Below are 72,089 nucleotides of genomic sequence, written 5' to 3'. Positions count from 1 at the left end.
GGGTGGCTTGTTCAGTGACATGGGACAGGTGGCCTGAAGAGGCAAGGGATTTGGAGTTGGGCTATCTGGGCTCACATGTGCCTGAGCTGATCACTTGAGCAAGTCACCTGACCTTTCTGCTCCTCTGTTTCTTCATCTGTAAAAAGGAAGGAGGCCTATCCACCTGTAAGGTTGTCATGAGGTTTCAACTTCCTGCATTCTGATTTGCACGGCCCTTGGTGGTGAGAGGGTTGAGGGGCTGTCTGCCAGGCAGCTGAGCGACAACTACTGATTTACTATTGTTCTGTTGGCCCTTACTGTTAACAAAAGAGCTTTGACAAAGTCTAGAAAACCAGAGACTGTTGGAAGCAAGGGAAGTAGAAGCAATCTAATGCAATATTCTCATTTCAAAAAATAAGCCAACTAAAGCCCAGATAGGGGACACTAACAGCAGTGCTAGGTCACACAGCTCATCATGCAAAGCCAAGACCTGAACCCACTTTTTCAGGTCCTGGTTTCTGCTCCTTCCCTCCAGGTGACCAGACAGCAGCTTTTGGTAGGCAAAACTCCACCCCCACCCCTCCAGACTTGCCCCTGTCACCCCCACTGCATACACATCAGGAAAGGGCTCCCTAGGCAGCAGTTCCCAGTGTGCAGGTGGAAGGGACAGCTAAGAGCAGACTGGGAGCAAGAAGAGCCGGGGGAGGGGCTGGCACTGGCCACAGCAGCCCCTCGGAAGCCCCTGCATATGGCCAGCCAGGCCTGGCAGCCCATGCACGCGAATCCTGCTGTCAGCCGAACCGGGGACGGATTAGGAAATGTCACGTTTCAAAGGAAATTATTTCCATTTTCTGTCCAAGAAAGGAAGAAGTAGAAAGACAAGCAAACTCCCAGGGTCTCGTATTGAGAAACAGGACATCATACAGGCCCTAACAGGCGCCTCCCCAACTCCTCCTGTAGGGCCTCTGCAAACGCCAAGAAGTGACAGCCATCTCCTCACTGTGTCTATCCCAGCCAAGGAAAAATGGATTTCACAGATTATCAGAGGAGGAAGGGGCATGTCATGGACTCACCAACCATGACCCACCTTTGGTCCCTGCTTCTGCCTCTCACCATTCCCCCCCAGCCACACCTGAGCCACCAAAAACTCCACGCCACAGCCCCTCACCCCACTGGCTCCTGGGCTCTGACTCCTGGGACCAGCAAGTCTGAGACAAGCTGCCCCCACCCTCCCTAAAGGGTTCGGGTGCAGGAAGCTCTCTGCACTTGCCCAGCCCCAAGACCCGGATCCGGGGCTCCCCACGCTGCTGGCGAGACAGAGGCCTCGAGACTCAGAGAATGAAGCTGTGGCCTCCCTCTCCAGACTCTCCCCCCACCCTTATCTCTTCTCCTTCCCAGCCTCATCTGAGACAATAATAAACACTTCTCAGCTTCACCCCCACTGGAAATTATGGGGCTTCTTAATTACAGAAGTAATGCCACAATATTAGCAATTAATTAATTTTAATCTGGGCCGGAAGAGAGGTCGGGCATACAGTTGCCCCCCGCCAGATGCCTCCGGAGCCAAGTCCCCCCCTACCACCACCACCATGGATATTGTGATTGAAATATATTTGTATGGAGTTATTAGATACTATCTGCAATCAATCCATTACCATAAACTTAAGCTTCCACATTCTTTCATAGTAAATGAATTTTCAAATCACATTTCCCAATAAGCACTGCCTCAAGTCAACCCTTATTTATCTAATAACACCATGCAAATATTTTATTATATTTCAATGAGATGTGTCGAAAACTATTACCTTGTGCTGCCTTTGGAGTGGGGAGGGAACAGGGCTGGGTGGGAGGTGGGAGACTTCCCTCTGCAGCTGCTCAGTGCAGGGCCAGCCCCTCCCCCTGAAACCACACTCCTCTGCCCCCACTCCAGGCCCCCAGCCCCTCAGGGCCGTAAGCTACAAGAAAAGTGCTTCCTACCCCAGACAAATGGAGGAGTGCTGGGCAAATGCAAGCCCCCCACAAAGAGGAGGGACTGTTCCTCAACTTCAACAGCCCTCTGCCCCACCCTTCTAGCCAGAGACCAAGATCAGCACTGGCTTCTTAGGTGTCTGACCTGTGCAGTCACACAAGGCCTCACACCCAGAGGGCCCTGCACTTTGTTCAATAGCCCATGTCACCTTGTTGAAATTCCTAACCGTTTTGAATAAGGGGTCCCACGTCTTCATTTTGCTTTGGGAGAGAGACTGTGATGGAGCCGGTCCTGCGTTTTGCACCTCTCTGACATGCAGCCCCTCCATGGTGCCCACCTACAATCTGGCAACCAAACCTTTCTGGTCAGAAGAAGCCCTTCCTGGCTTTGCCTTCCTACCTGCCCAGCGTCCCTTCCTGGCACAAGCCCTCTTCCAGAGCGCTCACCGTTATGCTGATGAGGGCTCAGAGCCTTGTGCCAACAAGCAGCAGAACGCACACTGGGTCCCAGATACTGGGCAGGCCCAGAGTCAGGAGGACTCCCTACCATTGCACTGCTGACACTGACCCCAGACCACCAGGGTACGGGGCAGTCGGAGTTGGGAACAGAACTATCAGCATCTGTCTCCAGCCCCGCTCCGTTCCCCTGGGATCCCGATCCTGGCCCACCGCCATTGCTTGCTGCCCCCAGGGTGGCTGACAGAGGTAGAGGTAAGCCTGTCCCCACTGTCCCCTACCCCTGCTGTTCACAGTCTTCCTCAGCAATAGTGGAAGGACTGGCCTCTTGGTGACCAAATGGCTATTTAGTTATTTTAGTTTATGATCCCTTCAGCCAGAAAACACATTTTTCCCGGACCTGACCAGCATCTGCAAAGCAAGCTTGCAAATATATCTCCCTCTACTCTCTGCTCTTCAGTTTTACCATCTGCAAAATGGGAAAATAACATCTTCCATGAAAACTTCTCATAGCTTTTGCAGAACTTAGGTGAAATGGTGCAGGTTGGAAAGCATGATGTGGAGAATTATGTTTTAATTTTCCAGTTTTTAAGCCGGTGTGTCTAGAGTAAAGCAGACCTCAGCAATCTTCCCCCTGTGCTCTTCCCCAGGCTGAGGTCCCCTGTGTCAGCCCCCTCACATGTCATCTCCACGCCCCCAGATAATTCTCCTTTCTCCTTGGCACTTCATCAAAACTTTCATCCCAGCCCTGGCCGGTTGGTTCAGTGGTAGAGCATCGGCCTAGCGTGTGGGGGGGTCCCGGGTTCGATTCCCCACCAGGGCACACAGGAGAGGCGCCCATCTGCTTCTCCACCCCTCCCCCTCTCCTTCCTCTCTGTCTCTCTCTTACCCTCCCGCAGCCAAGGCTCCACTAGAGCAAAGATGGCCTGGGCGCTGGGGATGGCTCCTTGGCCTCTGCCCCAGGCGCTAGAGTGGCTCTGGTCGTGGCAGAGCGATCCCCTGGATGGGCAGAGCATCGCCCCCTGGTGGGCGTGCCGGGTGGATCCCGGTCGGGCACATGCGGGAATCTGTCTGACTGCCTCCCCGTTTCCAGCTTCAGAAAAAAAAAAAAACAAACCCCAAAAAAACCTTTCATCCCATTAGTCAAAAAGGCAAGGAAGGCTTTGCCGACATGTGCACAGGGAAGTAGGCTTGACTGATAACAGGGAGGAAACACACAGTCCCAGTGAAGGGATGGTTTGTTCACTCAGCCCTCTGTCTGGTGAATACTGGACCACCTGCCACAGGGGGACGGAGACCCCAAGGTAGGGCTTGGCACCCCAAACTACCCAGGGGTGTGGATGTCCACACCAGCTCCTCCCACTGGCAGTCTGCTGAGACTAAGCTTCCCCTTCCCTTCAGTCTGGGCTTCTTGCGTGCCTGCTCCCTTTACTCCCAGCTCACACTTTCTCACACCTTTAATCTGCACCACAACTTTGTGAGGCCTTGTCACAGAGCAGGAAACCGAGGTCATGGGTCGATTGAGATTCTAACCTGGATCTTGTCTAATTCAATACTGGGCCACATTCCATGACTCTGGGCAACTAAGTGCCCTGTCTCTGCCCAAGGCATCTTCTGCATTTTCAAAAACCCTGCTCACAAAATCAAACCTTCACTCTGTAATCCTGACATGTCTTCATTCATTCATTCTTCAAGCAAATATTCACTCTTGCCAACAATGTGTCAGGCACAGCTCTGGAAACTAAACACAGCGGACATAAACCTGTTCCCTGAGAAGCTCACATTCTGGCCTTTGACCAGAGTCTGCCAGTTGATCCCGATGTGGCACTGGGCCCAGCTCTGAGCCCAGACAGCCACCACTTGACATCTAAGCACTCAAGTCAGGGACCAAAAAGGGAGCACCTGGGGGCCAGGGGCCCACCCACCTCCCAGATTAGGCAGCTTGCTCTCACAGGGCTTGCCCTGGCCTCAGGGGAGAGGCAGTCACTGCTTGCGGGGAAAGGAATGCCAGGAACTAGGGGCGAGGAAAGGTTTCATGACGGAGAATCTTCCTAGAATGCCCTAAATTGTGCCCCATAGGAAACCACTCACTGGGGAAGTTAGCTTGTACTCAAGCCTCCTCTGTGTATGTGACTCAAAGTGTGTGTGTGTGTGTGTGTGTGTGTGTGTGTGTGTGTGTGTGTGTGTGTGAGAGAGAGAGAGAGAGAGAGAGAGAGAGCCATCATTCAATCCTAAGTGCCCTGAAGGAAGAAAAGATGCCAGCTCATGCCCATGGCACCCCCATCTGGTTGCACCTAGGGAGTTTAAGGGAGTTTAAGCAGCTGACTGACCCCTGGACAATCTACTGACCAACTGAGTGCACAGACGAACACCAACCCCCTAAGTGGCCAGGGGCTCCTCCCCCTGCCTCTCCTCCCTCTTTCCTCTAATCACTCATGGTGTCATGGGCACAAGTACAAAACATAAAACATTTAGGGAAAACCATCCAAAAACAGTTGGCACCTCAAGCAAACTGCTTTAAACACTCAACTGTAAGCAACCAGTTTAAAACTGGCACAGCAGAGTCCTGGCACCAGCCTGGCCATCTTCGCAAGGTCACCCACTGCCAGCCCTCCCAGGCTTTCCTGCTCACAGCGCCATAGCCCGTCCTGAAACAGGCAGTCACCCGTCTTCCCTACAGGCACATTCCTGGAAATCCCAACGTTAGAGGACACGAAGCAGGGAAATCCCCTCTTCTGGAATCTTTCTCACCGACGCCACCGCACATGTGCCAGCACAGGGCTGAGGATCCAGCAGGCCTGGCTGGGACTCATCTTGACTAGTGCATTCATTCCACGGAGGCCTCCACAGAGCCAGTGGCTCCGACCATTCCTACTATTGGGATAGAATTTATAATCCACGGAGTAGCTTCACATCTTTACTCCACTTGCCCTCACAACAACCTATGTGGTGGGTTTATAGCTCCATTCTTACAATGCAGAAAAGGCCCAGACGCAACTGCCTAGGCCATAGAGTCAGTAAGTGGCAGAGCTGGGACAGAAACCCAAGTCTCTTCCTTCCTTCATGGAGTTCCTGCCATGGAGCGCTGCCTCTTGTCCCACACCTGGGTGCCTCCTCAGGCTCACAGGTGATCTGCTTGGGGCCCTGGGCACAAGAGCTGGGGAGTCAGACGTGGGTCTGGGAAGAAGCAGCATTGGGGAACGGCTCTGGGACTTTGCCTGGCTCAGAGGGGTGGGGCCTCCCCTGGAACTTGGCCATCCTGCTCTCCAGTCACCTCAGGCCTAGGGGTCTGCCAGGTGGGGGAGCCAGGTGGGGTCTGCTCCCGGGCAGGAGGCCTGAGTCTGGGCAGGGACCAAGTCCAGGCAGCCCTTCTCCCTATGTGTCACTCCCAAGAGTTTGTAGCAGGTGATATTCTCTGTCCTGCTGTGACCCTAACCCCAGGCTCGGGGACAGTAGCCTCTTCCATGTGTCTGAGCAAGCAGAGCCTGTCTAAGGCTTTCCCTCAGCCAAGCCCCTAATGAATACTCAAGAGACCTCTGTCACACTGTGAAGTGCATTGCCCCCACTTCCACCCAACACTAACCTCATTTACTTCTGACCACAGTATTATGAGATTGGCATTAATGTTCCCATTGAACAAATGAGAAAACCAAGGGCTTAGAGAATAGGTTCGAGGAATTCTCATGAGTCATTAATTACTAAGAACTGGCAGAAACACAACTTGAATTCAGGCACTCTGCTTAGAGCTTACTCCTGGTTCCGTCACCATTGGTGTTGCCAAACAAGTGCCAGGCAGTCAGCTCTGTGGTAAGGGCCTCACTGCATGCCATACCCTTGGAGCCTTTCCTGTCCGTAGACACTATTATCTCTGTGGTCCTAGCTGGGCTCTGGGTCAGTTGACACATTGTCTGTCATACTGCCCTACTTACTCTTTCAGTTAACACACATCTATTGAACAACTACTGTGTACCAGGCTCTGTGTGAAGTGCTGGGAATACAAATGATGAACAGCACGGTCCCCTCCTAGCAGAAGCTTCATGGTGGGGGTTAGGAGCAGCAGTGAGTAAAGAAGTCTGAGGTCACACTATGGTGGCTTCCATGACAAAGAAGCATAGGGTGGGCCCTGGCCACTTGGCTCAGTGGTAGAGCATCGGCCTGGCATGCAGAAGTCCCGGGTTCGATTCCCGGCCAGGGCACACAGGAGAAGCACCCATTTGCTTCTCCACCCCTCCCCCTCTCCTTCCTCTCTGTCTCTCTCTTCCCCTCCCGCAGCCAAGGCTCCATTGGAGCAAAGATGGCCCGGGCGCTGGGGATGGCTCCTTGGCCTCTGCCCCAGGCGCTAGAGTGGCTCTGGTCGCAACAGAGCGACGCCCCGGAGGGGCAGAGCATCGCCCCCTGATGGGCAGAGCGTCGCCCCCTGGTGGGCGTGCCAGGTGGATCCCGGTCGGGCACATGCAGGAGTCTGTCTGACTGTCTCTCCCCGTTTCCGGCTTCAGAAAAATACAGGGGGAAAAAAAAAAAAGAAGCATAGGGTGCTCTGGAAGCACTTCTGTTGAAACTCCTGGGTTGTCTTGGAAGACAAAAGGCTTCTTGAGAAAGGGGCCCTCTAAGGCGTTACCTGGGCTGGGAAAGGCTTGCTAGGCAAAGATGAGGAGGCAGGGCATCCCGGGCACAGAGCATAGCACTTTTTCACCTGGGACTATAAGTATTTCATCCTGGATGTAGCATAGCCCTGGATGGGGGCAAATGAGAGAACATGAGGCTGGAGAAAGGGGCAGAAGCCATGTCATGCAGAAGCAGGTGAGTATTAGGGACCTGGGAGCCTGAGAGCAAAGGGAATCTACTAGAGGTTTAAAGCAGCCAGGTGGCATGAACTATTTGGTCTGAATAGAATTAAGGGATTGGAGCAGGCAAGACTTAAAACAGGGAAATGAATTTAGGAGCTAAGGACACAACAGGATTGAAGAGTTAGAGAAGTGTTTAAAAGAAACTCAGAGAGGTGATAACTAAAGTGTTGGCTGCGGAGAAAAAGGAACCCTCATTCACTGTTGGTGGGAACGTAAACTGGTAGAGCCATTATGGAAGACAGTACGGTGGTTCCTCAAAAAACTAAGAATAGAGTCACCACATGACCCAGCAACCCTTCTACTGGGTATCTACCCCCAAAACTCAAAAACATTGGTACATAAAGACACAAGGACCCCCCATGTTCATCATAGCATTATTCACAGCGGTCAAGACATGGAAACAACCAAAGTGTCCCTTGATAGAGTATTAGATACAGAAGATGTGGTACATATATACAATGGAATACTGCGCAGTCATAAGAAATGATGACATAGTGACATTTACGACAACATGGATGGAACTTGAGAACATTATGCTAAGTGAAATAAGTAAATCAGAAAAAGCTAAGAACTATATGATTTCACACATAGATGGAATATAAAACTGAGATTCATGGACATAGACAAAATTGAAGTGTTACCAGGTGGAGGAGGATGTGGGGGAGGAGTGTGGGGAAGTAAAGGACAAATATACAGTGACAGAAAATGACTTGACTTTGGGTGATGGGCACACAATGCAATCAACAGTTCAAATGCTATAGAGATGTTTGCCTGAAACCCATGTACTCTTATTGATCAATGTCACCCCATTAAATTTAATTTCTAAATGAAAAAGAGAGAGAGAGAGAGAGACTCAGAGGTTTAATTGGCAGGCCTCAGTGCCTTGTGTCACTGACACCAGGGTTTCCATCTTGGGCAGCCAAGTAAAAGGTGTCAGAGCCTAGACCACTGCTGGGCACACAGCAGGCCCCAGAACATATGTGCTGAATGAATGAATGAATTCACAGAGGGCAGGAATACAGGAGGAGGAGCAGGTGGAGGAGGAAGATGAGTTCATTTTTGTTCAGCAAAGAGAAGGATCCATGAGGATGGGATCTCAACACCTGGACAGAACGTGTGACAAACAGTGAAGGAGGCAGAGAACTGAACGCCAAGAAATATCCCAAATCTAAGGACAGGGGGAGGAAAAGGAGTTCACAGCGGAGAAGCAGTCAGAGAGGTAGAAAGAGAACTGAAGAAAACTGCATCGTGAATGCCAGAGAAAGAGACCGCTTCCAGGAGGTGTGGTCAGCTGGGTCTGAGGGTCTGGAGAGTAAGAGGACCAGCAAGAAACCTGCCTGTCACTTCTGGTGACACAGGTGGGGTGAGAGCTGAGTGCTTCCAACCGAGTGACGAAAAGAAAAATAGAACTCTATACCATGTCTCAAGCCGTCTGGCTATAAAGAAGACAAGAGAGATGGGGCAATCCCCAGGGAGACAAGTGACTTCCACTACGGGGGTGTCTTTCTCTCTGCGATGGGAGACATGGATGTTTAAATGATGCCTGGATGAGTCTAGAAAAGGAAGGAAGGTGTCTGCAGTCTTAGCACAGAAAGGAGCTCACTGATTGGCTAGGTACTGTGTCTGAGGAGGGGACATAACATTGTGGAGTACTCTCACTGTTCACTGGGAAAGAGCTCAGGAAAGGCCACACACAGATGCAGGGAAATGGGTGTGGGGAGGGGAGGTCTGTTGTAGAATCCCAGTCTGAGGCTGCTGCTGTCTCAGAGGGGCCAGAGGTGGGATGAGAGAGGATGAAGGACATCCAGGAAGGTGAAGACAGTTTGAGGACTCCCTGGAGAAGTGGGAAGGGGGCTACCTAGGGGACTGGAGAAGGACTGCTGACAGTATTGAAGTTCCAAGTGAAACCGGAGGTCATGAATTTAGGAAGTGCCAGTCTGCTCAGCAGTGTGTGTGTGTGTGTGTGTGTGTGTGTGTGTGTGTGTGTGTGTGTCTGTGTGTGTGTGTGTCTGTCTGTGTGTCTGTCTGTGTGTCTGTCTGTGTGTGTGTCTGTGTCCAGCAGCACCCATCACTCCTGCTCATGAAGTGAAGAAAGTAGACCACTGAATGATCCAGGGTTTAGAGTTTTTCCAGGTTTCAAGACAGAAGCAATGGAGAAAAAGATTTGAGGATATTACAAACAATGACTAAGACAGGCAATTTTTTTTATATATATATAGTACCATATTTATTTAAATTTCAATTGCATTAACTCTAGAGCATTTACTTATTTCAGGTTTTTTCTTTTTTTTTATATAATAATTTTATTTTTTTAATGGGGTGACATCAATAAATCAGGATACATATATTCAAAGATAACAAGTCCAGGTTATCTTGTCATTCAGTTATGTTGCATACCCATCACCCAAAGTCAGATTGTCCTCTGTCACCTTCTATCTTGTTTTCTTTGTGCCCCTCCCCCGTCCCCCTTTCCTTCTCCCATTCCCCCCTTCCCCCCGTAACCACCACACTCTTATCAATGTCTCTTAGTTTCACTTTTATGTCCCACCTACGTATGGAATAATGCAGTTCCTGGTTTTTTCTGATTTACTTATTTTGCTACGTATCATGTTATCAAGATCCCACCATTTTGCTGTAAATGTTCCGATGTCATCATTTCTTATGGCTGAGTAGTATTCCATAGTGTATATGTGCCACATCTTCTTTATCCAGTCATCTATTGACGGGCTTTTTGGTTGTTTCCATGTCCTGGCCACTGTGAACAATGCTGCAATGAACATGGGGCTGCATGTGTAAGACAGGCAATTTTGTGTCAAGGTGAGTGGACCATGGCATGCCTAGGCATTTGGTTAAACATGATTCTGGGTGTGTCTGTGGGTGTTTTGGAGGAGATCAGCATTTGAATCTGCAGCCTCATAAAGCAGATTGGCCTCACAATGTGGGTGGACCCCGTCCATCAGTGAGAGCCAGACAAACAAGAACATAAAGGCTGGTCCTACTCAAGTAGAGAAAAATCACTCCCAGCTGGAACAAGGGTTCTCTCCTGACGGCAGACTGGAATGAAAACATCAGCTCTCCCTAGATCTTGATGCCACCAACTTTCAGGATGGAATGACACCATCAGCTCTCCTGGGGCTCCAGCTTCCTGACTGAAGTTTGGGACATCTCAAACTCATCTCAGCCTCCATAGCTGTGTGAGCAAATTCCTTGTAATAAATCTCTTTAGATATACATAGGTATACTCTCTTATTGGTTCTGTTTCTCTGAAGAAACCTGACCTAATACAGTGGCTAAATCACAGACCAGAGAATTTAAGCTAGATGGGAAAGAAAACAGACAGGGAAGGTCAAGAGATCAGGGGACACTCTATGAAAGTGAAAAACACAGTTAGTAGAAGGAGAAACTGAGCAAGAGAACTTGGTTGATGGGCCATTGTGTTCTAAGTGCAGAAGTAGATTTTCCAAGTGGGAGTGGGGACGGGGGAGGGCAGCAGTTCTAGACAACAAGGTTACATCGTCATTGTGGGAGCAGCTGCCAGAAGCCCAGTGACAATAAAGGCCAGTGTGAGCACATCTTGTTTGAGTACAATATCATTTGATTGTTGTTGCATAGTTTACAAATTGAAAACAAGACCCTCCATCAGGAAATCAATCACAACCCATTCAATCGCAGTACTCACTTTATCGGGCAGTCTGGAGCCGAACCCACTATATCCCTGAGGTCTGTCTGCCTGCACATATATGAAGAGGTGTGAGGACCCAGAGGCTAGGGTTTGGATGGGCCTTCTGTGTGGGCACTACAGTTCCAAGACCTTAAGAGGTGCTGGCATGAGGACAGAGGCTGAGGCAGGTGCCACCCACTCAGTGAATGAGAGAGTGTTAGCTTTGCTGTGACAAGCTGCTGGGATCTGGTGGTTAGTTGCTAATGTGGCATATCCATTTCCATGTGGTGACCAAGGATGGCATGAGTGAAGGCTGAGGTGGGAGGTAGCTAGCCACCAGTTTTCCACGAGAACCAGTCATAATATATTTTTTCCTGGCAGGTTGCACTGGCAGAGAAGTGAGATGTGGGAAGAATGGTAGAGGGAAGAAAGTAGGATGGTAAGGAGATGGACTTTTCCAGAAGGACTCAGCCACCACTTAGACTGATTAGGGTCCCACCTTTCCACTCTAACATTATTGAAAAGTTGGAAGACCTTGTAGCAGCCTGAGTGGGGCAGGGTGGGGTTTGGCTCCCTGGTCCTGGGTCTGTCACAAATGTGCTGTGGACAGGGTCATTTAACCCCTTTACATCTCTGATGTCTCCCTCACCCTGAGATGATTCGCTTACTTCTTCATTCATTCTGTGAACATGCATCACCCACCTAATATATTTCAACACTTGGTAGGGGCTGGAATTATAGACATGAGTTAGACACACCCTGTCTAGACACCAGTGTCATTCTCCACGGGGAGACTGTAGGCTGAAAGCATGGTGGTGACATGCACTGCCCTTGGAAGGCCTTCCTGGAGTCAGTAGCCAGGAAGTCCAGGAGGTTGTGCCAGGCCATGGAAGAGCCCTCTCGTCTGGGCCCTCCCAGGTAGGGTGAGGGTGAAAAGAGGTAGAACCTCCCCACCTTGGCTGCAGGCTGCATGGATGCACGGCTTCCCCCAGAGATGGCTCGGTCAGTTTGAGGGGGACATAAACTTGCACAGCCTTGACCTCCCTGCCTCCCCCTAAGCTCAGAGGAATAACTCTGCGCCCAGAAAGAGTGAGAGATCAGGATGAGGGGGAGTACAGTAGTTGAGGTTTGCAAATGGTGAGTGTTTTCACCCTCTGGGACCCTGGCCTGCCAGGCACTGTTGGGGTCTCTGACCTGCCTCCATGCCTGTCCCAGCCACCCGCTTCTTCCCTCCTGGCCCCCTGGCCCAGCCCCGTGTCCTGGGGGCAGGGTGGGGTTTGGCTCCCTGGTCCTGGGTCTGTCACAAATGTGCTGTGGACAGGGTCATTTAACCCCTTTACATCTCTGATGTCTCCCTCACCCTGAGATGATTCCTTACTTCTTCATTCATTCTGTGAACATGCATCACCCACCTAATATATTTCAACACTTGGTAGGGGCTGGAATTATAGACATGAGTTAGACACACCCTGTCCAGACACCAGTGTCATTCTCCATGGGGAGACTGTAGGCTGAAAGCATGGTGGCAGCACCATCTAGGGTCATTCTCCTCACATCCAGCTCTGTCCTTTCCATTTCCCCTCACTCTCACTCCATTCCCTGGCTTCCCCTTCTCCCTTTGTCTCCTCCATCTGTGTCCCACTCTCTCCTCCCGGTCTCAGCTCCACCTGTCTCTCCTCACTTTCCTCCCTGCTTATCTCCTTTCAAATCAAATCAACAAGTGTTTATTGAGCCTGATCCCTGTCTCTCTCTCCCTCTCTCCCTGTTCCCTGACTCTGTCCCCCCTCTGCCTGATTCCCACCCTCCTCCGCTGCCCCATGGCCGCTCACACCCTGCAGAGCCAGCCCACCAGAGACTGTCGCGGCAGGCCCCTGGGGAGGAGGGGCTAAGGGTGCCTCTGGCACAGATCCAAGACCCCGCCCTCCCTCCGTCCCTCCCTCAGGCAGCCCAGGAAGCAGTCATTATTTAGAGAAAGAACAGCATTCAGCTCTGTCATGTCCTGCCACAGCGCCAGGCCCTGACATATGATAAAAATATAAACGTTAAATCAGCTCTGACAACCGCTGTTTTCTCGCAGTGTCACTAGAGCCTACCACCAAGGGCATATGGACAGTTTCTGCAGGACCTGGGGCGCCAGGGGCCAGGCAGCAGCTCCTGGAAAACTCCCCAGCTCTCCCCAGGATCCAGGAGGAAGCTGGGCTCTGCGGGACCTGCACATGGACCTACAACTCAGCCCCACTCTGATGACTTTTCATCCTGGAAAATGTTCATTGCACCAGTGGTTAAAAATTCCAATTAAAAGAAAAGTCAACTGAGCCCTGTCCTATTCACTCAGTTGGTGGGAGTGTCATCCCAATACACCAAGGTTGTCGGTTCTATCCCCTGTCAGGGCACATATGGAAATTGCCCAATGAATGCATGTATATGTGGAAAAATAAATCAGTGTTTCTCCTCTCTCTCTCTCTCTCTCTCTCTCTCTGTCTCACTCTTTCTCTCTTTCTTTCAAATCAATGAAAATAAATAATTTTAGAAAATCATTTGATGTGAGCACTAGGTCACATGGTATCTTTTTAAAGTTTCATACCAGCTCTGGCAGATGGAAATAACATCCCCATGTTACATAGTTATTAACACTGAGGCTAGGAGATGGTGAACAACTTCCCTGAGGACACAGCTAACAAGGTAGAGCTTGGGTTAGGACCAGGATCTGTCCGACACAAGCGATCACAACCTGGCTTGGACCATGAACAGAGGCTGTGAATATCTCAAGGCCAACAAGGATGGGTCCCTCTTCCTAGCCTCTGACCACCAGCCTTGGGTGAGTTCAATTAACCCACCTGGAGATGGGAGGATGGACGACTTGGTCCGCCATGAGGAGGTCAGGTAAGAGTCAGTCAAGGCCTTTGCACCCTCCTTGTTCCTCAGCCTGTGTCATCGCCAAAGCCAAGCAAGGATCCACCGGCAACTGGGAAGGAGAAGAGAGAATGTGAGACTGCAGTGAGCAGGGACAAGACACCAGGGAGAGCAGGAGGAAGGAAGGACAAAGAGGCTGGGAACCCTCACAGGACACTCATATGACTAACATCGCCTGCATGGGTCTCTCTCTTCTTGGGAGCAGAAGCCATGCCTCCTCCTCCTTCTGAACCAGCAAAAATCTAAGTACATAATGACTATCCAGAAAATGTTTGCTGGTTGGGTCTTCTTAACTAAGGGATCAAAGGGGAGTATGGTAATGGCCTCTAACAGGCATCGCAAGGGCCACGGATGAAGACCTGGGATAAGGCCTCACTGGTCCTTCTGAAAAGGACTTAGGGACTCCAAACAGTAGAAAGTCAACATTGTGGTGGGGCTGCCAGCCAAGCCAGGGGGTATGGGCTGCTTTCATGGAGACACAGGTCCCAAATAAAGGAGGTGATAGTCTTGTCTGTCTCTGCATGGTAGCGCCTCTCCCCTCCCCCAAACACCGGAACTGAATTCAGTGCTCAGAGTTGCACTCTACTGCAGCGGTTTTCAACCAGTGCACCACGGCAGGCATGTGGGTTCCACAGGGATCCTAGGAAACAGGCACCACCTGACTGTTTAGTCAGGGGCACTGACTGCTTTCCTCTTAGATTGTCAAATAAAGAAATGACAATAGCCAACACAACAATAGCAGTCCAGGGTGAATGAATCAAAACTATACCTATTATTTTGTCAGCTTAGCAAAAAAAAATTTTTAATTGATTTTAATGGGGTGACATTGATAAATCAGGGTACATATGTTCAGAGAAAACATCTCTAGGTAATTTTGACATTTGATTATGCTGCATTCCCATCACCCAAAGTCCAATTGTCTTCCATAGCCTTCTAACTGGTTTTCTTTGTGTCCCTCCCCTCCCCAACCCCCTCCCCTTTCTCCCCCCTACCCTGTAACCCCCACACTCTTGTCCATGTCTCTGGGTCTCATTTTTATGTTCCACCTATGTATGGATTCATATAGTTCTTAGTTTTTTCTGATTTACTTATTTCGCTCAGTATAATGTTATCAAGGTCCATCCATGTTATTGTAAATGATCCGATGTCATCACTTCTTATGGCTGAGTAGTATTCCATAGTATATATGTCCCAAAGCTTTTTAATCCACTCGTCCACTGACGGACACTTGGGCTGTTTCCAGATCTTCGCTATTGTGAACAATGCTGCCATAAACATGGGGGTGCATTTCTTCTTTTCAAACAATGCTATGGTGTTCTTGGGGTATATTCCTAAAAGTGGTATAGCTGAGTCAAAAGGCTGTTTGATTTTTAATTTTTTGAGGAATCTCCATACTGTTTTTCACAGTGGTTGCACCAGTCTGCATTCCCACCAGCAGTGCAGGAGGGTTCCCTTTTCTCCACATCCTTGCCAGCACTTATTCTGTGTTGTTTTGTTGATGAGCGCCATTCTGATTGGTGTGAAATGATCAAAATTATACCTATTATTTTGTCATATCAGCAAAAAAAAATATTTTTTGATGCCCCAAAGAATTTTAGGGGCATCTAAACTAATTACATGGCACATGTAATTAGTTTACATGTGCCATGAGATGAAAAAGGTCAAAAACCACTGCTCTAGAGAGATTTAGACAGGAAGGTGAACAGTACAAGGATAGATTTCAAATTATGTCAAAGGAGAAATATTAAAGAAATTGGGCATATTTAGCTTGTAGAATTGCAGATAAATTATCCAGTATTTAAAGAGTTGTTATAGAATAGACTTGGCCATTTGGTCCATAAAGTGTGGGATTCAGACAATTGTTGGAAACTGTAGAAGAAAAAAAATCATTTAGGCCCCATATGAGGACATAGAAGTTACAGCTGACAGACACAGCACAGCAATGCTCCCCAACCTTGTCCATGTCATGACGCATGCAGAAATTTGATCATATCTGTACCGTTCACTGGGGAAGAGGAATGGATGAGGTTATCCACAGCCACGGGTGACCAGTGATGGCACTCAGACCACCCACAAGGCAGTTCCATGGCTGAGGAGAATTTACAAAATGTGTCTAATGGGTGTACACTGGAGAAGCTCTGGTATAGGAATAGTGAGCTTCACATCACTGGAGGTATGTGAATAAAAACCAGATGGGGGTTTGGGGGAAAGGGTACTGCAGAAAGGGTTCAAATATTGGAAAGCAAGTTGGTCCCTTTCATCTTAGAGTTTCACAGGTTCTCAGCCTCCAGGGAGGACCAGAAGGCAGAGGCATGGCTTGTCCATACACATGCACATACAAAGGCCCAGAGCAGGATCCATCAGAGTCTTCCTTCTGCTCCTTGGGAAGCCGGGGTTCCGCATTAGCTGGCCCTGACAGTGGCGAGAGACTACATCAGCCCACTTGCCTTGCTGTGGGCGACTCAGGTGCCTCAGCCTTGGAATGATGCCTCGCTCCCTCCTTCAGTTCCAAACTAGCCTACTGGCCTCCCACCCCTGTGGGGGGATAAAGACCTCCAGATGGACTCAAGAAAATCACCCAAATTGAGTTCAACTGAGCAGAAGAAAGGATGGAGCCCTTTAATTATCCCTAGGCCCACCCTCATGTATCATCCGGGACATAGAGCGGTGCCACTTCAGACAGACAATAACAATTAGTGCTGTGGGACTTTGATGTTATCAAAATAAAAATCCATGCTCTGCTCACAAGGTGTGAAATGATGAGATGGCCCCAGATTGACCTGTCAAACCTATCTCAGAATGTCTGGTGGGAGGGAAGGGGCTGCCAAGCCAGGCAGACCTGGATGTCTCCACTCACTGACTAGGTGACCTTGATCCTCTGTCTCTGAGCCTCTGCCTCCTCAGCTGTAAACCAGGTGGGAGAGAGCCTATCTCTGGTAAAAAAGATTTCCTAAGATAATCTGTGTCCTGGGGGAAGTCATTACACCCATGAAGCCCCCGTGTCTCCCCCTGTATAATGAGGGGATTTATCCATAGATTGCTAAGGTTCTTACAGCTTGAAGTCCTTGCACTGTCTGATCTGAGAACTCACAGCCCAGCTTGTGTGGGCCAAGAAAAGTCATCAATCCCTGGAACCCTGATGCCTCTCTCCCTCCCTCAATCCCAAACCCACTTCTTCAGGACAAGGGCCTCTAGATGTTGTCCCCTTCCAGCCCTGGTCAAACCCATACATCAGCTCTACAAATGTCCATCAACCTCATCATAAGACTCAGAAGTCACTAGCTTTTGATTGATGAAGCATTTTGGTGTCCCCAGCCAGGAGCACTCCACCTCTACCCTGCACAGAAGACAGCCTACTCCTGGGAAGATGAAAAGCCGCCAAATGTTTTCCCATTCCACTCCACTACTGATTGGGAGAGTACAAGGCTATTGGTGTTTCATCAACAGCCAGCTGGCCTTCTTGCCTGGTCTTTAATAAGAGGGAAAGAGAAAAAGTCTTTTGGGCCACGGAGTCAGAGGTCAGTAAGGCCAGGTGAGGGTGGATTGGGCTCTGGACCAGCTGCGGATACAGGTCTACATTTCTGGGGTGGAGCCTCCAGGACACAGCTGCCCATCTCCAACCCAGCTCAGCCTCCACGCGAGGTGAGGCCTGTGAGCTGACACTCTCCATTCACCCATACCCCATGCTCTACGAATCACCATTGCCCTCCCCCAGTCCTAGCTGCACCCATTCCTACCTACAACGTGACCCAGGAGGCCCACCCACTTCTATGGATTGCATCCCCTAAGCTTCTTCACTCTCTGTCTTCCATTTGAGTTCACCAGAGGAGGCACTGGCAAGTGAGTGGAGGGTGGAAGAGAAGTTGGGCTATTGATTCTTGGCTCCGTCCCCTGCAGACTCTACCTAAGGCTCCCACACCTACAGCTGCCTCTTAGGCTTGGGTAGTAATACCCTGCTATGCCCTGGGGTACTTTGCCATCCTTGTTGGATTTCCTTAACCCTGTTTACACTTCTGTCAATAGCCCCTTCTTAGACCCCCCCTCTTTAATTACTCCTCTGGAGTGGACCATCTGCTTCTGGCTGGGATTCTGACCTGGACTACTAGCTTGAGGCCAACCAGGGACCCTGTCTTCAGCCCTAAGCTGCTCAGCAGAGTATATGAGGCATATTGGGAAGGATACCTATCCTTACTAGTAAGACGGCTCCCTTGCAGACACAGGAGCTAATGTACTACATACACTACAGGGTCAGGGTTCTCTTGCTTGGGCCCACCTCCAACCAGAAATGGTATCCCCCAGTCTGCCCATTTATTCTCTCATTCAGTAAGCCCCAGTGAGCCCATTCTACATCCCAGACACAGTGCAAGGTACCGAAATACAAACATAAATTAGACACAGTGCTTGCCCCAGGGAGCTCACGTCTGGTGGGAGTCAGAACTGAGGACACAGAGTCTTGGAGGTGCTCTGAGAAGGGCCATCATGTGGCAGAGTGGGCACTGTCCATCATTCTCTGAGAACTGAACACCCTATAGATGTCCTTCATTTATCCCATCAATACACCCGGGCATGTGATCATCTGCAGCCTCACCATTTATCCCGGGGGGTCGCTGGCTTGGAGGAGAGGGTAAGAAGCAGGGTCACACCAGTGTCCCACTGCTCAGTCCTACACTGCCACCCTCCAGCTACTCAGTGGGGTGGGTACCGGAGTCTAGAGTCCCCTTAGAAGGGCAGGATATGTTCTGGAATCCCTCTCTTGGAATGTGTTCTATCAGGGAAGAGGCCTGCTTACAGAATCACTGCAGCTCAGAGAGGAAGTTATGGGATTGATCTCTAATACTTGCCTGCACCATTTGGTTATTAAAAGAATAAATAATAAAATAACAAGCTGATGCCATATCATTTGATGAAGTTTCCTTATTCCAAATACAAGTGGTCCTACACACACTCACTCACACACACAAATGCCAACTGTCCCAGAAAAGCCCATGGTGGCAGCAATGAGCACCAAGACCCCTGATCTCATAGGGAAAAGGTGGGGTTGTGGAGAAGATGCTTCTTAGGCTCCAAACACAGCTATATAGAACATATATACATAACTAAAATAAGCAATAATAGAGCCTGAATAAAGAGTTTGAGGAGGATGGGGTCTCCCAGTGCTACTGACAGTAACTATTAAATAAGTTAAAAGCCACCAAAAATAACAAAAAAAAATTTGAGTTTAATTGAATGTTGTCACATCGATCCTACTTCTGATTATAATCAGATTATAAATCATATTCCAAAGAGCTCAAAACCTACAGTGTGCCATCAAGAAAACCCACTTCTAGCCAAATAAAAGGCTATAGAATGATCATTCTCACACGCAGCAAACATTTATTAGGAACCCACCATGGGCCGAGCACGGCGTCAGATACTGGGATGTAACAATGAGCTGGGAACAGTTCCTGCCCTCAGTTTACTCACAGGCGAGAGAGAGGAGCAGGCATGGAAACAGCCAGTGGCATAACTGGGCTGGCCCAGGTGAAGGCAGAAAGCTGGGGAAGCAGAGAGGAAGGACAGCCTTTCAGCTCAGAGAAAGGTTAATAGATAAGGGGATTCCTGGGATGGATCATGAAGAAAGGACTTACCAGATGGAGAAGGAGTAAAGGCATTCTAGGCAGAGGGAAGAACACAAGCAAAGGTGTGGAGATGTGGATGAGCATGGCATGCTCAAAGAGCAACACAAATTGCCTGGCTGAAGCCCCGAGTGAGAGGGGGCAGGGACAGGAGCAAAGCCTAGGAAGGTTAGTGGGGGAAGATCAGGATGGAGCTTCAGTGCCAGGCAAGAAGGTTTAGATGTTATTCAGTAGCAAATGCCAAGCCAACATGGCTTTAAACAAGTACGTGAAGAGTTAGAGCTCTGTTTTAGCAAGTTCTGTGGGAGAACAAGACCAGCTGCTCCAAAGACTATGGGGTCCAGAAGGCGGTGAAGATCAAGGAATCCTCAAAGAACAGCACCCCTCCACCGTGGAGGAGTTGATCATAATCTTCTGCTAAGGGAAGTGCTTATGAGACAAGCCCCAGAAGAAAGTAAGTTTCCAATGTCAGAGGGTTTCTAGTCCTTGAAGTAGCTAGTGCAGGGCTGGTCCTCTGCCCTAAATAGGCAAAGTGAAGAACACCTCAGGGACAGCAGCCAGGGCTCAAGACAATCATGCAAACTGGTCTTTTCCTTGGGAAAATGTCAGGTCATCAAAGGCCTCAAGAAGCTCACGAGACACCCGGAAAAGTTAGAGGGTATGTCATCACTTACAATTAGAACTCAAGCTACACGTTGATTGACCCAGGTCTCAAGACTCAAGACTGGACTTAGTGATGGTAGAACCAAGAGGCCAGCAAATTCTCTTCTCAAAATCTAGGGGAAAATCATGAAAAACAAAAACATCCATTTCAGGGCTCTGGAAATCTACCAAAAGACAAAACAACAAACCAAGAAGCCTCCGTTCATGAAAACACTGAACTTTGGTAAAAAAAAAAAAAAAAAAAAAAAAAAAAAGGGAATGTGCAAGATTCTGCCTAAGACTGCTCCTATCCCCCCCGCCACCAACACTGAGTGGGCTTGGCCATGTAACTGAGAACCCTGACGGCAGGAGAGGGCTGATGTGATTTGGAGTGGAAAGAAATGAGCCCAAGTCCAGTGGTGGACAGTACACATAGCCCATCAGTGGGGAAGCACCGAGGCAAGGCTCACAGGCCTGCTGGCCAGAGGTTACATCCCATGGGGACAAGCAGCAGAGCTGCAAGGCAGCACACCAGCCTGGAATTTAACAGGGCGCTCCTGGAAGTGAGAGAGCCACAGAGAGCTGGAAAAGCATCCCCTTTCCTGGTGTCCTTAGGGGTGGCACACTGCAGGGAAGACCGGGGTGACCTCAGAAAGTCAGAGCAGGGAAGACCTGAAAACCATCTGTACTTGGAATGTTGCCCCACTATCCACACAGAAGATGGAGGTGTTTGCACAGCCCTAACCAATCACTGATGACCACCAACCTGCAGAGACATGGAGACAACCCTTAGGAAGCCAAGCTTTAAAAAATTATTTTTAAATTTTTTTAACTAAGTAGAGAGGCTCCGCAGCAGGACCACAAAGTAGGTAAGTGCAATACTCCATTCTCCAACCACCACATTAAAAATCACAGTGAACTACAAAATAACCATCATTTAGAACCACCTGAAGTCTGGCTGAAGAGAAGTCCTATAACTGAGGATACAGAGAAGAAGCTACATCAAGACGGGTAGGAGGGGTGGAGATGCAGAATGGGCGGGTCCCACATCCGTGCACAGCAGTTAAAACTGGGAGGTATATCTCAGCTGTGGAAGTCCTGCTATGGAGCGAAGGGTCCCAGTTCCACAGCAGGCCCCTCAGCCCAGGGTTCCAGTGCCAGGAAGAGATGTCCCTATAACTTCTGGCTGTGGAAAACTCCAGGGTTTGGGCTGGAATCCCAGCCATTCCTCTTAGAGAGCCCATGCACAGACGTACTTGGACTCATCCTCTCTGAGCTCCAGCACTGGGGCAGCTGCTCGACAGTCGCCAGGAACATATGGGTGGAAAGTAGTGTTCTGCATAGACTGGAAGGGCAGCTTTCCCCCAGACAGAATGCAGGCAGAAGCTGTTATTCCATTGCTGAGCCCACCGCCCACAGAGCAGGCTGGCAGGCGCCATACCTGAGCCTCCATCAACCTGGCTCACACTGTTTGCCCCACCCTGGTGATTCCCTGACACCCCTCCTCACCTAACTTAAGGGTCCACCAAGCCTTTTCCAGTGGCTTTTCCATACAAATGTCCTCTCTTAGCTATGCTTTAGACTTTCCTAAAATCTTTCAGAAGTTCACAAACCCCAAAGCAGTAGCATATGGCTTCAGCATACCCTGTACCTCTGCTAAGTGCCCCCAGGACCAGCAATAGCAAGAGAAAGGGAAAGGAGAGAAGCAGATGGTCACTTTTCCTGTATGCCCTGACTAGGAATCAAACCTGGGACATCCATACACTGGGCCGACACTCTATCCACTGAGCCAACTGGCCAGGGCCAAAAACCTATTTTTTAAAAAGTGATGGAAATCTTCCCTAACCTGGTTAAGAAAACAAACACACAAGTCCAGGAAGCAGAGATTCCTAAGCAAGATGAACCTAAAAAGGCCCACAGCAAGACACATCATAATTAAAATGCCAAAGGTTAAAGACAAAGAGAGAATCTTAAAAGCAGCAAGAGAAAAGCAATTAGTTACCTAAAGGGGAGCCCCCATAAGACTGTCAGCTGATTTCTCAACAAAAACTTTGCAGACCAGAGGGATTCATCACCACCGAAAGAGTATTATAAGATATGTTAAAGGGTCTTCTTTAGGAAGAAAAAATAATAATAATAAATATGAATAATAAAATGGCAATAAATACATATCTACCAGCAATTACTTTAACTGTAAGTGAATTAAATGCTGCAATCAAAAGACATACGGGGGCTGAATAAATAACAAAAAAAGACCCTTACATATGCTGTTTATTAGAAACTCACTTTAAATCGAAAAACACACAAACTGAAAGTAAAAGGAATGGGAAAAATATTTTATGAAAATGAAAACAAAGAAAAAGCTAGGTTAGCAATATTTATACCAGACAAACTAGACTTTATAATAAAGGCATAACAAGAGACAAAGAAGAACTCAGCAATTCCACTTTTGGTATCTGGAGAAACCCAAAACACTAAATCAAAAAGACATATGCACCTGACAAGGCAGTGGCACAGTGGATAGAGTGTCGGACTGGGATGCAGAGGACCCAGGTTTGAGACCCTGAGGTCGCCAGCTTGAGTGCGGGCTCATCCACCAGCTTGGACCCAAGGTTGCTGGCTTGAGCAAGGGGTCACTCGGTTTGTTGAAAGCCCATGGTCAAGGCATATATGAGAAAGCAATCAATGAACAACTAAGGTGTTGCAACAAAAAACTGGTAATTGATGCTTTTCATCTCTCTCTGTTCCTGTCTGCCTGTCCCTATCTATCCCTCTCTCTGACTCTCTCTCTGTCTCTGTAAAAAAAAGAAAAAGAAAAAAAAAGACATATGCATCCATAGTGTTCATTGCAGCATTACTTACAATAGCCAGGATATGTAAGCAACCTAAGTGTCCATCAATAGATAAATGGATAAAAAAATGGTACATATATACAATGAAATATTACTCAGCCATCAAAAAAATAAAATCTTGCCATCTACAATGACATGGATGGACCCAGAGGGTATTGTGTTAAATGTAATAAGTCAGACAGAGAAAGACAAATGCTATATGATTTCACTTATATGTGCAATCTAAAAAATAAATAAATGAACAAGCAGAACAGACACATAGATACAGCAGACATTTCGACGGCTGTCAAATGGGAGGAGGATGGGGGATGAGAAAGGTGGAGGGATATAGAAGTACAAATTGGTAGGTACAGACTAGTCATGGGGATGTAAAGTACAGCACAGGGAATACCGCCAATAATATTATATTAACTATTATGGTGCCAGCTGGGTACTATATTTATTGGGTTGGTCACTGTGTAAGTCACATATTCTAATCACGGGGTTGTACACCTGAAACTAATATAATATTGTTCCTCAACTGTAATTGAAAAATAAAATTATTCTTTTTAAACTAAGTAGAGATAGAAATATTAGCAGCTTATACAACTAAGGAGACAGATTTCTCAGAGTAAATCCAAATAAGTTACTAAAAATAAAAGTCTAAAACAGCCCTCAAGAGTGAAAACTCAGAATCCAGAGTTTGTACATTATTACCTAAAATATCCAGTTCTCAACAAGAAATTTACAACATGGAAAGAAACAAGAAAATGATTCATATTCAAGAAAGACAACAGAAGCAGTCAATAGAAACGAACTCTGAGCAGGTGCAGATGTTGGATTCGGCAGACAAAGACTTAAGAGCAACTATTCTAAATGTGTTTAAAGAATTAAAAGAAGCTGTGTTTAAATAATTAAAGGAATATATGTGAATGAGAGCTCAGCAGCCACACTCCCCTCCCACTCCGAGGGCACAGACAGGCCCCTCATTCATCTGGGCATTTCAAGAGTAGAGATCATGGAAAGCACTCAGCAAGAACTGCTGAAGCACTATTACTGGCCTCTCTTGTGTCTTCCTGTATGTGAATCAGAACACCTGGATCAAAGCCTCAATTTTATCTTTCCTTAAGAGAAATGACGTCCACCTCACCGGAGATGCTGGGGCTGGAGGGAGGCTGGAGGAAAGGCTGGGTGGATGGGACATACGAGGCTGGAGGAAGGAGTGACCAGGATGAGAATCCAGAGCACCTGAGGGTCTGATGCCCAAGCTGCTAGGGAAACTACAGTGAGTCCTCAGGCTCAGCCCATCCCCTGCACACTCCAAATAAAATAACTGCAAATCCCCTTTTATTTCCTCTCTGACAGCAACTTATTGCGAATGCAGTCACTTCTGACATTCTAATATTCAGAGTCACATTCTGTGGGATAAACCCATTGCTGTTGTCTGAGCCACTGATTTGTATCAGGCTGGGGAGGGCAGGGGAGAGCTGCCATGGGGCAGGGAGAGGCAGGGACTAGGGCTGTGGGTGACAAAAGAGAAAAAAAGTTCTCAGGTTCTGCAGGACCAGCCCAGGACCCCCTAGAACAGGCCTCTGCCCAGGCGAAGTTGGAGAGGCCTGATCATCCCTCGCCTAGCCACCTGTTCATTCAATAAATACTTGTGAACACTCACCTCATGTCTGGTCTGTGCCCCCCGGGAAGGATATGAGATGCCTGATTCACAGACCCCACCTCAGAAAGCTCGCACCCCACACTGCAGTCTGGGTAGGCAGCGTTTACCAAGCACATGGTGCAGTGGTTAGGGACGGGTCCTTTGGAGACAGATAAGCCTGGGTTCACATTCTTACTCTGCAACCTACAAGCAAGGTAACCTTGGGAATCTCCAAACATCCATCCCTATATCTTTAATAAGAATACAGGTTTGGACTACCTCCTAATGTCATCCAGAAAATTAACATAAAGAACATGAAGAAAGCACTGACCATCCCCAGTGCCCGGTGCAGAGTAACTGCTCACTATGACTGTAAAAATGACATCAGGTGGGGTTAAATGCTGCTAAAGGGAGGTGCCAGAAGAGTGCTGTGACAATGTTGGGGGCACTTGCTCCTAAATTACACAGCCCTGGGTTAGCTAGGAGCTCCCACAGTCCACACATCACTCCCCAGACTCAGGCCCTGTGTGGACGCTTCAGGCAGCCCAGTGTATGTACAATGAAATGTGCCCTGGGTTTTCTGTCCATGCCCGTCAAGCACCAAACAGCCAAGGCTAGACGCAATGGGGAGAAAAGGAACCCCCATGCACTGTTGGTGAGAATGCAGATTGGGGCAGCCACTGTGGAGGTCTTCAAAAAAATAAAACTAGAACGGCTTTATGACTCAATAATTCCATTTCTGGGTATATGTATATCCGAAGAAACCCAAATCAGTAATTCAAAAAGATACATGCACCCCTTTGCTTATTGCAGCATTATTTGCAGTAGCCAAGGTAAAGAAGCAACTCAAGTGCTCATCAATAAATAAGTAGATAAAAAAGCCATGGTCTATTTACACAATGGAATATTACTTGACCACAAAAAATAATAACATCTTAACCATTTGCGATGCATGGACATTATGAAATAAGTGAAATAAGCCAGTTAGAGAAAGACAAGTACCATATGAATTCACTCATATGTGGAATCTAAAAACAAAATAAACAAACAAAATTAAAACAGACTCATAAATAGTCCTGGCCGGTTGGCTCAGTGGTAGAGCGTCAGCCTGGCGTGCAGAAGTCCCGGGTTCAATTCCCGGCCAGGGCACACAGGAGAAGCGCCCATCTGCTTCTCCACCCCACCCCCTCTCCTTCCTCTCTGTCTCTCTCTTCCCCTCTCGCAGCCGAGGCTCCATTGGAGCAAAGATGGCCCGGGCGCTGGGGATGGCTCCTTGGCCTCTGCCCCAGGTGCTAGAGTGGCTCTGGTCTCGACAGAGCAACGCCCTGGAGGGGCAGAGCATCGCCCCCTGGTGGGCAGAGTGTCGCCCCCTGGTGGTAACAAGTGGACAATAAATATTATATGTGTGAATAAATTATACCTTCCAATCCAGTTTTTAAAACAGAAATGCTCTAAATCAGCAGAGGTCCCTATAGCTCTAGCTAATGGCTATGATAGAGAAGGCACAATTTGCAACCCTCTGATTTACGACTTCAGGGTAAGTCTGGGGAGTAAATGCATTGGATTTGAGTTTATCCACCAGAGCTAAACTTGGTAAGTCGGTGCCCCCAACCCCCACGCCTTGAGAACAGCCCGAGAAGCAGAAGGGAACTGGAACAGTAGAAAGGACAGTGGGGTTCTACTCCAGCCCAGACGCTCCTACTCCTGACGTGCGATTAACTTCAAGAGTGACTTTGGCCAAGGAGCCCTTCTCCCCAAAGTCTGAATAAGTGCCAAATGATGAGAATAGATCGAGGGGGCTCTGACATTCTGATCATACAGGTCACAAGTGACCAACCAGAGTGACCCAAGGGACTGGGAAACAGCCTGATTTCATAGCCAGCAGTCCTTCTACTGTGCCTGACCATGGAAACACCATGCCCACTGGAGTGGTTCCCGCCAACACGTGCGAAGGTAGTTTTCTAGAGCTGAACATGCAAAGAAGCGGAGTACCACCAACGGGCAATTTGGAGCATTCAGCCCTAAAACCAGGGCTGCTTTTTATAAAGCCAGAGGGTAAAGAGTTGGAGAGGCAGTTTAAAAAAAGTTGACTAGCCCTGGCCGGTTGGCTCAGTGGTAGAGTGTCGGCCAGGCGTGCAGAAGTCCCGGGTTCAATTCCCGGCCAGGGCACACAGGAGAAGCACCCATCTGCTTCTCCACCCCTCCCCCTCTCCTTCCTCTCTGTCTCTCTCTTCCCCTCCCACAGCAGCGAGGCTCCATTGGAGCAAAGATGGCCCGGGCGCTGGGGATGGCTCCTTGGCCTCTGCCCCAGGTGCTGGAGTGGCTCTGGTTGCAGCAGAGCATCACCCCCTGGTGGGCAGAGCTTCGCCCCCTGGTGGGCGTGCTGGGTGGATCCCGGTCGGGCGCATGCAGGAGTCTGTCTGACTGTCTCTCCCTGTTTCTAGCTTCAGAAAAATACAAAAACAAAACAAAACAAAACAAAACAGACTCATAAATACATAGAATATTCTGATGGTTGCCAGAGGGAAGGGGTGTTGGGGGATGGGTGAGAAGAGGTGAAGGGATTTAGAAGTACAAATTGGTAGTTACAGAATAGTCACGGGACGGAGAGTACAGCACAGGGAATAAAGTCAGTAATATTGTAACAACTATGTATGGTGCCAGGTGGGCACTGGAAATATCAGGGAACACGAAAAGTATGTGATTGTCTAACCACTGTGCTGTACACCTGAAACTAATACAAAATAATATTGAATGTAAACTGTAATTGAAAGATAAAATTTAAAGTTCTTTTCAAAAAGAAGAGTATGTTCTCTACTATTTCAAAAAAGTATGTTGATCACTTACAAAAGGAATAGAAATGTAAAAGATGTTTTTCAAAAGAAGGAAAAAAGAAATAAATGGGTAAGTTGTCCACTCTAGAGGAGGCAGGCCACAAATGACTGGATAAAGCCAGGGTGGACTTAAACTGAAATCTAAGGCAAAAGCTCCCTGGGGCAGGGAGACCAAGTGAAGAGTGACAAGACCCGCTTGGCAGTTAGAGGAGTGGACAGAGCACTGCTGCTGCTCCCAGCCTGCCTGTGCCTGGAGGAGGTGCTCACAGGGAGGGGCTGGCTGTTAAAGGGCCAGCAACATAGGAAACCTCTAAGGCAGGGGTCCCCAAACTACGGCCCGCCCGTGGGCCACATGCGGCCCCCTGAGGCCATTTATCCGGCCCCCGCCGCACTTCTGGAAGGGGCACCTCTTTCATTGGTGGTCAGTGAGAGGAGCACATTGACCATCTCATTAGCCAAAAGCAGGCCCATAGTTCCCATTGAAATACTGGTCAGTTTGTTGATTTAAATTTACTTGTTCTTTATTTTAAATATTGTATTTGTTCCCGTTTTGTTTTTTACTTTAAAATAAGATATGTGCAGTGTACATAGGGATTTGTTCATAGTTTTTTTTTTATAGTCTGGCCCTCCAATAGTCTGAGGGACAGTGAACTGGCCCCCTGTGTAAAAAGTTTGGGGACCCCTGCTCTAAGGGATGGGGATGGGGAGCAGGACCAAGCGAAGAGGCAGGGGCGCAAGAAACTGAGGGGAAGGGGATAGAGTCCATGGGTTCGGCTCTGGAAGCTGTGTGAATGGAACACAGATTTGGGGCAGGCTTTCCCAATTAGCCTTGAAAAGGAAAAAAGAATTTGCATTAGCCTGAAAAAAAAAAAAGGAATAAAAACAAGGAAGAGAGAAGCTCTGAGAATACCCCGCAGAGTTGCTGAGACTGCTCTGGCCTTTAAAATGCGAGGAGTATGGTAATGTGATAAACATGGCAACAAAGGGTTTGTCACCAAGCTAATTTTATTAGAACAGATCTCAAATGGCTAATTTCCTTTTACTAATGAGCAAATTAGTTGAATCTCTGATCTGTTCTTAAGGCACTTATACTAATAAAACATGAACGACAGTGAGATTTGCTGAGATGTGGCGGCGTGTGTATTTGGATTGAAGGGAAGCTCTGCGCATGCACACGGAGGGTTGCCCTAACACCACTGCCTTGCCCAGGGGTGCTTCAGGTCTGTGCAGACCTTCGGAGAGCCCAGCCCTGCCCGAGGCAGGCAGGATGTCAGACTGAGGCACAGCCCAGGGAACCAACCTAGGGGAGGAGCTGTGGAGGAGACAGGGTCTGGCAGGGCAGCGGAATCGGAGATGCTTCCAGCAAAGCCCTGAGCCAGGGTAAGATGGCCTCAAACTTTCAGACAAGTCCCCTTCAGGGGGGGGTTGCCCCTGCCTCTCCCACCTCCCAGCCGGTGTATCCTGTGTGTAGAGAAAAACTTTCTAAGACATTCCCAGCCTTCTGGCAGTCCAGGCTGGCTGACACCAAAGCAGAAAGCCTTCCTGTCGAACCATGCTTCCCAGGGCCACAGTAGGGGATTCCTGACTCTTGTTCTCTAAGTCAGTTATGCAGGGAAGTGGGAGGCAGGATGCCCAGCCTCTTCTGTAGGCAAAGAGGCTCTGGCTGGCTGGGTTCTGATCCGCTGGTATTTACAGCAAGCAGCTAGGAGAGGCTGCTGTGGGGTTGTCACCCAGTGGGAGAGGCATACTGGAAGGCCCTCAGCCAATCATAGCCCAAGGATGCTACTGGAATCCATGGGAGTCCAAAAGACCAGAGTAACAGGCTTTATTGAAAGGAAGAAAGGAACCCTGCTGGATACTTCTAGGGGGAGAAGAGCACCAGTTACAGACTAGGGCCGAGTTATATAGTGTTTGGGAGAGCCTGAGGGGATACTGAGCCTAAAGTCCTGGTATGTCTGGAATGCTCCTCCTAGGGGGGCTTGCCAGCTTCTTGGAATTCCTGTCTCAGGGGCGATATTCCAGTAAGGGTGAGGTCTGACAGATAAGCAGAACATCAAGAGGGCAGAATTCACATATCTATCAGATGCTGCCTCCTGCCTGAAGGATGGGGTAAGATGGTGGGCATAGGCCAATGGCTTTGAGCTGAGAGGAGGGGTCTGCACTTGCTTTGGCAGCATGCTTGGTATTGGCAGAGAGAGAAAGCCCAAAGCACTCCTGCAGTAGGACCAGGACACCGGGCTATCAGGTGGGTCCCACTCACCTGGCAAACACAGGCTGTCTACCTGTGTCAACCTGGCTTTGTGAAGAAGGAGCTTCCTGGGGAAGAGAACTAGCACCAGGCGGTCTCCCTGGCACCAAACACACTTGAGCGGTTACTTTCAGCCCAGAAGGGTTGGAGAGAGCCAGGGGTCTGGGCCAGTGGGCTGCACCTGAGAACTGGCCCAACAGTGAGCCTAATGAAGGGCTCTCAGAATGCCCAATAAAAGACTGAGGACCTCCTCTGGTTCCATTCCCAGCTCAGCCACATACATTTAGAACCTAACTTACATGTTTATAATTAACAGTGTGATTTAAGCCAAGTTGTCGGTCCCTCCAGACTTTCGTGTATTTCCCTTTAAGGGGAGATGCTCATACCTGCGTATCTCAGCTATCACATAGACTCAATGAGGAAAGAACCAGGCACATGGTAAGCGCTCAACAAAGGTATATGCTCTATTTCTGCAGGCTGAGTTTAGGGAGCTGTTGTCCCTTTTAAGCCATGCGGAAAGTGTAAGGTCCATGTGGAGCTGACAGAGAAAACAAGGGAGGAAAGTCCTCAGGTCACATGTGTGGGTACCCACGTTCCTGACCTGCTGAATGGGAAGGTCAGCCTAAGGGAAGAGAGCATCTCATCACTAGAAGCAATGAAGTACCTGGCAGGGCTGCTTCTGAGGACCCTCAACCCCCTCCAGGGATTTCCCTGCACACTGCCCTTGTCCAGCACCTGCCACAAGTCACATGTATCACAACCACCCTCCCAGAGTCTCTGGCCTTTCTCAAAATGCCCCGAGAAAGTCTCCTGTCCTTCAGTCCTCTTTGCAAGAAGTCTCCCTGGATCTGGTCTAAACCCAACCCCCAAAACTATCTCTGCAGGGAGCTTTTCCTGGTGGGTACCATAGGAACGGTACCAGGTGAAACATGCACCAGGCAGAGGGTTTCCAACGCAATCCATATGTGAACTTCACAGCCACTTTTCCCCATATGAGTTAACAGCTCTGACCTGCAGTGGAAGCCACAGCAACAGACCTCATCAGGGCTCCTGTCCTCTCTCCACCTGCCAGGTGTCCCCCCCCCACCTGTCCATGCCCTCCCCTACTTGTCCCTGGGGTCACTTCTCTGAAGTGCTTTGGTCTCATTCATTATTCAGCCACTTCCTCAGTTGAGAGGCCCAGGGGCCAGAGGGTTGGCAGCTGGTGCGTTCTTTCATCTCCCAGGTTCTCGGGGAATGCAGACGTGCAGGGCAGGTGTCCAGGGCGTTAGGTTCTTGGTCCTGAGTGTGGGGGAGACCTCACACTTTATGCTCCAGGACCCACAGATTAACCCAAAGGGGCTTTATCACCACTCTGGGGAGCTGCGACTGAAGGCACCCATTCCTACCCCTGCTTCTAAGCTCAGAGATCTGATTTGATCCCAATGTGAGTTTGACTGCCAGCTCTTCACAAGGGGCAAATGGGGGAGCTTGACTCTTGTGTAAATAGCCCGTGAGTCACCTGAGAATGAGCTTTGGGCAGAAGGCAGCATTAAAGCTTTGGTAACCCTTGAGCAGAGGGAGAAAGACCCCTCCTGAAACTACGTGCCAAATCTAAAGCCCCCATGAGAACCAGCTCCACAGTTCTGCCTGGCCTTGCTTGGATGGGCTGCGCAGGATGGGGGTGGGAAGGGGAGAGGCTCTCTCGCAGAGTGCCACACGTCACATGATGTTCACATGAATGGTGACTTGGCTCTGCCCCTGCTCTCTCAGGCTGCAGGTTCCTCTTCAGCCATCCACATGTCCTTCCTAAGATGCAACAACCAGCAACTTAGACTTCAGTTAGTTGAATACAAGCAAGAATCAGGGGAAGCAGGAGACATGTAGGGTCCTATTGCCTGGTCCTAAATATTTCTTTATTCCTTTTGCCTGTTCTAGATTCATCTCCCCACAGCCCTGACCAACAACAACCCCTCTCCCATAGGATCAAAACCAGAATATTTTATACACCTCTGTAGCCCCTCAAGTCTAGTGTCAGATTTCTAGGTCAAGCCAAAGAGACAGAGCCCGCCTGGCCCTCACGTTGGCGGGCAGCGTGTCAACAGGTCAGATGGAGGGAGTCAGAGGGGGAGATGGTATCCAGCAGGGGTGGCATCCGTCTCTCCTGCCGCTGTGCCTGGTACTACAAGGTCAGATCAGGAGTATGCCATGTTCTTCCACTTCACAAAGCCCCATTTCAGAAACAATCAAAAGGGACAACAAAGCTGAAGTCTCTCAGTAAAGATCACCAAAGATGGAGTATGTGGGAAGGAAAGCAAATGCCAGGGACAGCTGTCCCCATGGGTTCCAGGGTGGAAGTTTCCCCATAGAAGTCTGGGGATTCCTACTGAACACCCAGAAAACCTAGGACCAGACAAGATCTCAGAAGTATTTCTATAGCCCATTCTGCTTTTTTCAAAACCAAACTCCAGTGCTTCCCTCGGAAGAGGCCAGACTCAGTGTAGAGGATGGGATAGAGTTCTGGATTCCCAGTGGGCCATAGAGGGAGGCCCCTACCCAGCCTTCGAATCCTCTGCGGTCCTGTTCACAAGAGTCCAAGTGTGGTAGTGACATTGACTCACAGACCTGTCTGCAGCCAGTCTACACTGGCCCCACCAGTGTAGGGCCACATGTTCTAAGTGAGAACCGCCCTCAAGTGTACAACAGTGTCCGTGAGATCCTCACTACCTTTCCACACTCCTCCTACCAGGTTTCAGTTACCCCTCCCTACCACTTATGCCCATAATCCTTATCTTTCCACATCCCTCCCACACCCCAACAACCTGGTCTGGACAGCCCATCAGCCTGAAATGGGCTAGATGGACAGGAGCATCAGGAAAACATGAAATAAGGAAGAACAACAAACCAGGAGTCCAGGGCCCGGGCAAGGGAGAGCCACTTCTCTGCAGCTCAGTTTCCTCATCTAGAGTGTGTGCAGCTCCAATAATCCTGAGGGGAGTACCGACCACAGACACCCTGCAGAGCACAGTGCGTTCCTCACCTCGCCTGATGACAGTGGCTCGGCCACTGCCCCAGACTCAGGAACACCTGAGCGGCAACCTCTGTTGTGCACTAACAGAACCAACTCACTCAGGTTCCGCTAGCTGTATAATGAGAGGCACTGACTAGTCACTGTGGTTCCTTCCCACTGTCCTGGTCTGTGTGTCCCTGACTGCCTGAAGTCCCAGTCTACCTCTAAGGACGGTTTGAGAACCAAACGAAGGTGTGAGGGTGGAGGTGCATCACGGCCTAAAGAACAGAAGGGAGGACCTTGGGACCCACGAAGGGAAGAGAGAGAAAAGTCTTCCCTAGGCTCAGTCCCAGGGAGACATCACAGAGCCCTGGCTGGAGGGGCCAGGCTGTTCCCAAGGGCCTGGGGCCACCTGCACTCTGTCTCTGATCATAGCAGGTTAGTAACTATTTCTATTTTGGTTGGAAATAGTGGGATTTTTGTAGTTTTGACTTTAAACATTTTTTTATATTTTTTATTTATTTATTTTAGAGAGAGGAGACAGACAGACAGACAGAGAAGGGAGGGAGGAGCAGAAAGCATCAACTCCCATATGTGCCTTGACCAGGGAAGCCTGGGGTTTTGAACCAGTGACCTCAGTGTTCCAGGTCAATGCTTTTACCCACTGCGCCACCACAGGTCAGGCTGTAATTTTGACTTTAAAGATCTTGAGACCCCCTCCCTCTGTTCTTTCCCTTATTAAAGTTTCCCTCACCCAGCTTATGTAATATCCAAAATCAATGGCTAATTTTATTGTCTATTGAGAAATGAAGGTGGGATATACAGAGGGAACCTGCAAGTCAGGAGGCAGCCCCTGACTGACCCAGGGGACAGGGTGGGGGCAGGAGCAGAAGGCCAGGCAACTGGCTTCTGAGCTGCTTGTACAGGAGCTGAGCATTGGGGTCTCCAAGGGCCTGGGGTTGGAAAGGGCCCCAGAGCTGAGCTTTAGGTTGACAAGGCCACCACCTCCGCTCCTCTGTGCTCTCTCACCCCCAAACATGGTCTGGAACATAGTAAGTCCCTTGAGGCTACAGCTCAACCAGTGAAACGGGGCTCGATCAGCCAGTTCCAACAATTGTTGGACTTTAAAAGAAAGGAATTCAAATTCATATGCAGGCTGCTTAGATACCCCAAAACTGGCTCCCAGTGGGACCTGAGGTCCAAGAAGGCTCTATATCAAGGCATGGTTGGGTCTAGAGATCCAAGAGGTGAGACATCTAGAAAATCTTTTTTTAGCCTGACCAGGCGGTGGTGGTACAGTGGATAGAGCATTGGACTGGGATGCAGAGGACCCAGGTTCAAAACTCCAAGGTCACCGGCTTGAGCGCAGGCTCACCAGCTTGAGCACAGGGTCATTGGCTTGAAAGTAGGATCATTGACATGACCCCATGGTCACTTTGAGGGCAAAGGTCTCTGGCTTGAAACCCAAAGTCACTGGCTTGAGCAAGGGGTTACTCGATCTGCTGTAGCCCCGGTCAAGGCACATATGAGAAAGCAGTCAATGAACAACTAAGGTACTGCAACAAAAAATTGATGCTTCTCATCTCTCTCTCTTCCTGTCTATCTGTCCCTATCCGTCCCTCTCTCTGTCTCTCTCTCTGTCTCTGTCACACACAAAAAATAATAATAAAAAGACTTCTAGAAAATCCTTTTTTAAAAGCAAATTAAAAAACCGTGGAAAAACCATAGTGATGGTAAGATCGGTGATTGACTGAGGTTATATAGGGAGGGAGGGGTGAACAAGTGGAGTACAGGGGATTTTTAGGGCTGGGAAACTATTCTGCATGACACAGTAATGGTGGATACCTGTCATTACACATTTTTCCAAACCCATAGACTACAAGGCCAAGAGTGAACCTTAACCTAGGCTATAAACATTAGTTAATAATCATGTATCAATACTGGTTCATTAATTGTAACAAATATGCCACACTAATGCAAGATTTAATAACACAGAAAACTGTGAGGGGAATTAAAAGGGTACATAGGAGGTCTGTGTATGTTCAAATTAATTTTTTTAAACCCTAAAACTGCTCTAAAAATATCAAATTCTATTAATTAAAAATGTAATAATAGGCCCTGGCTGGTTGGCTCAGTGGTAGAGCGTCAGCCTGGCATGCGGGAGTCCCGGGTTCGATTCCCAGCCAGGGCACACAGGAGAAGCGCCCATCTGCTTCTCCACCCCTCCCCCTCTCCTTCCTCTCTGTCTCTCTCTTCCCCTCCCACAGCCAAGGTTCCATTGGAGCAAAGTTGGCCCTGGCGCTGAGAATGGCTCTGTGGCCTCTGCCTCAGGCGCTAGAATGGCTCTGGTTGCAACAGAGCGAAGCCCCAGATGGGCAGAGCATCGCCCCCTGGTGGGCGTGCCGGGTGGATCCCAGTCAGGCGCATGTGGGAGTCTGACTACCTCCCAGTTTCCAACTTCAGAAAAATAAAAAATAAAAAATAAATTTAAAAAAAGTAATAATAATAATAGCTAAAATCTGGAAATAAACCAAATGACCATTATTGGGTAAATAGTTAAACAACTTGTGGTACATGCTTACCATGAAACACCGCTCCATAATAAAAAGAATGAACTTTCGATATACACACACACACACACACACACACACACACACACACACGGAGCCCTAGGTTCTGGTGACTGAGTGACAGAGCTACTAACTAACTGGCTGTATGACCCGAGATAAATCACTTGCACATTCTGGACCTCCAAGTGGCCCTCTGTGAGCCCATTTCGCTGCCTCACTCCTCTGGTGAGATGAAGGATGAGATAAATTAATCTGATCCCTCTCTGGCCTCCAAAGAAGACTCTGCTCTTTGGCAAACCCCCCCCCCCTCCATGGCTCCACCCCTCCTCGGCTTTCCTTCCGCTTGCTCAGCCAGAGCCCTGCTCCACAGGACCACAAGCCCACAAGTCAGCAGTAACAGCCCACGAGGCTCCAGCCACTCTGGAGTCCCAATCACTTTCTCCTGTGGTCCTAGCCCTCCTTCTGCTCTCTCAACTTGTCCATACATCACCAGTGATGTAATATCCTTAAAAAAAAAAAAAAAAGAAAGAAAAAGAATCATTTTGTTCTGAACTAACAGAGTCAGGCCTCATTGTTCCCAATATCGCCAAGCAATTTCTGAGCTAGGGGAATGTTGAATTGGAGTAGGAAGACAGGCAATTGGTCAGGGTCAGCTCACATGATAGGGAAAGGGTTTGAAAGCTCCAAGGCTGTCAGAGGTAGGGCTCAGCTTGAAATTAGAAAAGAAGGATACTGGGGTCTCCATAGGTGCAAGCAGAGGCGACACCCCTAATATTTTCTAGCTCTGCACTTCCGACATCACTCACCTCACTCAACTGTGGATTCACCTGGTATGTAGCATCTTCACCAAATAAAATCTCCTTTAAATAATGCTGTTGTGCCCTCAGAGTGCAACCTTCTTAGCTGCAAGTTTCTGCAATAGAAATTCCAGCCAAAGAGATTTTAGCAACTCTAAAGCCCAAAGAGCACCACCCAGTCTCTGTCTGCCAGATGACTACCAAGTGCCCCCTCTAGGAAGCAACCCATTACCCAGCTTTGAGAGAGTGACTCCCCCCTGCCCTGGCTAGCATGACATGTGACTTTTGCACAAATTTAGCACCACTCACATTTATTTAACTCCTAATACTAGTCCTCATGATACAAACACAGCACTGAGCTCTGTAAGTTAACAACCTAATGCTATTCTATCGTTATTAATATATGACATTTATGAACATGGGCCACATTTATTTATTTTTTTATTTGTTTGTTTACTTATTTATTTATTTACCATAATATCTTCAGTCCCAAGCACTGTTCCAGAGATATCGTAGGGACTTCATAAACGTTAAAGGAGCAAAATACTCTGGTAACTATATAGTCTGGACAGTGTTGATTGGTACAAATGATCTAAAGGGGCATCAGAAACCTCTTGAAGTTCATTTTCCACAATCCCAGAACAGTGCTGCCCAACAGAACTCTGTGTGATGACAGGAGGCTCTCCATCTAAGCTTTCCAAGACACCATCACTCTCTACATGGGGCTATTGAGCGCTTGAAACGTGGCTAGTGCGATGGAGGTACTGAATGTTACATTTTAATTAATTTCATTTTAATTAATTTTAATGTGAATGGCCACACTGAACCGCACAGCTCTAGAAATAGGTGTCACTGGAGATGGAGCTCGTAAGTATTGAATAAAATGAACGTGCAAGCTCCTATTAAGAGCTCAGTGCCGCAGCATGGCGTAGTAATAATGAGCGCAGCCTTGGCTTTGAGTCCTCTATCTGACATGACTAGCAAGTTATTAAACTCTGTTCCTGTTCTTCACATGAATAACAAGAATCACATGGACCACACAGGATTCCTCTGAGGGTCAAATAAGTTAATACATTTAAACAGCACCTTGCAGAGACTGAGTACTCCATACATGTTAACTGTTCCTATCACTGGAGCCCAGTAGGCATGGAAAATGTCTGTTGAGTCTGAATGCGCGTCCACAAAAAAATTATTTGTTGATCTATATTGATCACTTAGGAAGTGTCAAGCGCTGTACTTAGATCTTGAAAATAAACTCTGAGCAAGGTACAGTTATCAACATATTAAAGGAGAGTAGCTGAGGTTAAAGGAGGTTAAGCGAGTGTCCACATTCCAGTTGGCAATATGCCTGATTCCAGAAACCCTACTCAGCCTATTTCTTCACCTATAAAGTGAGCATTGGAATAGTATTTATATCACATATTTGATGAACAGATACGTAAGAAAATGTGAACGGCGTGGGCATAGTATAAAAAGATGGCTCCCAGTTGAGGCACTTTGTCCCCCAGGGGGCATTTGGCAGAGTCTGGAGACATTTGGGTTGTCTCAACTGGGTTGGCATCAGGGTTGCTGCTAAATGTCCTACAAGCGCAGAACAGCTCATGGCAAAGGATTCTCAGGTCCAAGTGCCGAGGCTGAGAAGCCCTGGCCTAGAGCCTCATAGAACAGTGTTCAGTACATACTAACAACAAGGGAAACAGAGGTGTGCTTTTGTTCAGAGCCTGGAACAGCAAGCAGTGCTGTAGCAAGCAGGGTAGTAGGTTCAGGGAAATAACTCAGTTCTTCAAATCACAGCCACATGAAAGAGCAATGTGCTTGGCAAACAAAGTCCCCACCCTCTAGACACCTGTGATGAGATTGTACTGAAGAGGAGGAGGAGAAAAAGGAGGAGGAGCCAGGAAGCTGAGTCATCCAAGACCATAAAGGAAGGGGGTCAAATCACTGCAACCCATTGTCTCATTTCACAGGGGAGAAGCGGAGAGAGCACAGGAAGGCCAGAGCTACAACGTGGACAAAAGGCATGGAGTTCCTGAAAGGCCAATCACACCCCTGTACCCCCAGTTTTTCTATGTGCAAAGTATGAATGATAATTCTGCTTCTCCATTTGACTGAAAGCTGCCCAGTCTACAGTGAAGTTAGTGAGTCAGCCAAGCTCCATCACCAACATCACTACCATTTACTGAGCACTTATTGTGTGTCATGTACTGTACTAAGGGCAAAATCTCATTTAGCCTCATAACAACCCTGTTTTACAGATGCAATAACTTAGTCATCCTCAGACTGTCGGAATCTAGAGCTACAATTCTTAATCACAGTGCTGTACTTACCCTTGGCGTCACACTGGAGCCTGAACAATGAATGAAACAGGCCCACGTCATACCTTGCCCTCTGCCACATAACACAACTAGACTTGCCATGCATCTTCCTGCAGCTCCCCGAGATCCTAGCTCAGTGTCTGGCATCCCAGACTGAGATGGGGAGGTTGACCCCTGCGCTCCATGGCTGAAAGATGAAGTTGCAGCTTCTTCCTACTGTATGCAGGCCCCCATCCTGGACATTCACAACCTGATTTAGGCCAGTGCAATGACACAGGCAATGAAATAATAACGGTGCATAGAAGATAAAACAAAACCCTGTGGGGGTTTGGAGCTCACACCTTAGTGCTTGGAAATCAAGAGATGTGGATAGAGAGTAGAGAAGGCTTCATCAAATCCATACACTTACACTAGAATTTGAAGAAGGAAGATGAGTTCTGACAAACTCGAAGTGGGATGTGAGGGAAAAGTCATTCCCAGTGGAGGGACAAGGCAGAGGTGGGCAAGGCAGCTGAAGTAGGGGAAGGAGGGTTTCGGTCTGGGCAGACTGTGGGAGACAAGATGTGCTCGTCCTGTGATGCAGACAGATGAAGAGGGGCACCTCTAGCTAGGGGCAGATTAGTGTTAGCACTGCTTCAAAAGGGATCTGCAAGGGAATTATTATTGGTGGTAACAAGCGAGCACTCATTTAGCTTATATCCCACATTATACAAACACGGCATTCAGCTCTGCGAGTTAAGGCCCTAATGCCACTCCAAATTAAATTCATCAGTGTCTTAATTAAGATCTATATTTAGTCCTTAATTAAAGGGGAAAGAAAAATTCATGATGTTGCATAGTAGAGATTCCAAATAGAGACAAGTCATCTCTCTGCCAGTAAACTGTGCACATGCCCACCCACTCTCAAGACTCGGCCCCCGCCAAGACAGGCAATCCTTTCATCCTTTCTTCCTCATTCATTCCTTCTTCTTTTATTTATTTCACATCTATTTATTAAACACCTACTATGTGCCAGACACCAAGCTTTGGTCCTGAGGCACCATAGGAAATAAGATAGAAATGTTCCCTCCCTTCAAAGGGCTCACACTCCTAAGAAGAATGCCAATGGATACACACGTCTCAGCTTTTAGACCCCTTCCCCCCAGGTCTCCATTGCTCTAGCAGGGAGAACCCATACACTCTCAGTCAGAAGCAGATTTAATGGCAGACACACCAGGCATGCGCCCTGGGCCCCGACTTCTGAAGGGCCCTGCAAAACCCCAACTTTACACTTTTTCCTAATGACACCAAATTTGGTTTCATATGTGCAATTTTAACATTAATAGTACATAATATTTTTTATTTTAAAATATGGTTAACATGTATTTTTATTTTCCCTGTCTCTCTCTCTTTTTTAAGGGGTCCAATATTTTCTTCTGCACCCAGTGCCTCAACCAACCTTAATCTGCCTCTGCTCTCAGTGATGCCATGGCTGCTAATGCCTTCATCCAACAGCCAGAGAAGGCCTTAAGGAGTGCCCAGGTGGGTCATGCAGTCAGTCTCTCTGCCCCAGCATGCTGGGTAAGCTCCCAGGTGGGCCGCTACAGGGCAGACCCTCAGGAACCAACCCCGTTCAACACTCCCATCCCATCAAGCAAATGATGAAGACTAGTTGTCAGGAAGATGAGGAAGGGGTCCGTGAGCTTCCCTTCAATCCTAAGATTCTAGGATTGTCTGTCATCAACTGGACCACAGCACTAAGTGACTTCACTGAACAGACTTTATGAAGGAAATGTCATTGAACACAGGACATTACATCTACAAGACCTACTCAGCCTGGCAGTCTGAGTTCCTGGGAAATCAAGTAACCCGGTCAAGTAAACAGTCAGCAAAGGGCCAGTGCTAGAATACACTTCTGTTGCGCCAAGGACTGTACCCAGGGGATCACAGACATGGGTAAGCCAGGGTTACTGTCCTTGGAACGGCAGATGGGGATGGGAGGAACTGGTGCAAATTAGGAGGGAGTGTCTTGAAGATAACAGAATATGAATGTGAATTATCAATGAAATCTAACCTTGCTGCCCTTTTAACCCCTCAGAAAATGTTTTTCTCCCGGACCCCTGGGTCCCTCCCCATGCACAGTGGAATTCTGCTGGGGAAGGAGGAGCTACTCCAATCATGACACACAACACCGAAGTGCCAGACACAGGCGCCTGCTGGGTCCCGGGAACCGCTGGAAGCCTGACAGCTGGCTTCCCTGGGCAAATGCGAGTGGGCTCTGTGCTAAAGATGTAGACCTGGCTGGCCAAAGAAAGAGACAGAGGCATATCTTTCGGGAGGGGGGGGGGGGCTGGGGGGGGTGAGTGCACAAAAATACATAAACAAGAAAGCAGGCTAGTTAAGAAAACCAAAACAATCGTGGGGGGCGGGGCGGGCAAGGTGAGAAAGACCGGCTGGAGTGGGCCTGGAGAGGACCCCCGTGCGTAGGTGTTCCACTCCGCCGGGTCCTGAGCCGGGCCTTCCAGAACCGTCCCCGCTACTTTCCTGGGGGGGGGGGGGGGCACCCAGGGACCGCAACGCCGCCTTCCTCGCCTGTGTCCCACCGGCGGGGTGCCCAGACGGCGGAGCTCCGAAGCAGAAAACCGACAGACAAGCAGTCCACTCTCCAGCACAGTCTGGTGGGAGCAGGGGCCGCGGTTATACTGGAGCTAGCGCCGGGGCGCCCAGGAAGGACCCCGGGGGTGCAGCGGGTCAGGGCGGCCACGGTTGCTGCCGCCCTAAGAGCGCGGTGGGCGCATCAAAGCGGTGTGGCCGTCCGTGGCCAGCCGAGCCGGCAGCTTTCTTCTCCCCGATTAATCAGCGGCTACAGCGCGGTGCTTTGATCCCCCGAAATCAAACCCGCCGTCTGATGGGTGACTTGATGTTATGCTAATCCGAGCTGATTGAGCTGAGATAATTACACTTCATCCAGGTTTCCTGGGAGTTTCGAATAAATATTGATGCACATCTGTCCCCCGCTCAGGTGTAGAGAGAGGAGCTCTGCTTTGGCAACAGTGTCGGCTGGCCCAGGAGCCTGCGCTCACCGCCGCCCGCCGCCTGCCTTCTCCAACCTCCGCCTGCCTTTGCACCGCGCCGACCTGCCGGGAGGAAGCTAGCGGCTGGGATGCCCAGGACCTCGCTGCGAGGGGTCCGCGAGCCGCCAAGGGGAGGCGACAACCTGGGCTTGTATCTCAGCGCCCCCGTGAGGACCGTGTGATCTTGGACATGTCACTTTACTTCTCTGAGCCGCAAAGCCTACCCATTTATCTAGATGAAATGAGATGCGTGAGAAAGGCTGAACGGCAAGGAGTCACTAGGCCACCGAGAGCGGTGGGGCCAGGGCAGGTAAGCTGGGAGAAGGCGCCCCAACCAGCGCAGCCTCCCCGGGAACGCTGCATCGCTGGCTGCGCGCTCCAGAAGATACAGAAACGAACAATAAAGCTAGCGTTTTGTTGGCGCTGCTCCTCCCCGAGGACTAACTAGGGGTGTTTGTAAATCACTTCGAAGGCAATACTGGACCCAAGTGATAATGATCATTAGCCCTGTCCCAACACGCTTACCAAACAGCGCTGGAAGTCCCGGGGTGCCCCCTTGCCAGCCTGCACTGCCACAACTGGAAGACGCCAAGTACCAGGACTGCTCCTGGTCTGCACCTCTACCCCTCGTCACTCTCTACCTCTCTCAGGTCCTAGAGATCAGGATGCCAGGACAGAGCTGCGGAAAGAGGGGCAGCGGGAGTCCAAGACACAACTAACTGCAGATGTGTCCATCCCCACTGGGGGTAAGGGGATGGTGGTGTCCAGGAAGACCTTACCAGCAGGCGCTCCAAGTTTGGAGGTGTAGGGGTCTGCCCAGGGACCTCTTACTGACCCCAGACAGCCTGAAGCGCAGTGTCTTCCTAAATACTGCACTCACCCCGGCCGCTGCCGCTCCCCATTCAGGGAGCCCCCACAACCATTCTCCTCATTGACCAAAGACCCTTTGCCCAGCCCCTGCTGAAGGGCCATGGGGGTGCAAATTCAAGCTTAGAGCGGGTTTGCCAGGCAGTGTACCACACGGTAATTCTGGCAGACCTCAGCCTTAAGACAGAGCAGTAAGTCTTCAAGCTGAGACTGCATGTCTTTCTCCCACCTTTGCTAGGAATGGTGTCTCTACGGCGCAGACCTGTGAAGGGTGTCCATGTCACATCACCAGCCAGAAGCAGAGCCGAACCCTGGTCTGAACAGAGCTGGATGAACACATCTACTGCTCCCTTGGGATAACACAGCAATACATAGAAAAAATAATAATAAATGATGTGCACAGTTCATTGTCATTTACAGAGAGCAGCAATGTGTATTATCTCAATAGGTTCCAATGAGCCACTGAGGCTCTGAGGTGTCAGGGCATGTGCCCTAAGTCATACCCTGGTGAATGGCAACGTTGGAGCAGGAGCCAGAGGGTGCTGGGCCCAGATCCGGGGCAGTACCTTCAGCCCACCCTCTTGGAGTGGCCGGGACCATATTTTTTTTAATATTTATACATGTACCTCTTGCCTACACTGTTGCTCATGCTGCTTTCCTTAAAGTGAGCATTATCCAACCACAAGCATTTCTGCCCAAAGACATTTCCTGATGTTTTCAGAAGCTAATGGATATGTCTGAGCCCCTAGACCTGTTCCTCAGAAGCATGAAAAGACAAGCCCTTTTAATGGAGTGAGGGGGTGGGTGAGAGCAATCCTGCCCTTCTGGAAGAGAAGACTCTGAACTCCACAAAGCAGAAATCAGACCACACACATCCCCTTCTTCATAATCCCAGAAACAGTGTTAGCAGTGCTAACAGTGTTGGTTGAAGTCCTGGCTAACAGGGATAAAATGGAGAGAAGCAAGCAGCCTGAGGTCTGGGAGAAGGAAGGCGAGGCAAGGAGGACTTTAGTTCCCGTCCCCCCTGACACCGGGCCTCCGCAGCTCTCTGGAGCGGGGGACCTGCTCCTCGGCTCTGCACAGAAATGCATGGATGTGAACAAGACCCAGGTGAGCACACTTATTCATTAGCTGATATACAGGCACCTTTTGGTCACCAGGTGTCATTCTTTACTCTTTTCCCAAAGTGAGAAGGAAGCGGAGACAGAGAAGTGCCGCTCCGGCAGGTCTCGCTCACCCTCTCTGACCGCCTCCTTGTCCAGTCGTGGCCCCCATCCCCGTGCTCAGCAAGCTTCCAAACTTCGTGTGTGGTGAGCAAACAGCTCCACCTGTAGTTAGTGACCACACTCACTAATCCAGAAATTAAAGTGCCCGGAGAAAACAGGCTAATCAAATTATACATTCCTGAGAACCATTTATAAGCTGGGTACATTCTTTAATCTTAATTAGAAATCTGAGCAGCTCTCACCATCTCTATAATCAACATTTAAACGGCGCTGACCCCCCATGGCACTAACCTTGAGAGCCACACACCCTCCTGGGAGCTGGGGGTGCCTCCTCCCTGGAAAAGGGGTGCTCTGGAGCTCTGGGCAAGGCTGAATTACTCAACTGCCCTCTCGGAACCCCATTCCCTTCCCCCACCAAGGGCACACATGCACGGAGTCTCAATTTACCCAGTTCACTGCCCCCACACACACACTCCCATCGACCACCACCCCAAACCAGGACTGGATTTAGGTCCTCGTATTTCTCACCTGACAGTTGTAACACCTTTCTAGCTGGTCCATTCTCTGTGCTGCAAGCCTAGGATCTTTCTACAAAGCACTTCTGATTCCTATAAAACTCTGAGGTTCCGGCCCTGGCCAGTTGGCTCAGTGGTAGAGCGTCGGCCTGGCGTGCAGAAGTCCTGGGTTCGATTCCCGGCCAGGACACAGGAGAAGTGCCCATCTGCTTCTCCACCCCTCCCCCTCTCCTTCCTCTCTGTCTCTCTCTTCCCCTCTCGCAGCCGAAGCTCCACTGGAGCAAAGATGGCCCGGGCACTGGGGATGGCTCCTCGGCCTCTGCCCCAGGCACTAGAGTGGCTCTGGTCACGACAGAGCGACGCCCCAAAGGGGCAGAGCATCGCCCCCTGGTGGGCAGAGCGTCGCCCCTGGTGGGCATGCCGGGTGGATCCCGGTCGGGCGCATGCGGGAGTCTGTCTGACTGTCTCTCCTCGTTTCCAGCTTCAGAAAAATACAGAAAAAAAAAACAACCAAAACTCTGAGGTTCCTTGAAGACTTCAAGATACAATCCTACAGCCCTCTCCTCCTAGCACACTGCCTGAGGCTTTGAGGCCCGGCCCCTGCCTACCTCTCTATTCACTCCTCCATGATACTGAAGGGGTTCAGGGTATGCCACCCCAAAACATGCCACTCTGGCATAAGAATTACTTTGAGCTGAAGGCAATTTTTAAAAAACAGACACAGGACAGACTCCCTGGCCTCCTCCTCTGTAGCAGGAAGGCAGGACGACTCTTAATCGCCGGAGACAACTCGAGACTTACCAGCCCAGAAGTGGCACCAGAGGAACCTACATAACAAGTCTTGCTAAAACAATCTTTATCTTTCATTCATTTCCCCTGTATATTTACCTTCCCCCAGTCAGCCTCCCTGAAAATCCTAACCCCTGTTCCTTGTCTTGTCACCTCTCTACAAATTTATTGTTTTTATGATGCAATATAAGCCCAAGTTCTGATTGCCCCTTTGAGTTACACATTACTGAGTTATTTCTTGTTAACCTATCACTTTTCGGTCTAATTTTCAGGGTTCTGGGGAATGAACCCAAGATAGGTAGAGGAAAAGAGATTTTTTTTTTGCCTCCCCTACAATACTGAACTACTAGCATCCCCTGCATACACCTGGCACTTTAATTTTCTGAGCTCTTGCACTATTCTGCATCCTGCCAGGAATGTTTTCCTCTGGCTTTAACAGCCTAGTCAGTTTCTGTTTAGTCTTTAAAACCTTGCAAGGAAAACATATGTTCACACAAAGGCTTGTACAGGGAGGTTCACAACAGAATAATTCATAATAGCCCCACACTGGAAACAATCCAAATGTCCATCATCCGGTGAATGTGTCATCAAATGGTGGTATATCCATCCCATGGACCACAACTCAGCAACAGGAAGAAACACACTATGGTTACAGCAACAAGAATGAGCCTCAAAAACATTATGTTCAGTGAAATAAGCTGGACACCCAAGGCTATGGATTATATGGTTCTATTTACATGAAATTTCTGGAAAGGGTCAACTCATAGAGGCTGAAAGCAGACTGTGGTTGCCTTGTGCTCAGGGGGGACAGTAGTGACAACACACAGGCATGAAATGACTCTTTGGGGATGATAGAAATGTTCTAAAACAGGCCTGTGGTAATAGTTACACAACAGCTTAAACTTAAAAATATCATTGACATGTGCACTTACAATGGCTAAAATTAATGGTATAAATAAAATGAATAGCAAAGCTATTTGTTAATAAAGCTAATGGATGGATGGATGGATGGATGGATGGATGGATGGATGGATGGATGGAGAGATGAACAGGTAGATTTGTGATGAAATAGGTGGGTTGAGTGTCACTGAAAAATTCCTTCAACTTCTCTGTATAGTTAAATTTTTTCACAATAAAATGTTGAGGGTTGGCCACCTGTGGTGGCACAGTGGATAGAGTGTCCACCTGGAATGCTGAGGTTGCTGGTTCAAAACTCTGAACTTGCCTGGTCAAGGCACATATGGAAGTTGATGCTTTCTGCTCCTCCCCTTTCTCTCTCTCCTCTCTAAAAACAAATAAATAAAGTCCTAAAAAAAATTTTTTTTTAATGTTGAGGGGGTGTGCTTGCTCTTTGGTCCTTTCTCCTTTGCTCTCCCCCACTCCGCTCACTGGCTCTGGAAAGAACTCTTCACTCCATTTTACTAATTATGTTTACCTTACACAGGTTCTGTCCTTGTGAAGCTGATCTTGGTCCTGCCCAGGGTCACTTGAGGCTAGAAGAAGTTTATTGTTTAAGAGATTAAGATATAATAAAACTTGTGGGGGCTTTTTGGAGGGAGTGGTTTGTTTCAGTGGCTTAGTAAAATTTGCTATACGTTTGGACTGCTGGAATAGAAGCCTAATTTACATACTGAAACTAGTGCCTGTTGGGAGAAAAGAAATACATGAATGACCTAACCTCAGCTCCCTAAGACTCGAAGTCAGGGAGATCTGTGGCTGGACTAACGGCTATAGAATCCCGGCCCTGAATGTAAAATTATCTTAAGGTAAGTAACCTGGACCCAAGTCAAGCACGTAAAAGTGCATAGGAGAGGGCTGGTTTGGGCAAACCATGAATACGTGCGTAAGTGACTCCAGACACAGAGAGTGTTGGACAGCATTTGTACTTTGATGACAATGGCCGAGCATATGAGTTAGATCCATGAGTGCTGCAGGGTTGAAGCCCAAGAGCAGGCTCCACAGAGGTCTGGCAGGGCCATAAGGACCAGAGGACAGAGGTCAAGAGCCGGTGGGCTGTGCAGAGCACTGTCAGCTATGAGACACCACAGCAAGTCAAAGCCATCCTGGGCCCTCAGGCTACAGCTCTCTCTGCACCTGGCAATGAGAAGCAGGCATCCCATTTGGACTAAGTATGCCATCAGGATTACTGAACCATGCAAGGGGCTGGGAGAACCTCAGGAGAGAAATCCCAGACTAACTGCTGGTCAGGAAAGTGTGCTTTCAGGCACCCTGATTTAATAGGGTAGATGTGATTGTTCCCCAAGTTTATGCAGAGGTTCACACCAGTTGCAGTTGTATAGACTGCCTACCTGTGCTTCGTCCTGTATCTATCTGACTAGACAGTAAGACCTGTGAAGGCAGGAACTGCCTGTGATTTACTTCTACATCCTTAGCACAACTCTTGGCACGTGGTAAGTGCCAGTCTGGGAGCCAGGATTCTTGATCTGTGACCCCTGCTGACACCAGCCAATTGCATAGCATCAAGCAAGTCCCTGTAGCCTGGGTTTTTTCTGCCCCATGTCAGCTATACCAAGAAAGGAGCAGGGACAGCATGCTTGTGAGGAACCTGAAACTTTTTGGAGGGGGAGAGAACTAATAATAAAGCAGACTTTAAGGCAGAACGCCCCTAAGGAGAAACTCCGAATTAGCCTCAAGTTCATCCATTCACTTATTCATTCCACATTTGACTGGTATTCCAAGGCACGGTGCTCAGATCCAGGGACAGAGCCATGAATATGACAGCCTGCTTGTGATACTCTCCCGGGCTGGAATAGAATATTATTTCTCTTATAGGATATAAAAGTACTATTGGAACTGTATCAGTTAGCATGCCATTGGTGGCAAGTCACAAAAATCCTTTCTCAAGAATGACTTAAATCATAAGGACAATGTATTATTGTATGTAGCAGGAAGTTGACTCACCCAAGGGCTCAGTGATGTGACTGGAATCCCAGCTCCTTTCTGCCCTCCCCCTGTGCTCTCCCCTGTTGGGGCCTCATCTTCAGTTCGGTGACAAGATCTGCTGCAGCAGTCCAAGGAGTCCCTCCCAGACCTGACAGCCTGCAGCAAACAAAAGAGGTTGAGCTTTCTCTTCCTGTAGCTGTCTTCTAGAAGCAAGAAGGCTTTTTTTCAGAAACTCCTTTGGTCCACCTCTTTTTATGTATCTTATTGGCACAAATGTGGATTGCATTCCCAGTTTCCCAACCAGTTACCGGCAAGAGGGACTGGGTTTATTTTAGACCAATCAGACTTAAACCCGGGGCTTGAAAGTCATAGGAGTCATCTTCCCCTAAAGCCACTGGTTGTGCAGGAGAGTGGTGCATGCCCAAATTATATCAGGGTCTGTCATGAATTTTTAATAACAGAGATGGAGACGGGGTGAGCTGCTGACAATGTTCATGACAGATTCCCCGAGGACTGGATGGACAGCCAATAAAGCTTTCTAGGGAAGGTAACCTATGGACCGGGTCTTTAACAAATGGGCAGGTGTTATCAAGGACACGAGAGAGAAGGTTATCCTAGGCATTGGGCTCAACATTAGCGAAAAGTGTCGCAAGGTGTTTGAAAGACAAGGAGCTGCAGGACTGGAGTGCTTGGGGACATGAGGGGCATAACAAATCAAGACCCAGCTAAAAGGAGGAGCCAGGTAACATGGTGAAGGTTCTCACATGCTGGGTAAGGAGCTTGAACTTCAGTCAATAGGCATCAGAGGAGTCCGGCTTCTGTGAGAGCAACTTTGAAGGTAATGTGAGAATGTCCCAGTGTAACTGGGAGTGAGCTGGAGTGTTTCTAGTTGGGAATATTGCTGCACTTCTCAAAATGTCTTGTCCCACACTATTAGAATCTAGTCAAAGACTCCTACCGCTGGAGGGATTTCAGCCACAGAAGGACTGACCCCTGCAGTCCTTTGCTGGGCTTCCCGGAACCAGAAGGTGGAAGAGGGGAGGGGAGGTAGTTTGGGTCAGAACCAAAGGCTAAAAGAATAGGTCCCATGGGCTTCTAGACACTCACTCGTCAGGACTCTTCCAAGCCCCCAAGGGGACTCTGGATAGTCCCCTTGATCCCAGGAGCTCAGGGCCCTTTTAGAGGCTACTCAGCCAGCTGCCCAGGGGTCTCCGCATCCCAGAAGAAAAGATACAGTGCCAGACCGGCTTCCGTAGGGTGAGCTCAGGCGTCTTCCTCAATCCTTCTCACTCGCTTCTCGGCCCAGCACCCGGGCTCCTATTCTCGGCCCAGCACCCGGGCTCCTGTGAGTGCAGTTTCCTCTCCGTTATCTGCTGGTGCGCGCTGCCTCCAGGACCGCAGCAAGAGGAGACTGGTGTGACATGGAGGGGCCTCAGTGAGTAAGATGGATGATCTCTGTCTGAGAACCAGAGCTAAATACAGGTGCTTGGTTGTGTTTCTTGGTGTACTGACTGCCTCTCAGACCTGTCACTCTTCCTTATACCCTAGTCGCCCAGTTGCTGCTCCCATTTGAGGCAGGCAGGTGTTACCAGCTCCATTCTCCAGATCAGGAAATGGAAAGCTCCAAAAAGTGAAGTCCTTCGCCCAGGGATGAGCCTCCTGACCCCACCTCACATCTTTTCCCATCTTTCCCTAGAAGTTATTTAATGGGGAGAAAGCTATGGACACTAGCCCTAACCCAGAGAACTCTCGCCCTAGGCCCAACCTCAACACCCTAATTTCAGCTCAAGGAAATTGCCTGACAAAATCGTCCCCCAGAAAAACCTACATGGTCAGTGCACACAAGTCCAGGCCTCTTTGCAAAACTTTAGCCAATGGCAGACTTTGCTCCTTTATTTCCCCACTCTCCTCCCCCAGTGAAAGCAGTCACTGTGGCTTCTATAAACCACAGCCTTAAAGTACCTGCTCACATGTCCTCTCTTCCAGGCAGTCCTCCCAGCCTCCTAGCACCCACCTCTCTGCTCCCACAACCCTGGATTCATGCTTCTCAACCTACTATACGCTGGTCAACCTCCTTTGCCAAACTGTGGACTTGTCAGGATATCACTTTAGTCATCCTGATGTCCCAAGCAAGACAGGCCAGAACTCACGCCCAAACTGGGCTCAGGCTGGGGCCCTGGCCCTGAATCTGCTATGCCATGTCCTTGGAGAGCTCAGGACATGGGAGGTTCTCAGTGGGGATAACGAACAGGCCCCTAGCTCTGTCCTGCACTCCTTTCTCCATCACTAACTATCCCACCCAAATCCACAGCTTCTCTGTTGGATTTCAGGGAAGGATGACACAGAGAAGAAAGATGCCCCTCGCTAACCAGTCAGAGGGCTGCTTCCCACCACAGGTGGGGCAGCTGGTCAGTTCAGGATCTGGTAGAAGGTCCTCAGGACCAGCTCCTAGTGATGGTCAGAGGTCCACACAGAATCAACTTTTGCCAAGGTGTCTGCCCAGAGGTATCAGGGACCATGCTCCTCAATAACGTCAAGGGCAGGGCTGGTCCGATGGTAGTTGGTTATCAGAACTTATTAACTTAGTGTCACTAAAGGTCAAGGGCAGGCTATTTCTAGGTGAAGACAGGGTCATATATCTTGGCAGAGTGGCCCATGAAAAAAATTTGCTCAATCCATGCATGTTGAATGAATCAACAAAGAATGAGTGCAGCCCCCACCCTTACCTGAAGCCCAGTGCCTCTGTGGGGCCGCAGCCCCCAGGAGAAGATTTGGCCCCAGGACTGCACGGAGCATGCCCCGGCCACTGAGGCAGCAGCTTACAGGGAAATCAATAAGGAGGCGGCCCCGTTGGCAAGGCCAACACGCTGCTCACAGGCTTCTGCAAACACAATCATCTCCTCAGTTATTAATGGCCCCGCTCACTGCCTCTTCATTAGTGCTCAAATATCAACAGAAACCCGTTTACTTACCATGGGTTCCTGCTCACGCCGAGCAAATTTGGACAGGCCTAGTCAAACAGGGAGCTTGTTGTTGGGCTAATGACAGAGCCCAGTGTAAAGTTTAGCAGCGGCAGGAACAGGCAGAGAGGGCACCAGGCTATCCCCGTCCCTAGGGAGAGCCCAGTGAGAGCGACAGGGGGAGGGGAGCGGTGCCAGGGAGAAGTGGCTGTGCTGAGCCCCGGGCCACACAGCCGTGGGCCTCCATGTGGACCTCTCTGAATCCTTTACAACCATGAGTGATGTCTTCAAACCTTCACATTGATCCTGGGAACTGGGCCTGGCAGGAATTGCAAGGCAACATGGAGTAGTGGCTGAGGACATAGGCTTAACAGCTAGATAGAGGACAGGTTCAAATCCCTGCACCGGCTGTGTGGCTAGCCACAATTTACTTGGCCTAAGCCTCAGTGTCCTTGTCTGTAAAATGGGAAGTCTGGTAGTACCTACATCGTAGGGATGCCATGAAGAATAACTGGGATACAGCACAACGCAGCGCTTAATCCCCAGACTCCTCTTTCATAGATGAGGAAGCTGAGGCCTGGACAAGTGTGGACTTTCGTCCAAAGTCGTGTGCTTAGGGGGTGGCACAGGCAGCCTGGAAGCCGCGGCTCTCCAGTCCAGGTTCCAGGCGCTGTCCCTCCGCATCTCCCCAGGTCTCTCTGTGCTGATGTGCACCCTGCGACTAGTGGCCAGAGCCGCCCTGAGGCTCAGCTCGGACCACCCCGAGCTGACCAACCCTGGAGGCCCTCCGCAGCCCTGCCCCGGCCCTTGCGCTTGCTCTCCGCATGTCAGCATCTCTGTCCTCTGTCTCCAGTGGAATGTCACCTGAGAGTGGGATCCTGTTTTCCATTCTCACCCAGTCTGGGCCTCTCAGAAAGCATTGTCTATTCCTGAGGTCTCCCCAGAACAATCCATCTGGGCCCTGTGACGGGGGGGCCTTGTAAATTTTCTCGGTGGCCTGAGTTCAGTCCCTCCTCTCAGTGGCCCAGCCTTGGGGAATGTGTCCCACCAGTCATTATCTTACCAGGGATCTGAACAGTCATCATTTAATGTCTTCTCCCTGGGGCACCACAGGCTCTCAAGGTGAACCCAGGAGTCATCAGAAAGGACCAACCTCTGTTGGCCACAGAATCAGAGGGACTGACCGAAGGAGGTGGGCAGGGAGCAGATGATTCTGGTATTAGAAATGCACCTTCTTCTTCCTGCCAGACCTACCATCATGTGCCTGTTGCAAATAGTTGCCCAGCATCTATTGGTATCAGGGTACCTCCATGCTAGGCTCTAGGGATGCCAAACTACAGGTCTTGTCTATTACGAGGGTACATACAGCAAACATATCATGATGGTCAGAGCTAAGCAGGCCCTAAAGAAGGAACAAAGAAGAACTGGTTCTGTCTGGAGAGACAAAGGAGACTTCATAGAGCACGAATACTTGAACACAGAATGACAATGACACTGAGTTTCCAGGCAAGGAAGAAAAGAAGGGCCTTCCAGGCCACACCCACAGCATGTGTGGACAGCTGTGAAGGGCACACAGGAGAATGGGACCAGTTTTGGCAATCCTCATGTCCCACAATATGGCACTTGGGTGATAAGCTGTAGGTGTGGACAGCTTGCCTCATTTGCTCAGTCGCCATTTAAATGCTTCTCATGACAAGGAACCCATTCCCTCAGGTGCCAATTTGTCCTGTCACAGTGTCTTTGCACTGAAGCAATACTCTTCCTCCCTGATGACCTAAGTCAACATTCCCCCCGGGGCGGGGCACAAGGAAACAAGTCATCACTCATTCCTCCGAGCACTTGCTGAGTGCCTGCCCTGTACTGGCACAGTAGACACACATGACAAGAAGGCTGATCCCTAGGGGGGCTGGAGGACACCTTCCATACACACAAACACAGGGAAGATAGTTCTTGAGAGCGGTGACGCTGTCAAAGAGAGGACGCTGCCCCGTCGTGGAGAATGCGTGTGGAGAGGCCAAGGAAACTATTCTGACTGAAGTGGCAATGAAAGGTCTTCTCTGAACTGGAGAAACATGAACTTGAGCTGAAAGCAAGGCAGAAAAGGGACTCCTGGGCTTGGGGATAGACAGCTGAGTGTGTGGTGGTGCCCGTCAGCAAGATAAGAAGGCTGTGGGCAGGTGGAGGTGAGCAGAGAGCTGGGGCACTGTTGCCCACCCCTCGATAAACCACCTGACCACTGGCCACGAGCTGGCAGCTTCACACACACACAGGCACTGATGTGCCCACCTTCAGGCATGCATGCACACACTCTCCTGCACACCCACTCTCTTCTTTCCTCAGTGCACACACTCACAAACAGACCCAAGTGTGGGTCCTTGTCTTCTCCACAGTAATGAACATACTTACAGGGCCTCGTGTGCAGGGTCCCATATCCCAGGCCTGACATCCTCATGGACACAAAGCAGGCCGGTTGGTTGCACAGGACCCAGACTTTGTTTTCTGCATGGCCTCACACACACCCCTCGGGCCTTGCTGTGCTCACCGGTTCATCTGCTTTCTTAACCTCAGCTAATGCAGATGTCCACTCCAGGGTGACTAGTCTGGGTTTCATCACCAGTGGGAAAAAATTTTTAAGCTTGAGTCATTTGAATCTGTGGCACTAAAAGGTCCCCTGAACAGAAGAACAGGAAAATGTCACTGGCTGATGGAAACAATTTTAATGCAAAATGCCACCTTCTAATGATTGCACCTTTTGCTTCAGCTGTCAGCAAAACAACACCTAGCTCTTTCCCAGGGGCTGGACTCTGACCAAACAGTTTTGTACTTCCTTCTGCCTCCTCTCCCCCCAGAAGTGTGCATTCCAGGCCAACCCTGGGCTCCTCCCAGGGCCAGTCCAAGCCCTCTCCTGGCAAAGGGCAGAAGTGGCCCGGGTGACCTTTCACTGGGTCCCTGTCACTCATCCACCTTCTGACCACCTGGGTGGGGCAAGGGGCTCCAGCTCATCCACTGTAAACCGGACCCGGTTTGAGGGCCCCCCTCTGGGCTGCCATTGCACACAATCCCTCCCCTGTCACTACACCCCCTCGGTGTGGGAGTCTCCTCTCCCCTCTCCAGACTCTAAGCTGCACTTAGGTGAGGGGTCACATTCACCTTGCTCACCACTGTGCTCAGGCTGTAGCACAGGTCTAGCACACACTAGGCACTCTGCAATGGACGGGTGAAGAATAACGCAGCAGAGGAAGAAAGGAACCATATTCCTCTTATTCAGGGCAGAGGAGAACAGTTCTGCTTTATCCCAGGCAGCTCTGGTCCAAAGGGGCTCCCCCGGAGTGCACTCAGGGGTCTCAGGGGTGTGTGTGTGTGTGTGTGTGTGTGTGTGTGTGTGTGTGTGTACGCACATGTGCACTCTCTTACCCTAAACCATCCAAGGCGGTTTTCCTGTCCTTAAACACCTTCACAATCCCCCCACCCACAACTCAGTGGGTGCTTCAGCATCTCCTGTGCCCACCCAGCGTTACCTCCCCTCTCCTCACAGCCCCCCAACCCACAGACAGTCCGGCCCCAGGGTCTGTCACTTTCTCACATCGTTATTCTGGGCTCTCCACCTGAACCGCCCTTCTTCACCCTTTGAAATCCTACTTATTCTTCCATCCCCATTCTCAGAACACATCCCATGGGAGACAGAACTCTAAAACACCCCCCAAGGTTCTGCACCCTAATCATTCAATCAATCACTAATCTAGGTATCACTGTCAGGAATTTTGCTACTGATCATTTAAAGCCTCCAAATCAGTGACCTTAAGATACAGAGAGGATTCAGGTGGCTGACCTCACCTCTGAGACCTGTAAAAGTAGAGCTTCTCCCGCTAGTCACAGAAGGGCAGTCAGGAGGCTGGAAGGATCGGAAGGCTTCCACGCGCTGCTGCTGGCCTGAGTGAGGGTGGACGCGCCCAGGGCGAGGACCCGAGAGCAGCCTCTGCAGCAGTCACCACCAGCCCACTGTCAGCAAGAACACAGGGACCTCGGTCCTGCAACTGCTAACGACCTGCCTGAGCTGAGAAGTGGGGTTTTCCCCAGAGCCTCACTCATGGGAGAGCTCAGCCCGGCCAACAGCTTGAGCTCAGTCTTGTGGGCACTGTGGTCGCAGCCAGACTTCTGACCTCTGGGCCAGGGAAATCAGAGACAGTGTTGTGTAGGATTTTGTTGTGTGTGTTTTTCCGTCATTTTATTGTTTTAATTATTAATTGTAGTAAAATACCCACAACAAAAGTTACCACCATAGCCATTTTTAATGTGCAGTTCAGCAATGTTAACTACACTTACACTGTCGTACTGCACATCTTGCAAAACAGAGGTTCAGCACCCACTAAACCAGGGGTCCCCAAACTTTTTACACAGGGGGCCAGTTCACTGTCCCTCAGACCGTTGGAGGGCCAGACTATAAAAAAAACTATGAACAAATCCCTATGCACACTGCACATATCTTATTTTAAAGTAAAAAAACAAAACGGGAACAAATACAATATTTAAAATAAAGAATAAGTAAATTTAAATCAACAAACTGACCAATATTTCAATGGGAACTATGCTCCTCTCACTGACCACCAATGAAAGAGATGCCCTTCCAGAAGTGCGGCGGGGGCCGGATAAATGGCCTCAGGGGGCCACATGTGGCCCGCGGGCCGTAGTTTGGGGACCCCTGCACTAAACAGTAACTCCCATCTCCCCTCCTCACAGTCCCCGGCAACCACCGGGCTACTTTCGGTCTCTATAGCTCACAGATATTGTTTTAAACTGCGCAGCTGGCGTAATTTATGCGGCAACAGGAGAGCGGTCCACATCCTCTCCGAAGCCTTGGCTGGCCCTCCTGTTGCGGCTCGTGACTTCCTCCCAGGCTCCCCACCGTCCTCCCCCGAGCCCCAACCCTCCTCCAGGGTGGCATTAGTGCCCACGTCCAGGTGAGAAGCAGAACCTGAGAGTCCCTTCAGAATGGCAACAGGAATGTACTCATAGTTGATTCCCCCGGTGCCTATTATCATAATAACTAATAAAAATGCCAGTTACCATTTACCCATTTTGTTAAGCATCTATTGTGTTCTGTAATAAGTTCTTATATAAACCTCACCAAAAAAACAAAACAAAAAAAAACAACCAAGGTTGTAGTGCTCATAATGAAAATAATAACTATAATTTACAACACGCTAGGTGCCACACTACATATTTTATAAGTATCTTCTCATTTAAACATCACTGCCTCATGAGGTCAAAATTGTTATTGGTCCATTTTAGAGATGATGAGAAAGACTCAGAGAAATTGAAAATAAGAGTAATAACTTGCCAGGATCACATGACTAGTAAATGGCAAAACCCTCTATGAACCACGAGGTTGAGCTCCATGGAATTATGCATGTATATTGATTGGGACCAAGACAACAAGACGTGTGGGCTGGTATTGTGGAGTTTGTCAGAGGCTCTCAGCGCTGGAGGAGACAGGGCTCTAGTCTTTGGAGGGAGGATGTCAGAGGGCTTTGCAGGGTGAAGTCAGGGTCAGATGCTGAAACTGGGCCCAGTAGTTTCAAACCAGGAGGGGAAAGATAGGGGGAAACTAAGAGGAAGGGCCATCCAATCTCCAGACCTCTTCTTCAATCAGAGTAACTCCTCCTTTAACTATATTATATGTTCGAGTTCCAATTAAGGTTCCAAAATAGAGTTCTACGGCTAAAAACATAGTCTGAAAACCATTAAGTTGTTCCCAGCCTTTTTTTGGTGTAAACATGGTATACTTCACCATAAAGACTCAGAAAGATAGCCACTGGCTGAAGTTTACACAACCTCTAGACTGCCAGTGGTCGGCAAACCACAGCTCGCGAGTCACATGCGGCTCTTTGGCCCCTTGAGTGCAGGTGCAAAGGCCAGATTAGGAGTACCCTAATTAAGCTAATAACAATGTACCTATTTATATAGTTAAAGTTTAAAAAATTTGGCTCTCAAAAGAAATTTCAATCGTTGTACTGTTGGTATTTGGCTCTGTTGACTAATGAGTTTGCCAATCACTGGACTAGACCACTGGTCTTCTCTCATGTCTCCTTTTGGGCCATGGGAAAGACCCCAGTATAGACAAGCAAGACTCCTAAACCCATGGGGTGCCACCATTGGACTTGAAGCTGCGCGGAAGCCAAGAAGACTGACTGGGACACTGAGCTGGGAGTCAGCACATGGGCACCAATGTCAATGCCACCGCTAGCCATTTGTGTGACCTAAGGCAACTCATTTTTCTTCCATGGAGCTCAGTTTCCCAACCTATGAAATGAGGGCGTAGTCTGGGTATCTCCATACATATGCATCTCCATGCTGCCTAAGTCTGTGGTTCTGTGATTGTGGGAAGGCCAGCAGGGACCAACACCAGCCCCACCAGCAGGGACTCCGCCTCCCTTCTAGCTCTCTCCATTGTCACCCACCCTCATCAAAAAATGATAGGGTGCATTAAAACACAAAGCAGCCTCTGACAGGAAAGTGGAGTGAAAGTGCAGAGGCCCGGGCGGGAGGTGTCAACACTAGAGGAAGTAATTTAATAAGGGCCCACTTGGAAATTATATCACCCCAAATAATATAATAAACTCTAATTTACTCCCATTTATCTCCCAAAGTTTTTTTTGGGGGGGGGGGAGTGGGAGCATAATCTTGCCTGCTCTACAGTGATGGATTAGCGCCATGGAAATTCCACTGGGAAATAAAATATATATATCTTGTAGTTTTGACGTGTTATTATTCAGTGTTATCTCGTGAGCCTCATTCCAGGTCCATTACTCATGTTCACTTCTTTCTTGCTTTTTTTTCCCCTTCCCTTCTTAAAAATCAGGGCCAGAGGCAGGGCTGCCAGCACATGGCATCCCTCTGCCATTTGCCAGAGCGGAGCCAGTGCTCAGGTTTCCTGGGAGGGGCAAGGGGTGTAGGAGAGAGGGGGCCCTCCAGGGAGACTCCCCAGGGGGTAATGAGCACTGCTGGTGGTCCAGCCTGGAATCCAAGCTGCACCTGCCGTTCTCCAGGACCCTACCTTGCCCCTGAAGTCTGAGGGACACCCAAGCCCTCTAATCTCAGACCACCAGGTCTGGCCTCTACATGGTTATGTCTGAGCCTACGAAAAGGATTGGAGGTAGGAAACTACCTCAAGCAAGAAAAAAACACCGGATTCTTGTAGGAACCTGAGGGTAACAAGTACAGCAAGGTCTCGCAAGGAAGTGGAAGCAAGGGATCAGCAGTGGTCTGTCCTTCTGGGACATCCCATTTCCTATGCCCCTCCCTTCTCTCACCTTCTTTCCCTCTTCCTCCCTCTCTCGCTCCTCTCCTTGCCTCTGTGAATCTATTTCTAACTTATTTCTAGGGTCTCTCCTTAGAGACTGGTTTTCTTTATATATGACTCAAATGGGCCTCCCAGGTTCCTGGTTTTCCACCATTTCCCAGGTACGGCATTCAACCAACTGTGTCCCAAGCCTTCATTTACAGAAGAGAGCCTCTGAGTAGCGCAGGGTGGGCCAGGAACCCTCCCTGGACCAGGTAGCTATGGCGATGGAATGAGGGGAGGGGAGGTTTGAGGTCATGTGTATTTCCATGGCAGTGAGGCCTCAGGTTTCAGTGGGCCGTTCTCCAGTAAGGGGACGCACGCCAGGCAGACTCTCTGAGAGCTGACTGCTATTCTCTAAACTCTCTAAGGCTGCTGTTTCCTTATCTGTAAAATGGGACGGTGACAGAAGGGTATGCAGTAATGGGAGCAAAAGTGCTCTGTGAAGGGCACTGTGCTGTGCAGTGAGCCCCGTCCCCCCGCACGCCCTCCAGTTTGTGCTGAACCTCTTCCCTTTCCTCTGCTCCGATAGGAAGCAGGCAGCCCTCTGCGGTCCTGAGCAGGGCCAGGTTGCAAGGGTGGCAATGGGAACCACCTGTGTGGTGGGTGCTACTTCTCCACCCTTGGGGGCAGCAGTCTGCAAACCTGCTCTCCCCAGGAGAAGGGAGGAAAGGGGGGAAGCCCACAGCACCCTGGGACATGCATAATTGCTAACAAGCAGGCATGACCAAGTCTTAAGAATAATTAATGTTACCAGCTGAGAACTTGTCCACTGCAGGGTCTAACGGTTTTTCAGCACATCAAACATTAACGGGGTAATCCCCTGCATGACCCAGCGCCCATGCAGTGGCCCTGTGTCTTGCCCGCAGATGGTAGGAAGCTGCAGGCAGAGTACCTAGCAGAACCTGGGGGGGGGGGGGTCATCTCTTCTACCTCAGGGTTCTGAGCACAAAACCTCATCAGGCTACCCCCTGCAAGCCCTGTCACTGCCTGGGGGGCTGGCCTCTGCCGCCGGGGCTATCTCCAGGAGTCCCACTTGGCATGTCTAGGGCTTGAGGTCCCCCAGGTCTGAAAGGAGTCAAGTTCCCAGGTCAGGAAAACCCCTGTGCAGTCCCCTTGCCTCCTCTCCTCCACTGACACTACTCCTCTGTCCCTCACCACTGCCTGCTAGGTAGACCACCTCCCTCACAGAATAGAACAGGTCCTGGACATTCAGGGCAAACAGAATCCTTTGTAATGCTGTGCACTGAGTTAGGCCATTTATATTTTTTCTCTTATTTCATACAAATTGTGGAGTAAATCTTGTTATTCCCCTTTTGCTTCTGAGAAAATGTCACCTTGGAGAAGCTGATGAATTTGCCCAAGATCACACAACTATGAGAGGAGGCACCAATATTCAAACCTGAATCCACCTTCTCTAATGCCTTGCTTTTTAGCGGTGCCCTCCCAATTGCAGTGGCCAGACTCCCATTGGCCTGACTCTCCGTGTGCCCTGAGAAATTGGTCCGGACCACAAGAACAGGGCTACCTGGACCACTGGCTTCATCTAAGGTTCAGTAGAAGTGGTTCTTGACATGAAATTGAAAGACCGCCTGACCAGGCGGTGGCGCAGTGGATAGAGCATCTGAATGGGATGCAGAGGACCCAGGTTTGAAATCTCAAAGTCACTGGCTTAGCACAGGCTCATCTGGTTTGAGCACAGCTCACCAGTTTGAACCCAAGGTCACTAGCTTGAGCAAGGGGTCACTCGCTCTGCTGTAGCCCCCGGTCAAGGCACATATGAGAAAGCAATCAATGAACAACTAAGGTGCCGCAATAAAGAGTTGATCCTTCTCATCTCTCTCCCTTCCTGTCTGTCCCTATCTCTGTCTCTCTCTGTGTCCTTGTAAGAAAGAAAGAAAGAAAGAAAGAAAGAAAGAAAGAAAGAAAGAAAGAAAGAAAGAAAGAAAGAAAGAGAAAGAAAGAAAGAGAAAGGAAGGAAGGAAGGAAGGAAGGAAGGAAGGAAGGAAGGAAGGAAGGAAGGAAGGAAGGAAGGAAGGAAGGAAGGAAGGAAGGAAGGAAGGAAGGGAGAGAGAGAGAGAGAGAGAGAGAGAGAGAGAGAGAGAGAAAGAAAGAAAGAAAGAAAGAAAGAAAGAAAGAAAGAAAGAAAGAAAGAAAGAAAGAAAGAAAGAAAGAAAGAAAGAAAGAAAGAAGGAAAGAAAGACACTGAAAGACCTGGGCTACTCAAGTTACAATTATGCTCCTACTAATAGCATAACCTTGGCAAGTTGTTTAACCCTCCCCATGCCTCAGTTTTCTCATCTGAAAAATGCAAAGATTATTTTCTACTTCTCAGGGTGTTTAAAAGAAATCAAAAGACCTAGCAAGCTGGACATCATCATCATCATCATCGTCATCATCATCAATCATTTTTGGACTTCAGACACCATCCTGTGATGACCAGTCAACAACATGTGTGTGGATAAAAGTGCAAGCAGGTCCCTCATACACTTCTGTGCATATTAGTAACATGTGTGTATATGTGCCTTTAGGAAAATGGGACAAAATAGCCTGGAGCTGCTCTGAAACACATTTATTAATATCCTCTGCTTGAACAGTCCTATTTCTTTTTTTTTTTTTTTTTTTTAAATTTTTATTGATGTTAATGGGATGACATTAATAATTTAGGGTACATATATTCAAAGAAAACATGTCTAGGTTATTTTGTCATTAAATTATGTTGCATACCCCTCACCCAGAGTCAGATTGTCCTCCGTCATCCTCTGTCTAGTTTTCTCTGTGCCCCTCCCCCTCCCCCTAACTCTCCCTCCCTCCCTCCTGCGTCCTCCCTCCCCCCACCCCTGGTAACCACCACTCTCTTGTCCATGTCTCTTAGTCTCGTTTTTATGTTCCACCAATGTATGGAATCATGTAGTTCTTGTTTTTTTCTGATTTACTTATTTCACTCCGTATAATGTTATCAAGATCCCACCATTTTGCTGTAAATGATCTGATGTCATCATTTCTTATGGCTGAGTAGTATTCCATAGTGTATATGTGCCACATCTTCTTTATCCAGTCTTCTATTGAAGGGCTTTTTGGTTGTTTCCATGTCTTGGCCACTGTGAACAGTGCTGCAATGAACATGGGGCTACATGTGTCTTTACGTATCAATGATTCTGAGGTTTTGGGGTATATACCCAGTAGAGGGATTGCTGGGTCATAAGGTAGTTCTATTTGCAGTTTTTTGAGGAACCACCATACTTTCCTCCATAATGGTTGTACTACTTTACAGTCCCACCAACATGAACAGTCCTATTTCCAAACACAACAGTCACAGGCCACCTCAGTGGTCTGTGAGCTTATGTTCATTGGTACCTCAAATTACATCACCTTAGAAATAGTGCCCACTCCATGGGTTTGTGGATTTTGGAAAGACATTTTATGGCCATGGTCCCAGATTTCATCACCCTATCAACTGGAGTACTGGACCTTGACCAACCCTTAGGCCCTGTCAAATGTCTTGGCCATATTCCCCTTGTGTGTAACCAATGCTCTCTCCAAAAAGAGGACCCATTAACATGGAGCTTCAGAAAGTGGATTAAGGTGGGAAAAGGCACAATTATTTCATAGGTAAGCTTCAGTATTTTCCTTTGTAAAATGGAGGTAAGAATAATGACTCACAATATCATTGTAAGAATTACCGTATTTCCCCATGTATAAGACAGTCCCATGTATAAGACACATTTTAATTTGGGGGCACAAAATTTGAAAAGAAATGTATTTTATAAAGTTATTGAACTCAAGTTATATTCATCATAAAATTCATACAACTCCTCATCACTGTCAAAACTCCCATCCATTAGCTTGTCCTCCTCTGTGTCTGATGACAAATCACTATCTTCAACAATGAGTGCAAAAACAAGCACAAAAAAAGCAATAAATGCAAGTTAAAAAAAATCTATAACCACTGTATAAGACACACCCAGTTTTTAGACCACAAATTTTTCAAAAAAAGGTGCATTTTATACATGGGGAAATGCGGTCGGTATATGTGTTAATGTATTGGAGCAGAGGGCTGACACTCCTTTCTTCTGGGATATAATTGACCTATATCAACACCTTAGAAATCAGTCTCCAAACTCCCTACAGGAGCAATGCAATCTTCTCTGTGAAATTTTTCCTGGCACCTGTCCCATTATCAGGAAACTAATCAATAGCTTTCTCCCGGGATTTCCAGAGTACAATGCACACACCTCCCATCCCTTCACCAGCTCACACACTGCATTACCTTTACCAATGTGCTCATGTGCATATCTGCCCCCTCTCTACACCACAAGGTCTTCAAGGGTGGGGCCTGGGCCTTATTCCTTGGCATGCCCAAGCCGACAGGCACACAGTGCGTGAACACCTGAGTCCAGCCCCACAGAAAGCAGTGTTCTTTCTTTGTGTAGAATTGCCCATTTATCTCCACTCCCCCCAGCTTAACTCAGTGTGCCCTGACCCCATTTGTCCTAGTCTGTTTGTGCTAAGCACACTCATTCCACCACGCCCACCCCTTGAAGGCTCAGCCTAACCCACTTGCTTGCACTCACTTTTTCCAGTGCAGTATCTTCTATCATGAAATGAGATTAGTGACCTCTCTTGGGATTTCCTTGGAATGAAGTTTTTCAATTCATAAATAGCACCCACCAGACAGCAGGTGTGGCCCTACTCTTCCCACTCTGCATTTCCCCTCCATCCAGTTCCTCTCTTAGTGTCCAAGATTGTCAGTCTTCTCCCCAGGCATTATGTCTTCCTCGTGTCAGACTGGGTTGGACCCTCCTAGAAAAGTTTCTGGTCAGGCCTCTGCCACCATCCCTACCTCTCTCTTCCCCCGTGTGGGGCCGAGTCTTTGAGAAGGGTTACTGAGAGTTTCACTGACTTCTGCACAGGGAGTGGCATGTCAGAAAGCCGGCAGCATTTGGGGCAACACTAGAATCTATGTAAACACAATAAATTAAAATCAATAATAAAAAAAGGTAAAAAAAATTTTTTTTAATTAAAAAAAAAAAAAAGAAAGAAAGCCAGCACCAGGGCAGTCTAAGTCTCCTCATCCCTGGGAGACAGAAGAGCTGAAATTGCCAGGCATCACCTCCCCTACCTTCTCAGCGAGCTCCCCTCTCAGCTGGGCAGTGCCCCAGCAGCGTCACCCCTGTCCTGGCTGCTCCCTGCCATGCCATGGCCTCTCCCACCCAAGCCAGCCCCTAAGCGGTCCAGCCCCAGCCTCTGACAGCCTCAGCCCTGCCCCAGCTCTGGCCTCATCCTTTGCTCCCCCTCCCTTTCCTCCTCCTGTCCCTCCCTCTCATGAAAAATCCTGGTCTTGCTTCTAATGCAGAAATGGAACTATCTATAAGAATTTGAAAGGACAAATGTGAAGAGAGCCAAATGGCACCAGGCTCTCCTCTCTTTCCTTTGATAAATTTCTTGCCTGATCCAGCAGTCTTTCAATTAGTTGGATTAAACTGCAACAGAGAGCTCTGGGAGTGAGGGAGGAGCTGCTGGGGAAGACAATGAGTTCTGTGAGCAGGAGCGCATGGCTCCAAAGGGGCTCCCCTCCCCAGGAGGCGGGCTGCTGCCTTCAGTGCCAGTGCTCACGCGCCTCTTATCATGCCCAGCACTCTACAGCTTGAAACATGTATTTCACTCTCTATGTCTCATTTGCTCTTAACAGGACACTATAAAGTAGTTATCACTATCCTTATTGTATCAAGAATAACACTGAGGCTTAGCCTGGCCTGTGGTGGCGCAGTCGATGCAGCATCAACCTGGGACGCTGAGGTCGCCAGTTTGAAATGCTAGGCTTGCCTGGTCAAGGCACATATGACAAGCAAGCAATGAACAACTAAAGTGAAGCAACTATGAGTTGACACTTCTCACCCCCTCTCTCTCTCCTCTCTGTAAAACCAATAAATAAAATATTAAAAAAAAATTTTTTTTTAATTGAGGCTTAATGAGTAACTGACCAAAAATCCCACAGCAGAGCCTGGCTTGATCCTGGCACTCAAGGTGCTCCCCAGGCACTCAAGGTGCTCCCCAGGACTCCCCGCCCTGTCCAAGCTGCCAGCTGCCCCATCACGCAGGGCACAGAAGTCCCCAGGAGCTAGGAGAGTATCCTCAGACATGCACGACTAAGAATTTGAGCAGGTAATTCCATAAGATTTGAAAAAACTATACATCTGTTCTGTAGAAAACAAGACATCTGTTTGAAGGCAGCAAAGCCCTAGACTCCACAGAGAGGGTTTCCCCGGCTCTCCAGACCCCAGCATGAGGCTGAGGGCACAGCGGGCTGACAGACGCCTCATGAGCTACACAGTACAGGAAGTGATGTTGGCGTGGAGGAGGGTTTTCAGTGGACTCCACCTAGGTCTTTTCAGGCGAGACTTCTGCACAGGAAATGGTCCCTTGGAAGCAGATGGCTGGGACAGCTGGGACAGATGAGATAACAGAGCTGTGCTTGGGTCCCTTCATCATGTCCTCCTACCCTCCTCATCCTCCATGCTATATCTAGCATTGACTCCCTTATGGGAATAAGGGGCAGTACAACAGGTATAACTGTGAGTTTCCTGACCCAAGGAATTAGGTCAGAGTGGATCAGAAAATGAAACTCTGGCTATAACTCACCCTCATCACCACCCCAGCCAGGACAGTGGACTGCAGCCGCACGCCCCTCCACCTCACCATGGTGGCCCTCTTCTCCAGACTCAGCTGGAAGGCGGGACGGCCCACCTCCTCCAGCCTCTCCTGTTGGTGTGCCCCTAAGGGACACACAGTGAAAACATGTTCCTGGGTCCCTGATTGATAGAGATTGCAGAATCACACACGGATGCAGATTTAGGTTGTGGCGAAAACCTGACACCTTAAAATCAGAATGCTATAATGTTATCAAGGTCCATCCATGTTGTTGTTTTAAATGATCCGGTGTCATCATTTCTTATGGCTGAGTAGTATTCCATAGTATATATGTACCAAAGCTTTTTAATCCACTCCTCCACTGACAGACACTTGGGTTGTTTCCAGATCTTCGCTATTGTGAACAATGCTGCCATAAACATAGGGGTGCATTTCTCCTTTTGGAACAGTTCTGTGGTGTTCTTAGGGTATATTCCTAAAAGTGGTATAGCTGGGTCAAAAGGCAGTTCGATTTTTAATTTTTTGAGGAAAATCCATACTGTTTTCCATAGAGGCTGCACCAGTCTGCATTCCCACCAGCAGTGCAGGAGTGAAGTAAGTAAATCAGAAAAAACTAAGAACCGTATGATTCCATACATACACGGGACATAAAAATGAGACTCAGAGACATGAACAAGAATGTGATGGTAATGGTGGGGGGATGGGGAGGGGGCGAGGAAGGAGAGAGAGGGGGTGGGGGGAGGAGGAGGGGCACAAAGAAAACCAGATAGAAGGTGATGGAAGACAATTTGACTTTGGGTGAGGGGTATGCAACATAATCAAATGTCAAAATAATCTGGAGATATTTTCTCTGAACATATGTACCCTGATTTATCAATGTCACCGCATTAAAATTAATAAAAATTAAATTAAAAAATCAGAATGCTATAAGGCTCAGACTAAAATCAATCTGGAAAATCATCTGACAAACCCCATCAGAGCCAGATGGTGACTTGCCAGGGTCAAACGGTAAAGCTGTTAAAGACCTAGGAACAGGATCCAGGTCTCCCGACATCCAGTCTGGGACCCTTCCCACGACACCTTATATTGGGACAAGCTTCTGAGTTCTAGGAGGAGTGACTTAGCTAGAGCCTAAGAGAGACTCCAGAAGGTTGAACAATCTTCCAAATGTGGGCATTATTTGGTTAAGATCTTTTAAGTACTCTTTATTGTATATAAAGTATCTTCCAAAGTTTCAAGGATACTTTGTGCTTAGACTTACCATTAATTGTTAATCCTCTATTGCATGCAGGGTGCTATATAGTACCTATTGTAGGACACAGGAGAATAGAAAAAAAAATGCCTTGTCCATTGGTCCCAAAGCTTACTCTCTAGATGCACATTTATTTATTCATTCCACAAGCATTCGCTGATCTCTCACCAGGGAGGCTGAGATGGCCAATATGAGTCCCTGTCTTCCATTCCAACAGATAAGCAGAGCTCATTTAGCATTTACAACATGCTGAAAACTCTTCCAAGTGTTTTGCCTATATTATCTTGTATAATCTGCACAAGAGGTCTGTGAATGCCCTTTTCATGGATAAAGAAACTGAGGTCCAAAAATGTTAAGAAACATCCCTAAATTCAATTATCACTTAGCCAGACTGGGATTTGAACCTTGGCAACATAACTTCAAAGGCAGTGTACTTTTACTCAATTTATTATTGCATGTTAGTGTGGAAAAGTTCCAAAGAACATATATCTTCGCAAACGTGGCCATGCAAACTCTCCCCTCTAAGCGGATGCTGTGCGTGCACCCTCATCCCAGGCCCTGATGAACAGCTTCCCTGTAATTTATAGGCCTATGGTATTCAAATTTGGATTCAACTCTCCGTGGCCCTGCCACACTTTATCCTGGGAATGATTTATCGTTTTAATTGAGATTTCACTTAGGGAGAACTCATTGCCTCAAGCGCAAAAGATTCCAAACACCCCGGAATCCAAGGCCAAGTTTGGCCCAAGCCAGTTCTCTCTCCCCTGGCTCCTCTGACGACAGCTGTAGAGTGACAGGAAGCTTCAGGAAGTCCCTCAAGGGAAAGGCCATCTCTCCTGAAAGGCAAATGGCCTTGTACTCCATGGAGACAGCCCTGACGCTTCGTGGCCTTTGGGTTACAGTGAGAGCAGCACCCAGATAGGTCAGCACTGTCAGCAGAGAGGACGGGTCTGGTGAGCAAACGAGGGACCCAGGTGGGGAGAGGTGAGCCCTGTCACTGAAGAGGAGCAAGCCTGTGACAGCAGTTTAGCAGCTCTAATGAGCAGCTCAGGCCCACATCAGCTGGGCATCTCTGTTCGCCTGGGAGGCAGTACCTGTCTGTCTGTGCGCCGGACCCTGCCTCCACCTATCTGCCTTCATGCAGCCAGAGCCAGTGCCAAGCAAGTGGCTGCATGACAATGTGAAGGACAGCTGAGGAGAGCAAAAACAGATCGGGCCAGCCACCACCTAAGGAGGGGACTTCCGCACAATTGCCTTACACTTGGATTTGGCAGAGCCCGGAGATAAGGAGTGGAGGTCACCTTGATAAGCCAACATTTACCAAGGACTTACAATGTGCAGGTCCTGAGCCGGTCTATTTTGGGAATTTGGGAATGAACAAAACTCAATCCAGTCAGTAAAAAGGGCCCCAGTCAGTAAAAACAAAAGAGAGATAGTAATAGTATCGGGTAGACCATGATAGCTACAAACAGTTTAGCATGGGAGTACACAGGAGGGAACCATCACACCTCGCTCAAAGGCACTGGGAAGACTTCATGGAGGAAGCAACTTTTAGATGAGCCTGGAACAAAGGGTAGGGTTTTGACAGGTAGGAGAACCACCACTGGAGCCACAGAAGAGAGGCAGAAAAGCATGAGGTAGCTGGGGATTCACCTGGCTAGACCAGAGGACACAGAAGGTGTAACTAAAAAGGTTAGTTGAGACCCGGAGATGGAAAGTCTCAGATGTCAGAAGAAGAAATTTGTTCTTTCTTTAGAAGAATGGGGATCTCTTTAAGATATTTGATTTGGATGATGACATGCTCAAAACTGGGGAAATAGCCAGGAGACTGCAGGAGGTATGCGGCAGAAAGAGCCCACTGGACTTGACTACACACCAGGCAGGAGGCAGAAAGCAGGAAGCGGGTACATCATTTAGGGTTAGGTATAAATGAATGTAACAGACACCCAAGATAGAGAGTTTTTACCTAAAGGAAGTCTGGAGGAAGCCAGTCCAGGGTCCAGACATATCATGGACTTTTCTCTTTCTAGTTCTGACATCTTAGCCTATGGTTTCCATTTCCAAGGTCACTTCACTGCTCAAAATAGCTGCTGAAGCTTCTTCCATCCTGTCTACATTTTAGGCATCAACAGGGAGGAAGAAGAGACAGCAAAATTCTCCTTCTGAGTCAGCTCCCTTTAAGGAGCCCTCACACTTTCTCTTAGAACACTTCCTCTTACATCTCATTGACCAGAATTTAGGCACATGGCCAATATTCACTACAAAGGAGGGTAGTAAATGGAGTCATTTGGACAGACCTGCTGTACTCTGAAAACACTTAGGAGTTATCACTAGGAAAAAAGGAGAGATGGTCATGGGAGGGCAACCAGTAGTCTCTGGCCCAGGGACTCAGAGATACCTCTGGGTTGTGAGTGAAGGAGCCCAGGGATTATGAAGCCAGGAACAAAACTGAGGAGTTCAAAGAGAGAAGACATTTGTGGGTGACAAAGTAGACTGGTTCTGATGCCAAGAAAAAGAACCCCTGCTGGAGTTCCTATTCCACTAACAGCCAAGAGACTCTTACTGACCTCCACATCTTTCTTGAGGGTCAAGCCTTGGACATAACATCCAGTTTCAGAAGGTGAGCAGAGATGAGAGGATGTGAATGAGGACTTGGGAAGCCAGGATCTCTTAGCCAGAGCAGAGAGGAAGATCAGAGGCTCTGCCTCATCATGTGGAAGGGGAGGGGCATAGGCTACTATCACATGTCATCATGTGATAAAGAGGAGGGACACAGGCTAATACCACATGTCATCATGTGGAAGGGGAGGGGCACAGGCTAATACCACATGTCACCATGTGGAAGGGGAGGGGCACAGGCTAATACCACATGTCATCATGTGGAAGGGGAGGGGCACAGGCTAATACCACATGTCATCATGTGGAAGGGGAGGGGCACAGGCTAATATCACATGTCATCATGTGGAAGGGGAGGGGCACAGGCTAATACCACATGTCATCATGTGGAAGGGGAGGAGCACAGGCTAATACCACATGTCATCATGTGGAAGGGGAGGGGCACAGGCTAATACCACATGTCATCATGTGGAAGGGGAGGGGCACAGGCTAATACCACATGTCATCATGTGGAAGGGGAGGGGCACAGGCTAATACCACATGTCATCATGTGGAAGGGGAGGAGCACAGGCTAATACGACATGTCATCATGTGGAAGGGGAGGGGCACAGGCTAATACCACATGTAATCATGTGAGAAAGGGGAGGGACACAGGCTAATACCACATGTCATCATGTGGAAGGGGAGGAGCACAAGCTAATACCACATGTCATCATGTGGAAGGGGAGGGGCACAGGCTAATACCACATGTCATCATGTGAGAAAGGGGAGGGACACAGGCTAATACCACATGTCATTATGTGAGAAGGGGGAGGGGCACAGGCTAATACCACATGTCATCATGTGGAAGGGGAGGAGCACAGGCTAATACCACATGTCATCATGTGGAAGGGGAGGGGCACAGGCTAATACCACATGTAATCATGTGAGAAAGGGGAGGGACACAGGCTAATACCACATGTCATTATGTGAGAAGGGGAGGGGCACAGGCTAATACCACATGTCATTATGTGAGAAGGGGGAGGGGCACAGGCTAATACCACATGTAATCATGTGGAAGGGGAGGGGCACAGGCTAATACCACATGTCATCATGTGGAAGGGGAGGGGCACAGGCTAATACCACATGTCATCATGTGGAAGGGGAGGGGCACAGGCTAATACCACATGTCATCATGTGGAAGGGGAGGGACACAGGCTAATACCACATGTCATTATGTGAGAAGGGGGAGGGGCACAGGCTAATACCACATGTCATTATGTGAGAAGGGGGAGGGGCACAGGCTAATACGACATGTCATCATGTGGAAGGGGAGGGGCACAGGCTAATACCACATGTAATCATGTGAGAAGGGGAGGGGCACAGGCTAATACCACATGTCATTATGTGAGAAGGGGGAGGGGCACAGGCTAATACCTCATGTCATTATGTGGAAGGGGAGGGGCACAGGCTAATACGACATGTCATCATGTGGAAGGGGAGGGGCACAGGCTAATACCACATGTAATCATGTGAGAAGGGGAGGGGCACAGGCTAATACCTCATGTCATCATGTGGAAGAAAAGGGGCACAGGCTAATACCACATGTTATCATGTGAGAAGGGAGAGGGGCACAGACTAATACCACATGTCATTATGTGAAAAAGGGGAGGGGCACAGGCTAATACCACATGTCATCATGTGAGAAGGGGGTGGGGCACAGACTAATACCACATGTCATTATGTGAAAAAGGGGAGGGGCACAGGCTAATACCACATGTCATTATGTGAGAAGGGGGAGGGGCACAGGCTAATACGACATGTCATCATGTGGAAGGGGAGGGGCACAGGCTAATACCACATGTAATCATGTGAGAAGGGGAGGGGCACAGGCTAATACCACATGTCATTATGTGAGAAGGGGGAGGGGCACAGGCTAATACCTCATGTCATCATGTGGAAGGGGAGGGGCACAGGCTAATACGACATGTCATCATGTGGAAGGGGAGGGGCACAGGCTAATACCACATGTAATCATGTGAGAAGGGGAGGGGCACAGGCTAATACCTCATGTCATCATGTGGAAGAAAAGGGGCACAGGCTAATACCACATGTTATCATGTGAGAAGGGAGAGGGGCACAGACTAATACCACATGTCATTATGTGAAAAAGGGGAGGGGCACAGGCTAATACCACATGTCATCATGTGAGAAGGGGGTGGGGCACAGACTAATACCACATGTTTTCATGTGAGAAAGGGGAAGGGCACAGGCTAGTACTACATGTCATCATGTGGAAGCGGAGGGGCACAAGCTAATACCACATGTCATCATGTGAGAAGGGCTAAGGGTGTCAGGAGTCACCAGGGGATCTTTATGGGATCTTCACCTCTACCTTGAGAACTTGGTGGCGTTCCTGGAAGTAGAGCTCACAGAAGTGTGCCCGGCCCCCAACTCTGGAGTTTCTAGCTCCCTCCCATGCCAGCCTCATGCCAGCCTCCGGCACCAGTTTATGGCTCCAGCAGCTTTTGCTCCAGGACACTGGAAATGGCCCTGCACCTGTGCTGGGTCTACAAAAAGAAGCACCACGTTTGGTATTTCTGTTACAGATGCCCTTCTGCATCTGCAACCTGGACAACTTTGTTTCCTATTGATTCCAACTTAAGCAAAGTGACCCAACCACTTAAAAATGTGCCCATCAAGGAGTCTGGGTCTCATGGACATTCCTCCCAGAAAATCGTATCCTCATTTCACTAGAGGTCCAAGTCGAGTATTAGAATGACAGTTCAAAGCAAGCAAAATTGATGATGTGGTACCTAGTCATATTGAAGATACAGAAAAGGCATCTTCTGAATTGGGTATGATTTTTTTTTTTGACAGAGACAGAGAGATAGAAAGGCAGAGAGAGGAGAAGCATCAATTCTTCACTGCAGTTCCTTAGTTGTTCACTGATTGCTTTCTCATATGTGCCTTGACCAGGGGCTATAGCAGACTGAGTGACCCCTTGCTCAAGCCAGTGACCTTGGGCTCAAGCCAGCAACCTTAGGCTTTAAGCCAGAAACCTTCGGGCTCAAGCCAGCAACCATGGGGTCATGTCTATGATACATGCTCAAGCTAGCAATCCTACATTCAAGCTAGTGAGCCTGTGCTCAAGCCAGTGACCTCAGGGTTTCAAACCTGGGTCCTTCGCATCCCAGTTCGACACTCTATCCACTGCCCCTTTGCCTGGTCAGGCCAAACTGGGTATGATTTTTAATGAACACTATCAGAAGAGATGTGGGCTATCAGGTGCATACCTTCAGTATGCTCATTAGCTACTGCCTGGGTCACCACAGAGCTGTGTCGGATGCAAGGAATGAATGCAGCATGTTAACACAAGACGTATTCAACAGTTGTTGTTCTTTGTTTCCACCATGAAGCTTTGCTCCAGACTGCACACAGCATGCTAGACTGCACACCAGCCCCACTGCTCCATGAAATCATCCTTGTGGATGACAACAGCCCTTCAATGATTTGAAAGGAGAACTAGATGAATTTGTCCCAAAACATTTCTCTGAAAAAAATTAAAGTAATAAGAAATACAGGCCCTGGCCAGTTGGCTCAGCAGTAGAGCATAGGCCCA

General features: G+C 48.8%; 1 long non-coding RNA gene and 1 pseudogene across 1 annotated transcript; one reads left to right on the top strand and one right to left on the bottom strand.

Annotated features, from left to right (window-relative positions):
* Positions 1–13,757: 13,757 nt before the first annotated feature.
* LOC136388976 (uncharacterized) lies at positions 13,758–43,571 on the bottom strand. Its single transcript, XR_010748226.1, has 3 exons — positions 43,474–43,571; positions 41,895–42,048; positions 13,758–13,876 (listed from the first exon to the last, which is right to left on the bottom strand). It is a non-coding gene; the product is annotated as an uncharacterized lncRNA (long non-coding RNA).
* Positions 43,572–71,014: 27,443 nt separating this feature from the next.
* Positions 71,015–72,034, top strand: LOC136388102 (polypeptide N-acetylgalactosaminyltransferase 11 pseudogene; annotated as a pseudogene).
* Positions 72,035–72,089: the final 55 nt, after the last annotated feature.

This window comes from Saccopteryx leptura, chromosome 1, assembly GCF_036850995.1.
Source record: "Saccopteryx leptura isolate mSacLep1 chromosome 1, mSacLep1_pri_phased_curated, whole genome shotgun sequence".
In the NCBI taxonomy this organism is placed as follows: domain Eukaryota; kingdom Metazoa; phylum Chordata; class Mammalia; order Chiroptera; family Emballonuridae; genus Saccopteryx; species Saccopteryx leptura.
Note: the sequence above shows the minus strand (reverse complement) of the source record. Positions and strands in the feature narration are given on the sequence as shown.